This window comes from Mastigoproctus giganteus, chromosome 10, assembly GCF_048544385.1.
Source record: "Mastigoproctus giganteus isolate SK-2022 chromosome 10, ASM4854438v1, whole genome shotgun sequence".
Lineage (NCBI taxonomy): Eukaryota > Metazoa > Arthropoda > Arachnida > Uropygi > Thelyphonidae > Mastigoproctus > Mastigoproctus giganteus.
Genome location: NC_143584.1, coordinates 67,492,124 through 67,564,212, shown reverse-complemented (window position 1 = coordinate 67,564,212; position 72,089 = coordinate 67,492,124). Strand labels below are relative to the sequence as shown.

General features: G+C 36.8%; 1 protein-coding gene across 1 annotated transcript; it reads right to left on the bottom strand.

Moving 5' to 3' along the window:
* Positions 1-40,548: 40,548 nt before the first annotated feature.
* LOC150079066 (uncharacterized) lies at positions 40,549-42,806 on the bottom strand. Its single transcript, XM_090382516.1, has one exon. The coding sequence runs from the start codon at positions 41,952-41,954 to the stop codon at positions 40,845-40,847; it is 1,110 nt and encodes a 369-aa protein (XP_090238642.1). The 5' UTR covers positions 41,955-42,806; the 3' UTR covers positions 40,549-40,844.
* Between the last annotated feature and the right edge of the window lie 29,283 nt (positions 42,807-72,089).

Genomic DNA, 72,089 nt, shown 5'->3' with positions numbered 1-72,089 from the left:
CATTACTCGAAGCAATTCAGTAGTGAACAACTCTCAATAATGGAATATCTGCGGTGATCTCAAAGGCATTTATAGGTTAATGGACATTCAAGGAGGATTCATAAAAAATTGTTTCTTATACCTTAAAGGTAAACTGCAGCCATTATCAACCCACTGCAGGATGGAATCCTCCTCAACAATTCATGCGGAGGGAAATGGACCATAATCTGCCACGCTGGTCCAGTGCGGGTTGGTAGATCGACCGTATTTAGCAGTCAGGGGTTTGAACCCCGGTCTACTCAAAGAGCGTGTGCTATTGCACCCCCGCTCCTGACCACTCGGCTACGGAGGCACTTCTTATACCTTATGAGCAGCCAAACCGCAAAACTCACAGCAGACCTCAAAGAAGTACATATGAGCCAGGGAAGAGTATTATTTTAAAATTAATTAATTAAAATAAAATAAGCTCTAAATTCTTAATGGAATGTCCTAATTCCCTAATGGAGTGTAGCTACTACATTCGATTAGTAGCTACAATGAAGATTTTCCTTCCACCTCTACATTAAACTTAGCCTAATAAACAGCTTTGTGAAGACGACGGGTAAAATGAATTTGAGAAGATTTTATTACTAAGTGAGAAATTTTCATAAATCAGTGCCGCGAAAGTGAAAAAGGGAATACTGTATTTGTCAGAGAGGTCCTCAAATCCATATTTTTATAAATTTCACGGCACTGATAGTTGGAAATTTCCAAAGATCAGTGCCGCGTATTAGAGGGTCTCAAATCAAAGCTTCTGCAGGATGAAAGCTTTGGAAAAATGCCTCAAAATTTTACAACTAAAAGCATGGAAGGTTTTCAAAATGGTGGTTTTGTGAAAACGTTTTGGGTAACTACAGTCCCTCGCATACAAAAATGGAGTTCAGAAACTGCTCGATGCATATAAAATAATGGAATGTCGCAACCTCATTTCTTGTATTCACATTTAGTCTTCTTTCCCGAAAACATTGGCACACCGAGTAACGAGCGGCAGGGAGGGAGTGGGGGGGGGGACGATTCCATCGAGACATTAAGTCAATGGAAAATCGCTACCAAGGTTCTTAAACGAACGTATGTTGGCAGAGTTGAACAGACGTTCTAGGAGCCGCCCCTTACAAAAACATGCTGTTGGTTGTACTACAACATTCCAGATCCATTTTGTTCACTTTGTATAATTTTACAAGCGTATACTGTATTATTTTACCTATGTGTATAAAGTGCATTGGGATTAAATTTAAACTGTAAAATTGATAAAAATGCAATTTTAACGAGTCTCTTATATTGTGTAATGAAAGTTATACTGATATCTTCAGCAGTCATATCACAAAAACTGCACCTGCTACACAAATTTCGAGAACATATTTGAAATCAGTGCGCAAACCTGGTTTAACAAAATGTGTTTACACCTTTGATGAAAATTTCATTTTGTTACCAACGTAATTAAGGTCTTTAATTTGTTTGCAATATACATTTTCTCTTGTTCACAACAGATTGAAAAAATCAGGATCACGGGGCTAACGAACAGCTCCCTCCTCATTTTCACAGCGATAGACTCAATCTTGATATATTCGATCATCACATGGTAAGAAACGCAAATAATCTCCTTTTAATTCTTATTATTTTTGTTTACTGTATATTCGACATCTTGCGGTGTGTTTGTCACATTACGGTGTGTGTCTTAGAAAGATTTGGGGAATGTTGATTCTGAAGGAGGATGAGGAGTGTGAAAGAAACTCCACCCCCCACCCTACTGTGCAAAATTAGATTCACGTAATACGGATTCATATCGAAAACTTTTCCCAAAACACATCTCGACAGTAGCAGGGATCGGGGTATTTACACATTAACCGTGACGTATGCGTTCCGTTGCATGGTTTTCCCAGGCATTAAGTCCATGATAGGCAAATTAAAGGGCCAACGGGAAAAACATGGTCAGGTTCCACAAATGATCAGTTGCCAGAACTGCAATGAGCGAAATATGCTTTGAAATAATGTTCTGCAATTTTCTAAAGCGAAAGTCTAAAGTCTACTGTATTTTTTATACAAACAAAATTATATTGTGAGCTATATAATATGATAATTTGCACCGGAAATTTGATTTCTGTATGATGAATTCGATTAATAAATTCAATGATTTAATTTTCTAAATACATTCTTAAATTAATATTTGATCTATGTACATCATAAATAGTAGTTTCATTATGCGTTTTATCAGAGCGATTACGAAATATAATAAGAGGATAAAATCCGTGAATTTTAAAATTCCAGCTGCTTATGTGCCGTTATTACTTAGGAAGAGCAACGACGAAAGTACAAGGAACATATTTGTAGTGAATTATGAGAACTTGTGATAGTGAACAGCACAGTTCGCCATAACAAGTTACAAAATGTTAGATGCGTCAACATATTTTCTCTCTGTTATATCGCACCACCAAAGTTTAAACAGTCATTCTGCATATTAACTAGGAAGACATAAGCCACAGAAAGATTTTAATATACACTGCATAGAATACACGTTACTTCCAGCCGAACTGCAGGATGATAAAAGTCAGAAGACTAAAATAGGCATCATATGGAGCTACGCAGAATTTCCATCAAATGAAAGTTGCATACTGGTGCTGGGATATGATTACTATAATAAAACTTGTCGGCAATTGAGAAACAGATGGTACTAGTACGCAAATATTTGAAATGAATATTTCCAGAAATTATTAACGGTTATGTATTTTGTACGTCAAGGTGAAGGAAAAGAATGAATAGATAATAACTATATATTATAATAATATTAATACAGTAGTTCCATAGCAAGGCTTGAAGCAATAATAAATTTTCGTTCTCTAAGACATCGTGATCGCGCAGTTTTAAGATTTCGAATTCTACTTGCAATTACAGTAATTAGTTTAAAAAATCGAAAATGTGAGACGCTAGGTTTTTATTAATAAAAAACTGCACTTTGTTTCATTTCTATTACATACGCAAATAAAAATTATATTTGTTTGCTCTGCAGCAGGGATAGATAGATTGACACACATTCTTCTTTGGATTTATGAATTTCATCCTCATACAATCTTTATTGTACTGGTAATAAGTAACAACTAATAGATGTGCAGACACCCCCCCCCCCCACTAGGTATCTGCAAACACCCACGGCGATATCAAACTTATGATCCAGCAATAAAATTACACACACACTGGACAATTCCAGTGTATGACTTTATATTGATGAACCCCATTCTGCCATTGCTGAAGGTCTGCGCGGGTTGCACAGTGGTATCGTCACCATCCTTCCCACACAGGGTGGAAAAGGCCATCCTTCGAATCCCATCAATGACGCGAGGAACTTTAATGGGCTTTTTTCGCTCCGTAGCTGAGTTAATCGGTTTCAGGCGTAGATAGCAAGGTTCCTTCCCCCAGAAACTGGGGTTTTTCGTCCACCAAAACAGACAAATCGACCAGGGAACACACGCAATTAACAGATATAAGACCACACTGCACGGCAGATGAATTTAATTATTCCGGTCGCCTAAAAATAATAGTTTTTTTTTTTCTGCCATTGCATGTCTAGTGCTTCCATTTTCTACACCAGGATGGACTGGGAGACAGCTTCGGCTTACGAGCAGCTGTGCGAACATGGTAACCGATTCTATGATGTGCTTTTCTGATGGTCGTTGTTCCCAATTCTGTCACCTGTGTATCGAGTCAACTCATAAGGGCGTTGTACGATTATGCACACCTCTGAGATTTCTCTCACCATTTCAACTGCTCTGTGGATTATTAATGATGCTCTACGTGGTTTTGGACAAGTGTTGGAGTTATGTTCTGTTTTCCACTGGCATACAATGTTTCCAGCAGCTGTAGTCTCACTCTTTCTGGTATCTGGAGAATGAATAAGCCCACTACAGTATATGCCAACCTACTATCAAATCTGTTATGAAGGGATCTAGGTCAATTTCTTGTTCCATTATGTTACATGTACATTGCTGTTACATTATTATCACTGAATAGTAATGAATTAAGTGATACTGCCATCGACCTGTTATGTGACCTCTGCAATTAACCATGAAGTTCTGTACGATTATAAACACCCGAAGTAGCTAGCGTGATTCGTGATGAACGTACAACCTATTTCGGAGATACCCATAATATCATCATTCAAAAATAGTGTACATAACATCCTCAAAAGGGAAGTAGGCTATTCGTTTTCAGACATCTTTCAATTTTATATAAAGTAATTCATAACTAACCTCTGATTATAAGTTCTTTACCCTCTGCACTGTTTACCACTTTTCTGCACATTCGGTCATTTTTAGTAATGGTTCAGGCGTATAATATCCGGCAATGCATAAATACATCAAAATAAACGATATCATAATAAATGAAACAACATTCTTGATATTGAAACTTGATGAAAAAACATCGTTGTGACCTTGGCCGTTAGTTAGAGAGCAGGGTCACTACTGTGAGGTTATCACAGCATGATGAAACTGCATGATAAATTTGACTTTTAAAATTTTAAAGCTCCAATTTACAAATTTACAAATGTGAGTGCACCTATAGCGTCGTTCGTAGGTGTGCGTCTTATATACTGTACATTAGTACGTGCGATGTATTACATCAATGCAAAATGTCGAATAGTTGTCCAGTAGATTCCTCAGGAACATCTATAGTATACCTGATATACTATACCCTCAGACGGGGTATAGTATATCAGGCTCAAACTGGCTACCCTCAGACGTTTTTTGTACGGTCCCCAAGTCAATTTGTACAGATTAACAGTGTTAATCTTATATGAAAACAATGATAAATGGTAATACTTAAAGACAGTAGGCTAATATTAAATTTAAATAAAATTCTTAAATGATTAGAACCATCACAGAGTGCTGTGTACGGTGTGCACGCTAGGGAGCCGTAAACTCCGTCCGCAAAATTGATGGTGGAGCCCATGAGCACTTCTGAATTTGACACCCTCCCCTTAATATTCCAGATCTACAAAGTCTTCTCTCATTTTTATAAAAATAATAACTAAAAATGAAACCTCTTAGAAAAATATAGTTTTCCTATATAAATTTAACTACGTTCTGAAGTAGTCACTGCCATTCAGTCAACTTTTTCTCCTTCTCATCCCATCCAATCGAGATTATATCATTATCAAACATCCAACGAGATTGTCACCTTCTACTGAATCCCATGTCATGTCAGCATCTAAGAGAATAAATGTGCAGTTAGTTCTGCTAAACATCCCAACACTGGATCTTCCTGTCACCTGAAAGTGTCCTATTCTGATTACAAATCCATTATTATAACAGAGTGTAGGAATCCTTGGTCTCAAATGTGGCAAACTCAAATCAATAATAAACTCCTGCAGATAAAAAAAAAATAAAAGAACCACAGCTGTGGACACCTAGTTTCAGGAGAAGCAGATGAGAAGGCGTGATTCTGGCAAGACCACATCAATCATCCCCATCCATAATACATATCATGTTCCATTGGTGTGTGTTGGTACCACACAGTTGATATATTAATCTGGGATTGCTGCTAACCATGTGCAGTACCTTGCATTTGTCAATGTTAAATGCACATTTAACTACGTTCTGAAGCGGGAAAAAAAAAAAAACTACCTACAACTTTCGCCAACAGAGGTCCAAAATGTTTTATGGTTATCAAATCCTATACATGTATTGGCATTTTAAGGCGTTCAGGTTGTCCCACGTACTGGTCTATAATTACAAGAAGACTGGAAATGACACTGCTAACCAGTATCCAGGATCTTTCTTTGTAAGAAGGAGGTTGGGAGACGGGGACCCGTGCTTTTGACCTAGTGGAATTAATCACTGGTAGAACCACTGGTGGAATTAACCATCGGCTTCTCTCCCGATCAAGTTTTTTTTTCTTTTTGGGGTAAAAAAAAAGCCTGCCAGGCCCTACTGTTGATACTCACCTGAAGCATTAAAAAAAAATGAAATAGCATAAACCTCCCGTTGAATGCAATACATTACGAAATGAAAAAAACAAAACAGGATTATTTCTATAAAAGTGTGCTTTTAAAATATAAAAGTATGCTTTCAGAAACACCATATATTCCGGTGTATAAGTCAATCAACCTTTAAGGAATTAAAAAATTCGTCTAAAAGTTTGTTATACACGGATATAACAAAATTTTATACGCCCGGAATAAAATGCTAACTTTGAATAAAAACCAGGTGCCCACTAAAATATAAACCGTTAAAAGCAGATGCCTCGGTGTTAGAAAGACGAATTAATACCAGTGCGTATGCGTGCATATATATATATATATATATATATTTCTTTTTTTTTACAGAAATATGAACTGTTTCTTACCTTAATGAAACCAGGAATTTATCTCCTTAATCAGCTGAAAATGGTTCATGGACTGGTGTACCTTTCGATGTTTCGAAAGTAAACGACATTGTCAATTTAAATTTTCTCGTTTACCAACAGGTCAGCAGAGTTTACAATAAATCAACCAATACAAATTTTAATCGTATTTAGCAGTCACGGGCTTGAACCCCGGTCCACTCAAAGAGCGTGTGCTACTGCACTCGCGCTCCTGACCACTCGGCTACGTCATTTAGAAAACGTGCTTCCAATTGTTTAAAATATATTAATTTACATTACAGCACAGTACTATGCAATTAAGTATCGTGTACACATATATACTGTACCATCAACTAACCTTTCCACCTGGTCATTAGCTAACAAGCTTAAAATTAATCCAGTGAAAACAAAAAATGATGCTTTTTAAATCCAAGTTGGATCTCAGGCGGCCTCCCCAAGTCAAAATTTTTGGCAAGCGGCTCCCTATAGTCACTGAGGCAAAACTCCTTGGGGTCATTATTGACCATAATTTTCCTTCTAGCCTTATCTGATTCATATAAATACTAAATTCAAAAAATTCGCAGGGTCAATTATTAGAATTTCCAGAGGGGAGTGGAGTCTCTCTAGGAAGTCACTCTTTCTCTACTATAATGCTGTTTTCCTGCCCATAGTCACCTATGCAGCAGGAGCTTGGTTTCATCGGGCCACCAATTCCAAAATGAAGTTAAAACTGAATTCCATCCAACGAAGCTTGCGCCTCCTTTATTCTCAGAGTCTGTAGAACACTTTCCACCGCTGCAGTGCAAGTTATTGCGGGTCCCTTCCGTTGGATCTATTTGTCATCTATCGTGGCTTCTGCTTTCGACACAAAAAACAAATATCTTCAGAATTACTTGGTATCCAGCTAAATTTAAATGAAGATCCTAAAAAAGAGAAATCCAGATGCTTTAACGAGCTAATTAGCATCTGGTAGACCACATGGGACACCATCCCACTTGGAGCGGCCAGAAGAAAATTTCTGCTAAATCGGTTAAAACCTGATGCTCCTTAACTATGGAAACTTCCTTTCTGAGCATGGCTCTCTCAATCAAAAACTATCAGTTTCGCTTGCATCACACCGATCTCTGCAGCTGCGTGAATACTGAAGATTGGAGTCACGTGCTCTTTAGACCATCTCTCACCTCTTCAGAACTTTGCCACCGAGGTGTTTGCTCGCAGAAAGAGAATCAATGCTGGAGTAGCGAACCAAAACTATCCACCAAATACACCTGTGTAACCGGGACATTAGTTTGCTTCTCTGCTATCCTGGATGACAAAACATGTACTTCAGGTAGCACTCAGAAATTTCTTCGCAGTGCTGGGCTGCTCATAATGTCATTATAATTGCATCAAAATTCGATATATTTTCTTCTGTGGTTTGCAATAATTATCACTGCACTGATCCTAAGGGTCACCAGTTCCACATCTGAATTATCCTGGATACTTATTGAAGACTACTTTTATCTGTTTTTTTTCCCTTTGTCAACCAGCACAGTTTTTTTTTTTTTACCAGCACCAGTTTAGTAGCACCTTTTTTTACCAGCACTCCTCTTCCACTTTTTTTTTATCAGCACATATGTTTTTATTATTATTTTATTTTTTTACCAGCACCAGCCTCTTTTCTTTTTCTTTTACTATTTGTTTATTATTATTGTTCTTTTTTTATTTTATTTTATTATATTTTATTATTTATTGTTTTTTTACTTATTTATTATTATTTTTTTTAACCCAATGTGTCTTTTTTTTGGAAAACAATTTTTATTTTTTATTATATTTTATTTTATTTCAACCAGTACCACGGGTTGTTGTTGTTTTTTTTCCTCTCTTGCTCCTTTCTTTTCCTTTGGAATGGGCCCCAGAGGATCCTGGCCCACCTTTTGGCATCACTAGGTGAGTCGGAGTCCCTTTTGAGTTTTGAGATATTACGTGCTCTACTGGAACTCGCCCACCTTGACTGATGCTTCTGGCTAGCCAAGTGGCCAGAACACAATACACTCAAACCTACACCAACACATTTCTTTCCCATTTACAGTTGATTCTGCTCTTCACAGAGACACGAGGCGGAGTTGAACAGACGTTCTATGTGCCGCCCTATACATATACACATGTCCACATATACTGTACAATCAATAAGAGCGATTTCACGTTGTTGCTTATGCTTGCAGAAGCAACAACATGAAAAGCCCTCAATAAGTAGTTCATAATTGATTTATCCTGTCATTAGACAAGGTCGCGAAATTTTATTACTTAGCACGGCAAACAACATGTCCCCTGGATAAGAAAACCCAATGTTAAAAAAATGTTATGGAATGGATTAACCTATATATCACTATAATGCTACCATACCAAATGTAAACGAAATGCCACTGTGTGCTGGTTTTTCTGCATGAGGTTTGAGTATTATTTAGGAAATAAAGTCTGTAGGGTAAAAAATGCATTATAAGTCAGTAATACAGAACATGTTGGTGGAGATTAGCCTTGAAAAACTAACTACATACCGTTATGTAGTATCAGGGAAATTCATTTAATAGGCTATGATATGAAAACTCTGAGTGCACTGCAATTTTAACTTTGAATTACGTGTATCTGAGTTAGGGCGACACCTGAACACCTGCGATATCAGGATTAACCAAGAACAACCCCATCCACCCATGTCTAATATGTGCATAATTTGCGTCATTGACGGGATTCTAACCCAGGCCTTTTCAACGCAGTGTGAGGAGGACGGTGATTATAACCACTCTGTTACCGCTAAGACGGGCGTCACCTGGGAAAAAAAAAAAAAATGCAATATTCTTATGACAAGCAGAGTGGTTTGTTGCTTCTTCCATTATCACTACTGCAGCTTGCTATTTCTTAATCATTATAGCATTTGTTAGTCATTATAGTAGTTAATACAAGCAATCTAATCGTGTTTATGGAGAATAATATATAAAAAATGATAAAACATTTCGAAATACGTAACCCTGAGAATCTTTGAGAGACTTCCAATTGGAAATATTGGATTACGTGGAGGGCACTGCACATACTTGAGAAATTTTTCGATTGCACCATTCCATGGAGTCAAAAACCTCTATTGGACTCTCTCAGCATTTTTCGATCTGGAAAGGTCCTGATATTGCAAACGCCGAGAAAAACACAGGTCGCAAGTTCATGGTCATCGATGATTCGGTTGATTTTACTGATCCGTATCCTCCGCCACAAACTTACGGGGAACCAAAGAACAGGTGGCTTAGTATTGGCACTCTAGTGATGTTGATAAGAATGTAGGTTAAAGGACTTTAAAGACTGAGTAAACAGCTTGCTGATGACATTCAAATGATAAAGCCCTCAATAAGTAGTTCATAATTGATTTATCCCGTCATTAGACAAGGTCATACATAATTTCTATAAAGATGGCAGCCGTAACAATCCAACCGACAAGTTGGTGAGTTATTAAGAAGTCAGATATCTTTATTCTAATTAACAATAAAATTGTTATATACTCATTGTTATACCCTTCCATGTGGAACTCCTTCATAGCATTGAACATTTGTGTTCTCCCTGATGGGTTCGCCATTTATTACTCGTTTGTAGTGGTTTGGGCTGGAATCCCATTGGAGAGTTTGGGGAAAAGGGGGATTCGTAAAGGCCTTTTCAATCAGGGCTGCAGTTAGTCGATCACAGGCTGAGAGAGTAGAATTATCCCCCCCTGTGAGTTATTTCAGTTGTTTCCAGCCCGCACAATATGAAAAAGGTCCTGAACGTTCACTTATACAGACATAATACACAATACGGATCATATCAACTAGCATACCGTATACGAACTGGTGCTCGATCAAAGTAGAGCCTTCTGAACTTCAGGAATGTTTTTGAACTTTTATATTTTCTTTTTTGAAAACTGGAATTTTAAATAGCGCAATTCCCTTGTCTGAAAAATTGATATATTTCGTATATATTCTCAAATTTTCCAAAAAAATCTACATATAGTGCTCTTTCAGCAAAAATAAATGCTCTTGGTATTGGGGGAAGTGAAGATTTTAACTTTTAGAATTGCTAAATTTCTACACAAGTGAAAAAATACCAGACAGATGCAGAAAAAAGCGCATATGTATTAATTTAAAGAGAGGCTAGTGTTCTCGTCAGAGTATACATTAATTATGAAAAAAAAATGGCTTGTAACGCGGAGAATTCTGCAAAAAATAAAAGTTTAGTTAAATTTGAACTTCTTTAAAAATAAAAATAATAAATAAACCAAAACCCTTTTAACACTTCGCAACAACAACGTTGGCTTTCTTCCCCATTATTACATAACAAAACATTCCACTTAGTTACGTTAACATCACAACATGATGCATTTTTCGTCCGCAAAACAGGCAATCGACCGAGAATAAACGCAATTACAGACCGTATACAATGATGCCTCGTGGCCATAGCTGCTGTGGCTCTGAACACATACGCACACACCATGATAAAATGGAGAACGGTGGGTAATGCCGAGTAACATGGCGAGAAACGGATGTATGCCAGTAATAAAATGAAGGGGAAAAATGTAGTTGTACTCCTATTTTTAGAAACTTGAAATTTATTCTATGTAGGCGTGAAATGCATATCTCATTTAATGTAATATCACAGCACTTGGTTAATGTAATTCTTTAATGTATTTGATATGGAATTCATCAAGCAGGTGCACAATGACTGGACAAAAATTTTCTCCCAATGCATTAAAAGCTGTTTAATTAACATAAAAATTAACCAAAACTATACATTTTTCTACCACCAGTCGCCATCCATGAGACAGTGAAAAAGAACATGGAATAAATCACAAAGAAAAAATATTGAAAATTCGATTGTCCTCCTATAAGTTGTAACGTGCCAAGAGTGATTGGATAGGTGTCTTTTGAGCAGTAACTTAACTGACTTACGGAATGTGGTGCCTTGTACAGAGACATTCTGCATCCAGATGATTAATTCATAACATAGTCACTATCCATCCTGAATGACTGATCCGCTTCAATGATGAACATTCTCTGCGCCACCAGGATCCAAAGTCCAATAATGACGGCCCACACCTTATCATTCCTGGACAGTCTATGACATTGAGCAACGGTCATACAGTTTAGAGTGGCAATCCGGTGACTGAAGCGAACATCAGTAGCGGAACTGCCACAGGAAATTGCGCACCACAGTTGTTCAAATTGTGGTTCTCTGTGGCAGTCTTCTTACAATTCTTCACAATTATATAAACCTTGGTTTGTCTATATGAAGTAGTACAATACCAAGCCAACTCACAAATAGAAGGCGACTCTGTACGCACGAAAGATTTTTATTTTATGTGAAAACATCCTTGGCTCTTGACGAGGTTAAAGGGTTTTAGGAATGAAAAGAATCCGAACAGTTTAACATTTTAAAGCATTTATTATTTTTTTTCCCGACACTTTCATCAATTTGAGGTTGCAATACATGTTAGGAAATTTACTTAACAATGGGTTTGTAATAGCTAAAATATGATACGTACACTTAAGATTTTACAGAGTGTAAATGTCTTAGAAACACAGTATGAATTTTAGTTCCAAGATTAGTAGTCGATACAGATCTAGAAGTATTTAACATTAGTCCAAATTTATTTTCTAATAAATCAGTCAAAGGTTTGATTGAGTATCTGCAAAATTAACGTTGAAATCTCCACTAAGTATCATTGGTATTCGGTCGCATTTTTTATGAGAATATTATTGTAGCAGAGCAGATCCTTCAATTGTATTAGGAAATAAAACGAAATGGATGAATTCAATGATGTGTTCGATTTTTTGATTAGGTGAAATGTAAATAACTACCGACAATATCGTTTGACTATCAGAAAGAAGGCATTCAGCTGTACAAATGTCTTCAACTCACGGATATTTCAGCAGTTTTTCAATAAATCACTTCCATATGAGAAGTAACAACATGAGTACGATTTTCTCTCTTATGATAAACTGCTAAACAGGCAGCTTGTTGATCTTCTCGGTTGAATTGAACGACACAATCGACGTTAAGTATGCGTTGTTATTTAGTAGTTATTTCTTCGTTGTTATTTAGCCACGTTTCAGAAAGTAGAAGTAAATTGGATTGTTGGGTGATTGCATCAGTGAGATCGTCACTGTGAGAAAGTAAACTTTGACAATTTAACGTTATAATAGAAATAACTTGTCATTTACTGATGAACTCGTATAAAGTATCTTTCATGGTAAGTAGAGAATTATAAAATTCATCCATAATTCGATGTTCTTGTAAATGATTTCACGCTCGAAACTGTTGAAACGCCGCCTCCGTAGCCAGGTGGGAAGGAGCAGCAGTGCGTAGCACACGCTTCTTGATTAGACCGGGGTTCGAGCCCGTCACCACCAAATACGGAGGATGCGGAAAGGTCAGGAAATGACCACCGCATATCCCGGAGCAATATGGCCTTAGTTGCTAATGCTCCTAAAAACCAAATAACAAACAAACAACTGTTGAAACCTGTGTAGGGTCTAAAACAGGCGATTAAGCTGAAATATGATTGTTTCTTTTTGGATGATGCAATCGAAGCTGGTTGTTGAATGTACTCTGTCTAGCCTGATCAGGAATCAATTGAAAATCCTCAGGTTCATTTGAACTCAAATCTTCTGGATCAAAATCTTCGGAAAGTTCTTGAATATAATTTCGTGATGTCAACGGCTCAGCTTCTTGATAAGAAGTCGATGTAGAAGGTTGATGTTGATCAAAATCTTGAGAAACATATTTTATTAAACTCTGTATTTTTATTATTATTTTTTTTTTTTTCGTTCTCTATGTTTTTGAACTCATTCTTTTGTCGACATGGGGGGATTCTTCGGTGGCTTCGAAGTTACCGAAGAATCTTCTTCAATAATATTACACCCTTCTTGAATAATATTACAACCCGCTTCTTACGTTAAGTGACTAAGTTAGCGTCATTTAGGAAGTGACGTCATTTCCGTCTCTTAGTATGAACGACGCAACATTTTATTCTCACGCCCGCTACTTACTCTACCGAATCAACGTTAGTTACTGAGTTACATCGTTAGCGCAAATGACGTCATTAAAAATCTAACAGCCAACTAACAGGAAGTGACATCATTTGCGTCATTTCCGTAAGAAAATTTTGTTACCAATTAGTTTTACTTCAGTCCGAAAATGTAGCAGGTGCCGTCATAGATGCTTTCATATCAAAAAGATCTTTCTGATCTTTTTGATTTTCTAAAACTGTACAACCTGTTTCTTTTATATGACAGTATAATACCGAAGCAATTCGTTGAGAACGTGGCGGGTTGTGCGATGTATGAGGGCGAATATGTTAAGATTATATACAGTATATGACTGATACATATATATGACGACGACTGATGCAATATCATCACTGTGCTTCTGGCACATCATGCCACCAACCTTAAGAGGGACGAAATTCCTAAGAATGAAAACAAACAGAATAAGAATATAGATCTTATTAGAATAAGAATAGATACCAGCCAGGGCGATTCAGCCAATTCAATGCCAATTCCTGTACTTGAGTGAAGCGACTCGAAGCTACGTATAGAATGAGGCTGTATCCTTCATGTACAGTGGTTAAATAGTTCTCGTAGAAGAAATTTTGCTATAAATCCATTTGATCCCAATTCAAGGCTAACTAAATACCGGAATTGACTATGACAGGCTGACAAGAGGAAGCACAAAGCGATGGTTTACTCAGTTTAGTGTTGCCTAACCAATGGCTGTACAGTAAAACACATGCCAACGTCCACACGTTATGGTGTTAAAATCCGTCAACTATCTCAAATCACAAAGAGTATGAAGATAGATAATGTCAATCTTGTGATTTATGAACATTTTATAAACATTTAACCCTTTGTAAATTCAAATATAATAGCGAGCATGATTAATTCTGATCAATATGGTTTGAGCATAAGGATCACACTGGTCGAGTACAATATTTTGTACAATAACCATCTTAATTTTGGTATTTGTTTTTCCACCGCAAGTTTATTAACTTTCATTAAAATATTCACTATCTAATTCAGTATGTGTCAATTCTCTACCATTTACAGCCGTTAAGGGAATTCGTCTCTTATCAATGTATTATATTTATTTGTTTATTTAAGATAGTACATTTAAAGGTTTATTTGATTTACTTATATACTTTTATCCTGAAATTAAACAAATTAGCGTCAATTCATTCAAGAGCTAGCGAGTACTGCTATTAATTCATTTTTACAGTTGAATAATATAAATTCGCGTTTAACATTGCTGGGTATTCAAGCTCTCAACGAACTAGCCACGTTTTATCACACTAATTTAGATAAATAAGTGGTTGAACACACAATGCTACAAAATATATTTCAACTATTCCGCAAAATTCCACAAGCTAAATTAAGCGGGTTTCTCCCCACCCCTTAAACAGCCAAACAGCGCTGGCTTATAAGCGTGAGTGGCATCGTCTAAGTTATCTCGTACACTGGAAGCTCACTCTGTCTCTCACGCATATTCCGTATACCTACCACCCACATAAAAATAAATTTTCCGTTTATACTCCTGGACGACCAAACTAAAGGCAGAGGAGTTCACACAAGATTAAACAGAAGAACATCACTTTATTTAGCAGTCACGTGAGTTTGAACCAGCCGACCGGGCTAGCCAGGTGGGTAAGGTGCCTGCCTGGCAACCCAAAGGTCGCGGGTTGGAATCCCGCCTCGGGCTTGGATCAAAGTACTGCAAAAACCTTGGGAGGTGCACTATGGCCACAGAAGCCGATGCGCCAACAACTACCAAAACAAAAAAAAAAAAAAGAGTTTGAACCACGGCGCCTCAAGTGCATGTACGTTTCTGTTGACCACTCATGTACAGGGCCATAATTCGTAATACTGACTGGATCACTGATTAAAAAAAAAAAAAAAAAGTCGCCGATCATTGCCGTGTTAGTTGCTTTCTTTAACTTTTTTACTTGAGTATTTGAAAACCGAGAATCAGAGGCGAAACTGCAATTCCGTCTCCCGCGAGAGTCTTGAGGATCCATCCCCCTCTTGGCGGACCTGGCGGAATGGTATTGCCCACTGCACAACTTGAATATCCATCGGGAGATTCAATGATCCTAATATCTTCGACAAGGCCGGGTGCCATATTCGTAGCGCACATTTTGGGTCGATACTTTGATCGAACAAAACAAAATTGCGCAGATTGTAAGATTTTGATGAAGTTGCACGCGATATGATGAGTTCGCAATGTGCAATTCCTGTTCAAAAAGACTCCAAGGACAGTAATTTGAGAAATGAGACGTATAAGTTTCCTTTCGCCCTCCTGCAAAGCAGTATGTATGAATGGTAATATTCCTCTTTCTTCTGTCCGCACAGGATATATTTAGTCTGATATATTTTTATATATACAGTAGAACTCGGATAAGAAATTCACTCATAAGAAGTTTTCTCCTATACTAGATTTGGTTTCTTAATTCCCAATTTCAACTTTATAAGAAGCTTTTCCCCCGTAAGAAGCTTCCCTGGTAAAAAGCTTTCCCGCATAAAGAGTACGTGATGAAGAATACACGGTGTATTATTATAATGATGTTTACCCACTTAATACTTTTTTAAATAGAAATTCTTTATTTTTATATTAAAAAATATAAAACAATATAAACATTTTGGTAATCGAACAAGTTAGTGCATAGTAGGTGAAATGCATAGTTTTTTACACCTTATACTGTGAATGCCTTCACAATGAGTTGCCCTGATATTGCACTACCCGTATTGTCCTCCAATACGCAACGATTCGCCACTGGAGAAGACTATTTTTACTTATTCTCGGCGGATACCACTGGTGAAGCGTTGCCTGTGCGAAAATCCACTGTCGAAGGTATTTCAATATCAGGGCAACTCGTTGGGAAGACATTAACGATATGAGTTATAGAAAAACGATGCCATTTCACCAATTTCGGTGATTTACTACGGACTAACTTGTTCCATTAGCGAATTCTCCGTAGTCTGAGGCTTTCGGCGCTAAAACCTTTTTAGTATAAACGTTTTGATATAACGGAATTGATATATTGCAATTGTTTCAATCAGTATCCATAATTGGATACGTCGACCACGTTAAACGTTAAGTTTTGATGATTGTGAACAGTTCTGAATTACTTAGTGGATTGTTGCTGTCTTATTGTAATTGTGACCTTTTAAGGTGTTGAAACTCCAAAGGAGCTCATTCTTCCAACCAACTTGACAATGAGTTTAATGAACAGAATGTTAAGCAAATAGAAATCCTCATTTTAAAAATGTTTCCCATAGGCAGAGTAAAATATTTATAAATTCTGAAATAGTACTTAAAATGATCTTTAACTTATGCATGTGTATCTTTTAATTTTATTTGTGTAATTAATATTTAATACCCTTAGGACACTTTCCCTTCTAAGACGTTTTCTGAACCTCTACTTCCTTGGAAAACTTCTTCTCCGGGTTCTACTGTATTTAATCCACTTTGAGCTCAACTTGTAGAGTTTATAAATATAATTACATTTTGTTATTATATAAACTCTACAACTTGAACGTTTGGGAGGGGGTTAACGAACTAATATTTGGGGAAAAATGATATAGCTTCGCGGCTATTTAAATGGATATCCTTCCAGATAGTGTCCTTGACAATGTATACACCGACCCAACGTTTCGGAAACTTCTGGAGCATTCCTGATAGGCTCCTTTTGGAATTACTGAAAGTTTCGGCTTTGCGTTCTGAATGATTTCTTTAGCAGTTGCAAAAATCTGTGAACTTTCAGGGGATAAAGTTTTAAGCTTGAGGGGAAAAAGGGAGGGGACAGCTAAACTAAAGGGTATGGCGAGTGGAGTGACTACAGTGATGGCGAGCTCCACAAAAAATTCTTGAACAGAAAGAGCAGTGAGTACAGGCGTTACCATGATACAAGTGTCAATTCTCTGAAGCCCACTTTTCCAACCGTTTTCACCGAACATCGTGAAATCACCATAGAACCTTTCTGTAGTATTCACGGTTCACTATGTAATTTGAACAAGGTCCTGTGTGGAAAAAAATATGATATGCAAGATCTTAATTAAGATCGAAATTATCTTGTTTTTCGGACACTGAAAGACAAGTTTTAACATTTCATGGATTTCATTGGACTTCCTCTAATTTTAAACAAAATTTGTGCTATTTCTCTGCTTAATATTCATGCGTCAATACGAGTCACCGAACATTGTAACAAGTCGCAACTTGCTACAACGCCATACTTTTTCACGCAACTCGCTACGATATCAAAGTTTTCTAGATACAAAGTCGGTTCTCGAATTTTTTGATTACAACTCGTACAGGATGTTTCATAACATTTGAACCGTACTTTTCAGGATCATCTGAAAATTTATATGAAGCGTATGTTTCCGAGTTACAGACATTCTGTGTTCCACCAATTATTTCCCAGCGAAATAACTGCTGTAACGTGAAATAACTCAAAGTAACTGAAACTGGCCACCTTGCGCTTGGATATTCGCCTGAACATACATCGTCATGGACTGCCTGACACGTTTAAAATAACCTGCATTGTTTGGATTTACTGGCATCCTTGATCTACAACGTTTACGAAGCATTTCAAGTTTCAATATGCGTGGCGTAAACAATGCAGGGTGTCCCATAAGTCTGGAATCACAGGGAAAAATAACTAATTCATATATTTTCATTGTTACAGCCCCCAAGATGTCTTTGCTCAAAATGGAAATATCTCGTTCACAATTCATTCTGTTTAGTGATGATACTGTTTGTTTTTTTATGGAAACGGTAAGTAGACTGAACGCTCGCTACAGGTCGCAGAACAATCCTCACTGGTTTCCCTCCTTCGAGAGGAACAAGGCGCAACTCGTGTAATAGTACGGTGTGGAATGTGAAAAGACCACATCACAGGCTACTTATTTTTTCAAGGAAATGTCACTGCAGACGCCTATTTACGTTTGCTCAACAAGGAATCATTTCCCAGTGTCTTGAACGAGGATGGAGATTTTTCGACATGGTTCCAGCAAGATGGTGCTCTTGCACATTGCATCATCCATGTAAGAGAGTTTCTACACCAACAGTTTCCTGGTAAGTGGATATTCATTCATTTCATGAGGGCGTTGAGGGCCTGCGGAATGGCTAGCGAGACGCTCGGATCTCAAACAGCTAGATTTTTTACCCTCGGTGGTCACTTGAAAGCATTGTTCTACGCAGAGGAAATTCAGCGAGTTGAATATTTGCAGCGGCGCATTACTGACGCATGCAGCACATTACTTCTGACCTCATTCACCGTGTGCTTGCTGACTGGATATCGCGTCTGGATTTGTGTATCAGGAACAATGGCGGACACATTGAGCATGTTCTGTGAATACAAACGCTTTTGTGTTTGTATTGCCATTTTTATTTTTTTCCCTATGATTCCAGGCTTATGGGACACCCTGTAGAACACATAATAGGAAACCATTTACTGTGTAAATGATTTTCCTGTTGTGTATACTTTTCTGAAATAAAATAAACTAAATTTCAGATGACCCCATAGGTCAGGCGTGAGCAACCGTTTCTTACTCTCGACCACTATATTTAGATGACAATGATAAACAAACCTCGTCTATTTGCCAAGGGACAATATGAAAAATACCTCATTTATAGTTTTGAATAGTATTTATTAAATTTATACAATGAAGATGGTATAGTAAAGAATTGATAAATAGAATAACTCTCTGTATATCACACTTCACTGTTCGCCCATTTAACCAAGGATGTCACGTCCATGAAATAGACTAATAACGTTTTAATATCAAGTAGAATAATAGTCATCGTAGGCGGAAGATAAGATCAGAAGGCTTATCCCTCCCAATTTTTCAATTACATTTATATATTGTATCGTGTGGCATTTTAGGAACTAAAATGGGGTTGCGAGGGAGTATCGCCAATTAAGGAATTTTGGAAAGAAATAAGGCCCAAACATAGTACTTTTATCATTTAGCATGACATTTTAGTTCCTACAATACGTAGTACTTTTATCATATCACGTGACATTGTAGGAACTATAATATCATGTGATAGGATAAAACTATTATGTTACCACCATCTGAAAACTGATCAGATGGTGTTACAACCATCTGATCAGTTTTCAGTTTTTCTGTTTTCAGATGATAACATCATCTGAAATTTGAATGATTCTATCTCCAAGACACTCGTGTATTTTCTAAAAGGTATTCTTATGGCAGACATCTTGCTGTGATCGCGTTACATTCGGCAAGTCCATATACAAAATAGGTGCGTCATTTCTCGGTTTGAACATGCCTTCATTCACACTGCAAGTGCACACCATCACTTAATAGCATAAAAACCTTTTGAGTTCTTCCCTTTCACTGAACTGCAGTTAAAGCTGATTTTACTGTAAGTTGCGATTACGAACAACAAAATACCGTTTTTCAAAATAAATTCAGACTATCCTCACCGGAAAAGTAATTAACTTTTATATCTACCTACTACTACTCTATTGTAACGTGGTCTTGCCTTTTTTGCCAAATTATTTCTGGAACACAAAACCATCGGGAATATGAAGTCCCTGAATCGATCCTGGAAATACGGGTCACTTGTATGTTTCCTCAGAAATTCCATGAGCAAAAGGAACAGGGACAGGTACTATTTGTCAGGATCCATTTGTCTCGGTCTCTTATTAAATTCCAAGTGTTTTGGGGCAACTGAGATTTCGCCAGAGATGAGAATCCGCATTTTGTTACCCTCGAGATAGGTGTATACTTATATGGAAATAATATATGGTTTTTTGATGGCCCATCAAAAACCATATATTATTTCGTACGAAAATATAAGCAAGAAGCAATTTGTTACAGAAAACTTATTTAAAAAATAAGTTTTCTGTTTTTTAAAAACTTATTTAAAACTTATTTACAGAAACTTATTTTAAAAAAACTGGGTTTATTTAAATTCCTAACTGCAGCCGATCTCGCTTATAACGATCGCAGGTAAAGACTTCTCAGAGTCTTGTCTGAGTTGTCATATTATCCAAGGGAGTAACCACAAACTCTACTACGAATAAAAGACTCTTCTCTAAAAACAGTTCTTTGTTTCAGTGTGTTTTATTCGGAATCTCCATCCTTATATCTGATTTCAAAGATATTTCCACCTCGACGGAGGTGGACACACATCAAATACAGTGCACCGCGAAACGATTAGTAACTAAATTCAATTAAAATACTAACGCTCATTTTAAAAAAAAAGCGAAATGAATTAAATTTTTAAAACATAATCTCGAACTAGATACATTATTACTTCCTCGGTAAGCAATCTCTTACACACTGGTTAAGGGACACATATTAGTGTCCCTTAACCTGAACTTAATTTGAAAACCATAAAGAAGAAATTGTTACCTTTAGTCACTGATGTCATATAATCAATTGAAGCTGAATTTTTATCAGAACACAACCATTAACACAGATTTACCCTATAGGAACATGCAGAGAGAATTTAAACTTAGTCAATTAGTTCAACAGACTAAGTTAAATTCCGTTTTCACAATGTTCATGTGAAAAATGTCTAATCAACAAAGGGCAGAGCATTCACAATAATCAAACTACAAAACGCACACGCGAAGTCCATACGGATTGACAATCAGCACTGATTCATTTCGGAATGGAAAAGTTATATAAAAGTTTCCGCGTCGATCCTGAATCATAAACTATCAAAAAATACGTTATACAGAGTACTTTATGTTTTTTTTATGCATAACAATCAGGTTTCAATTTAAAAATATTTCAAGTTCCAGCAATCGAAGGGCGATTTATTCTGTTGAGAATGTTATAGTTCTTTCAAAATGTATAATCAGGAGGCCATAAAAAATACAAGAGAGGTTTGAAAAGTGCGCAGTCTCAGTATGAAAAGGTAGTGGTACAGTGTTAAAAAAAGTTTTCTACTTTTTTTTAGGTAGGTTACAAATAGCAACCTACCAAGTTTCGTGGAGTTTGAATAACGTTTTTTTTTTTTTTTTTTTTATTACAAGTCGTGAAGTCAAGAAAGTTGTGTGAATGAGAAAAGATGGACAAAATCAGTTACCGTGCAGTCATTGAATGTTTTGGAAAAAAAGGGACTAACATCAAAAGCAAGGTATCAGGATATGATTACAACATTGGAGAGGATGCCCTCCCTATTCCATGATTAAGAAGTGGACAGCAGACTTTAAACGAGGGAGGAAGAGCCTGGAAGATGACACACGCTATGGAATGTCCATCACTCTAGAAGTTGTTGACGATGTGCATGATCTGGTAATGAGTGATCGACAAGTGACAGTTCGGTACATTGCCAGCAGCTTGGGCATCTCAAATGAACGTGAGAACTACATAATTAAAGAGGTTCTCCTTAAGAAAAAGGTGTCAGGCATGATGGGACCTAAGTTGTTAACAGAAGAGTTGCCAAGACAGCACAAGAGAACACCAAGTAAACTGAACAACTGCATCGTTTTCAAGCAGATCCAGCAAATTTCCTTGCAAAGTTTGTGACCTTCAGAAAAGCCAAACATTCACAGGGGCACATTGTGCAGACCTTGTGCGGCATTTGCGTGAAAACATCAAAGACAAACGCCGAGAAAAACTCAGCAAAGGTGTCTTGTTCTACAAGTACAAAGCGCCTGCCCACATTTCTGTCATTACCATGGCTGTACTGCATGAGTGTAGATTTGAAATCTAGCATCATCGGACTTTCATCTATTTCCTAATTTGACAAAAAAAGCTGGTTAGCATCCGTTTTCCATTCGACACTGCTATTACTGCTGCAGTGGATACATTCCTGGAGGCTCAAAAGAAAATTTTCTTTGCAGCTGGAATCAACGCATTACAGCATTGGTAGCAAAAATGTATTCACTCCAAAGGTAATAGTTTCCTAACATGTTGAAAAGTAACATGTTACCAGACTCAGGTCGCAAACTTTTTAAACGCCCCTCGTATAATGCTAAGAATTTGTACTTGGCATTTATGTCAAGATTCCAAACAGATTTGTAGCCTGTTTTCATGTCACATGACATAAAAATATATGTACAGTTAAGACAGTTCACAGATTCTTAAAGGATGGGGGGGGGGAGAAGATAAAGTTCATCATAGGAAATAAAATCACTTTCCACGCTGTCATAAACAGTGTCTATAACAAAAACATTCATAAAACCAATACCTTAATTTATAAAATCAAAAATGAATTACACAAGCCTATTTAAGCACCTCGACAGCATTGAATTAGTTTAGCTTTCAGAGTCTTTGTTCAGAATACGTTAAAAAATAAGCCTACATATCAACTTAAACATCTCTTCGTCAACAACTTCGCAAATATCTTTAGCTGACATGAATCCCATATGTTTTTTTCAGAGGAACAATACCTGTATTATTGTGACCAATAATCAATATCACCATATCTCGAAATTTACTCCTTTGTAATCCAAAGTGCATCATTTTTTCAATGGTCTAAAGTGCGCCCAAGTGAACCATGTGCGCCTAAAGTGAACCATGTAGTCTGAATGGACTGCCACTGGCGTTCGTTTGTCCATCCAGTATTTTTCACGCATTGCACGCATTTCATTACATTTATTGTTTTTAGGTGGTCCCAGCCAAGTTTTCCCGCAGCCTATCGTGCAAATATGCCACTAGCAAATGCAGTCCTCTCAGATGATTACATCTCGAAGTTCAAGCATGAGAGTTTACACAGCCCAGAAAGAATTAAAGTCATCTTATCCTTGGACGGTATCATAAAATTCAGCAGAGGCACAACGTTTCAATGAGTGAGGAAGATGCCCACAAGAATCTCCGGTATTCTTGTCACGCAGTGAAGGAATCCAGGGATTGTTGCCGACTGACAGTCCACCATAACTGGTCCTTTTGTCAGTGGGTGCTTTGTTATGACACCCATAACCTAAGGTGTCCTATTAAGGTCCTTCGCTGAAGAATGCTTCTGGGTTAGAATCGGGAATCGGCAGGATTTTCTTGCTTCAGTAGAGGAAATCAAACACGCTACGCGTTCTCCAAGACGCCATGTAAGGTGTTATGCTAGTTGGTCAACTGATCTATACGTGAGGTAAACAGCCTTGTGGCTGGGTTGTCTGTGGTCCTGGTGACGCGGAAAATTCGCCAGTATGCTGATACAAAAAAAATATGCATACTTTTGTTAACTGTTGCACTAGTTTATCTACTACAACGAAGCTATAAAACTTCTCTGTCTTTGATAGCCATACAGTGTAAACAGAAATTTACTTATTTTGTTTATTTTCACTTCCTCCTACAATACTGTATCAGCTCCTGGAAGATGTTCCATACAGTACCAGGAGATGGGAGGAAATCCCTGGTGCCGTCAAACAACTAACACACCTTACAGTACTATGTGGAACCAGCACACTACAACAGGCAGCTACTAGTTGAGCTGCACATCTGGAAGGATACTGAGTATATCACAGAAGTGCCCCGTGAGATGTTAAAAAATATATATTTTTTTTTGTTTTCTCCCATTTAATATATATATATATATATATATATATATATATATTTTTTTTTTTTTTTTTTTGTTGTTCATTGTTTGCTGATTTGTCTCTTGACTCAAAAATGGCTCCCGATCCCTGATTTCTACTAAAGAACACTTATGATCAAAGTGAAGTATTCACTTTAATCGTAATCACTTTAATTCACTTCAGTTCATCTAAGTCGCTAAAAGAATTCCCAATTTCTTGCCTCCCCCCTTACACATTATTGAATAATAATATGTAAAATTATCTCGCGGTAATTTTAGCTTTAAAGCTAGCCGTTGAAAAATAAAATCAAGTATTACTAAGCATATATATATATATATATATATATATATTATAGGGTTGGAAAATACTAAGTAACCTTCTGCTACAAATATTTTAAAATTGCGGAAGCAGTTGCAAATTGCACGCTATTAATCTAAGAAAATGTCCACTGTACTGTGTTTATTTTATTGGTAGCTCCATTTCATGAAGAAGAATTAGGAGCAAATAAATTAGTCTTTATTTGTCTCGGCTCGGAAAGCGAATGTCTGTTATTTATACAAAAATGGATTTTTATTTATTTGGATTGATACTATTGCTATGAATGCGATTGAAACTATTGTTATTAATTACTATCTAAAAAGGAGTTAAACTACATTCGGGAACCGCCCTCCATAAGCTATAATTATTATATAAAAATCTTTTTATAAGAAATACTAATAATAAACGGATCAGCCACTGATTGTAGAACATATTTATTAATAAAATGTGGCTATGAATTTTTTCCTTTTTGTTTTTTGTATATATTGCACTGAGGAAAACCCTATTCATATCATCGCTTGTTTTAAAATTTGCATTATTCTTTAAGTGTTGTACCAAGCGTATTTTTCATATATTTTAAACATAATAATATAAAGTGGTAATGCAAGTAAAATGGGAATTTGGGATAAAAGTAAGTATAGTTCACTAAGGAAACCTTACTTATCACCAATCCGGGATATTCCACATTTAACACTAAAAACTTCAGTTCACATCTTTTAACACTTTTTATTACTGAGAATGGGATAATTTCAATGTGAAAAGCAACTGCCACCATTAAGAAACTGGAAGTCACAACTCAAAGCAATCAGCAAAAGGAAAGGGGCAGTTCACTCTAAGAACGACAAAAAAAAAATTACCAAATAAATGTTTTCTGAATCAATCACTAAACGATCGAACAACCTAAACCACCCGCTCGGTCTCCCTTAATTAATCAACCCCCCTCCCACTTCAGCGTAAAAGGAGAGCCTTCTATGCCGCAGTTTATTGATACTAAACCCACCTGTATATAGCGTATACTGTACTGTACATACAGTTTTTTCATCCAGCTTGACATTTCAAAAGTAGTCGTGCAGCATTCAGGCAATAAAAAATGACCTGAATGGATTAGCACTTTCTGCATCAAAGGGATCACTATTATAAATCTCCGACTTCATGAATTGTGTTTGTATGCTTAAAATATAATCAGCGCTTCTCTACTAAAGTGAAGAAAACGTTTATTTGAATAATGAATGCTACCTCCTTTACAACGTGGTTCTCGTGGTGAAAAAGGAAAACTGTTATCTAAGTAGTGCAAGACGAAGGCACTCATTGTAAAGCTGGAAGTGCATCGTATGAAAATTTATGCCATTTACAGAATTTCCCCCTCCCCTCTTCATTTTTGAAAGAAATCCTACTTTTTCGTTTGAAGTAGTATAATACCGCGGCGACTCGTTGTGAAGGTGAAGCAGACTCCTTAAAGTAAAAATAAAAGCGTTTTCTGTAAATGGCACAAATCTCATACGGATCCTTCGTATGAGAAGGATCCGTATGAGGGATCTATCTTTTTAAGCTTTCATCATCAAGTTTTTTTCCTACCTACACTTCCTGCGTTTAGGGAAGGGGGTTGATAATTCCAATGTATTAAAAGTTTATACTGTTTAGTCTCTTTTTGTGTGATCTTAGTACGTTATATCAACAACATATTTCTCGTTACTGGCATATCATGATTGTTTTAACTTTCATTCACCTTGGATGAACGTTCAAATAAACGTTTTTTGGCTGTCCCGTCACGTGATTCTGTTCACACAGTCTGAATGCCAAGCAAGATGAATATTACTGATCAAACTGTTGATATCCTTCGCTTTCTGAAAACTGTTACAAGTCTACGAATGAAAATTAAAAACTAGGACTTTTTATCATTTGCGTAATGCACGTTTATAGGCCTAACTTCAAATGTCCTTTCATTTTTTTTTCCACATAGCTTCTAACTAATCATAATTTTAATTATGGCCAGTCCTTAAAGCTTGTCACTGGTAAGCATACTACTTGGTGGAATCCCAACGCAACACCGTAATACACATAATTGGCCAACTGTGTCAAAGGGACTGCTGACAAATAAACAGCGAGTTATGCTGTAAATTCCACTCGGTAGGTACCTGGGTTTAAAAAGAATTTTTTTTATTTCATTCTTGTATTATGGATTTTAAATCAACTTATCTTTTATTACATCACAACTACTGGCATCGTACAAACGGCATTTAATTAAAAAATGAACTCTGTACGCATGTTTCAGTTAAATTCGCTTAATAAATATTATTCAGAACTATCGTTTCATCCCCCCCCCCCCAAACACACATTTCTTTAGTACCTCAACAATGTAGATAATTCTAATTGCATCTTAGGATATTTACTGTCTCGCTGAAGGGATGATAATTACTTCAGTAAGATTTATATACATATGATCAAAGGTGGGCTGCGCAGCACCCTTCCATCACCAAAGCAGGAAAAATATTCTCAGTATATATGCATCGATAGCGTATCGAGAGTTTTGATTAAAAATATAAAAATTGCTTTCGGGCTGCTAAAAAAACAACTGTCGTGTCGGGCAGTTGATTACAGACATAATAACTTTGAAGAGACCTTAAATGAAATTTTAATTCTGTTCAGTTTGCATTATTCTCCATTGCTGTTCTCCACTAAAGGAAAGTTATTAGGGTGATTATTTCTCCTGTCTCCCACACGCTATTCAGTGTACTAACGCTGCAATATGATGTTTGCTACAAATAATAAAATAGTCAGGAATTTGAGGCTTTATGCCAGTGCGTCATATAAACGTTATAAATTTAAAAACATAATATGTGGTCGTCACAACAAAATGGCAACTAGACGCAGAGTCTACAGATCCTGATACGAAATAAGAAAACATAAATAATTATTTTCCTCACATAACATAATAACTTATGCCTCAGGACAATGCAACTTTAATATGGTGGAAACGCCACTGCATAAGTATACGAGGCGTGATCAAAAACTTTGGGGACTGATTTTGTTTGTACCTTGTAACAGGAGCATCGTAGTGAGCAGTTTCGACTTGTCAAAGCACATGTTCGTTGACTCATCTAGCTATAATAATTCAGTAATCAGTAAATTTATCTGCAGTCAGGCTGAATTATCGCTCATTAAATAAAAGGTGTTTCATCGCATTTTAAAACGAGTAATTAATTTTACTGAACAGCCAAATGCATAAACTTTTGTTTCACATTAGAGAAAGTATCACAAACTCACGAAATGTTATAAACAGTTTTCAGAGAGATGTTCGACGGCTTTTCAGTGGTTCGCAAAGTTGACCGCTCTTTAAAATTCACCGTCCATTGAAGGCGATCCTTGTTCTGGACGCCCTTCCAACTTCAAAAACCAATTATTCAATCATTTGATCAGCAATAATGGACGTTTAAATATATATGCAAGGTTTTTTTCTTCTTTTCTTTTTTTTTATAGTGAAGATTCAGAACAGCTGTGGTAACCCCGATGTTCAGAATTCCATGTATGTATTATGCATCTTGGTAGTACCATGTATATTTTTTATTAATCATGAATGTAAATTATCTCATGCCCTTACAATCTCCATATACATTAGTCAGATAACTGCATATACAGTACTTGTATATTTGTTTTAAGGCATCCTCTGTATAAAAGCATACTATTTAATGTTACATAACTTAACACGGTTCCCGATTTATGGTCTACATTGCAAATGGATCTTTCTTGCGAAATGTAGGACTTAACTAAATAAGAAATGAACCAAAACGATCAGAACCTTTGAAAGTTACAATCATGTATTACTTATGATTTTCCTTCTGACCATCTGAATTACGAATAACCTAAACAAATACCGCCACTTATTAATAGCCTCAATTCTTTTGAGGTTTTTTCCTGGCACACCTCTTACTAATATTAAGCGATATTTGTTTTAGATTAGTCGTAATTTAGATGTTTAGAAGAGCTCTCGGAATTCACAGAATACCTGAATAAATCAAAGGTAACGAATTAATATAAATAAATAAATTAGATTTCTTACGTAAGATGTAAATCAATGTTAACGGAAGATTTGTCACCAGTAATTATGGAAGAAACAAAATTACTTCCATCATTACTGGTGACAAATCGCGGGTGTACTCAGTATCACTGGGAAATAAAGGCCCAAAAAAAAAATCTTAATAAAATGTGAAGATTGTGTTTATCTTTTCTTCTTTTTTATTTTATTTGAACTCGCAGAGAATTTTGTTCATTATGCATTTGTTCTGCACAGGGAAACAATCACAAACAGGAATATTACAAAGCAGTTCTACCGCAATTGCGCGATGACAATATTCGGAGAAAAAGGTAGGAACAGTGGCTTCAAAGAATTGTTATCAGCAATTCTGCACATTTGACGATTTGGCGTTTTCCATTCGAAAACTTTTTTCGAAGGACTCCATCACTAGGGAGGGTTTTTTATCATTATTATTTATTTAATTTTGTTTCCAAACGAAGCCTATCAGGAATACTACTAGAAAGTTATGGAATGGTTGAAACAGTGTATTCTCTGGAAACAGTGTCAGGAAGTTCGAAGGAGATCCATCCGAATAGCTGGTAAGTTCATTTCCCAAACGAGCGTTTTAATCACACCTCGTATGTTCCAAAATTAATATATCATTTTCGATTATAATTAAAATTTTGTGCAACTAATTTCACGAAAACAAAGCATACGTACGAGTATTACACGCACAAAGACAAAAGCATACAACCGCGTCGCTGCTTGCGAGACTTGCAAAAGTAGTGGAAACGCTCTTTTTTTATGAGAAAATAAAGAAGTCATAATGTACGCACTGAGTTACCTTTAAAGAACGTTCAAAATTATCAAAAACTTCTTATCGTACTCAAATTATAAAATTATATTCAGGAGAGTTTATCAAAACTTTATCATGTGACTGGCAGTCATATGGCGAACCGCCGTCCGCTCGAATTTGTACAGCAGTATCTCCTAAGAGGAGATGGTGCACGGGTGAAAGAGGTTAACGGTTAATCAATCGAAATGATCCTGTAATATTCCTGTTTGGATACAAAGGTCCATACGTATATTCTAAGTCCTAAAATATTGAAAATGACGGAGTTGCTGTTCAAATTTACAGCAATGTTTCAGAAAGACGCTATAACAGGGTTTCTTAACTTTCTAATAGGGTAAGCCCTAAAATGATAAATAAAAGTGTGCAAGTCCCATGAATAAAACTAATAATTTCATTTGGGTTAGAGTTAGACAAGAAATAAATATACCACTTACTTTTAATAATTAAATATGAATCTATATATCAAATAAAACAATGATAGAACATTTACAACTTCATAAAATAAAGCAGTTTCATAAAAAAAAAAAAAAAAAAAAAAAAACACACACAGAATATTTAAAAAAATTCTGCGACTCCTCTCCCCCCGAGCTTCTCGCGATCCACAGAATTTCCATAAGATATTTTTTCATTCGTGTGTGTGTGTGTGTGTGTGTGTGTGTGTGTGTGTGTGTGTGTGTGTGTGTGCGCGCGCGCGCGCGCGCGTACGAAACATCTCCCCAAGTACCAACAAAACATGCATTGAAAATTTCGTCTTGATACAAGTTTGTCTTATCAAGTAATGCCAAAACATCCGAATGCACTTCATTCATATATATATATATATATATATACAGAGAGAGAGAGAGAAAGAACTACTTGAAATTTAATATCCACAAAAAAAAAAGAGATTAAAACTGCCGAATTTACGATTTTCATGAAATTTTGGATGACTCAACAAATCCTTAGAGACTGAAATATAAAAATGAAAATTTCATGAAAATCAGTTTGGTGGGAACAGTTACGTACGGTACACGAAAGACTTCGAATGCTAAGTGATAAAATTCATAACTTGTATAATAAAACTTACAATTTCAAACGATTCGTAAACTTATCGATAAGTTTAAGGAAGCGATAACTTTACGAAAGTCGAATTATCTGTAATAAGGATAATATTATCCATAATTATTATTCTTAGAGTTAGCTAAAATCCTTATACATCTTCAATCTATAGATATTTTGTCCGAGTCTAAGAATGTAAGAACTCCGATTCTCAAAGAAAGATTTTAGGATGAAATGATACTCTTAATGAGGAAACGGTATGGTTACAGAATCGCCTAAAGTGGAAAATGGAATTATAACAGCATAACACCTTTTCCTTTTTTACTGTTATACAAAATGCCGCTCTTAGTAGTTTTCAGATCTGCCAGCCCCTGCGCATGTGGTTCAACTGACTCTGAGCATGTGGTTCAGTGGGCTCCCTTATTATTTCTGAGAGGAGACGGTACACGAATTCAGCAAAATAATTTTATATTCTGTATCTCTCAGCCTAGTTGAGGATTTTTGATTTTTGATTTGGTAGTTGTTGGCGCATCGGCTTCTGTGGCCATATTGCACCTCCCAAGGTTTTTGCAGTACTTTGATCCAAGCCCGAGGCGAGAATCGAACCCGCGACCTTTGGGTTGCCCGGGCAGGTACTTTACCCACTCGGCTAGCCCGGTCGGCTGCCTAGTTGAGGAGAGGTATATGAATTCCGAACTGATGTTAATCTGATTAGGTTAGGCGAATGTAAATAAAATAAAATAAATGTATCGTTTAAAAAAAAAAACTTTCATAATGAGGGAAAAACAAACCAAACTTTATTTCTTGTTGTAATTTTATGTAGGTTCAATTTGAAACTGCTTGACGATATTACTATCAACTGTGGAGTCGGCATTTGTAGTTCTTTCTAGTGGCGCCATGCTCATGGGTCAGGTGGAAAGAAGTTTCTTTTCCAAACTGCTCCTACAGCTGTGCGAATTGCGTGATCAGAGTACGTTCGAATTCAGTGAACGAACGCAGCCCCCTTTCCTGACACCACAGGGCTATCAAGAATCAGAATTAAAACATATATATATTTTTTTATTTTAAGCCCAAGCAAAAATGTTTCAGAATCTGTAAGCTGCGACCAGAAACTTTTAATTGTTTTTCATTAATAAAGTATTTTTGTACGTATATTTCGAGGGCACTAGAGAAAAAATTGAATGTCCTTGCCTCAAATTTCTGGATCAGGCACTACCAAAATATGCAGCATAAACAGTTGTAGAACATTTTTCACAAAAACTAAACAAGTTAGTTAATGTACACAGCGTGTTACATTTCAGGCGCGTTCCATTTTTTTTAAATTTTTTTTCTGTTATTAAGAGAAGCGAAAAGTAAATATCATTATATCCTTGTCAGTTAATTACTAACATTACAACCTTATAGAGCATTTAATGAAGCTCTACGTTCTCTTTACCTCAGATTTATTTAGGCTTACGTTCTCTAAACTTATCCATTTAGTTTAATCACAATTGTACAATATTTATTACTCTCTCCCAGTAACACTTTTCTTTTATGTCTCTTTATTTTCTGTATATATGTATCTCTCCACAAGCGACGTCATGTTCACGAGTTTTGTATAACAGTACACGTGATACACGTGTTATACACGTGTAACGTGTATAACAGTACATTAAATGCATTAAAACTGCATTTAATCTATGAATTTCTCTTTTTCATACAAAATTGTATGAAAAAAAAATAATAATAACTGCAGGATTACTAGTTGTCTGATTTTAAAGAATTTTAGTTTAGCTAGACAAATATTTTTAACAAGCCCAAATCGAAAATTTTATGAAAATCAGCCCACTAGGAGTCCCTCTGTTGCATGAGGTCGAACATGATATTGAATATATGTCGCTTAGAATATTCAAACGCTCTAAAAAAATACTGCCCAAGTATAATTTTCCACTGTTGCACAGATGTCACAAATTAATCTGGCAGGAAAACACAATAATAATTTTTTTCCGGACCACTAATTAACATAAAATGTTCCACTTTAGCAGAGCGAATGTCTGTATTTTGGAGTGCATAGATAACTTTGTCGGCGCTTCTCAAAAGTGGAGGTTGCGTTTGGCATCGACTATAATAAATATTATTTGGAACATAAGTGACATCTCTAACGGATAGGCATCGGGTTGTTGTTTAATGGTTGAATTGATTTTTGAACGTTTCTCTGCGGATTTGTGCGTAGCTTTCATTTTGACAGCGCTACTTATTTCCGTAACTTTTTATTGTCTTTTTCGTGATTATACTACGGATCACGAATATAATTACATTTTCAGAATACGTTTTGTATATTGGCCAAAAAAAACTTCTTCACTTTTGACTAACGCCTTTGTTTCTTAAAAGTAGAATATTCTACAATAAGATTTTTACAGTTATCTAATAAATTAGAGAATTCTATGCTTTCTTCAATCTTGCACTGCTTATACAAAATACTAAAAACAAACTATATTTTCAAAGGGACAATATCTTTCCGCTGGCACTAATATTATAAAAGTGCTCCCCCCCCCGACAGTATAGTGTTTTGTTTTGTTTTTTTTATGAAAGCCCCAAACACGAAAGGTATCAAAACTTATAGTACTTAGTACCGTGCATGGGTTGAAGGAGAAGTATGGGGGAAGGGGATGCCGGATTTTTTGCCAGGTTAAAGATTTTGAGGGGTCAAGATTCGAGTCTCGTCAGTTGGAGGAATTTCTAAAAATCTCTTCAAATTGGGGCTGTAGTCTGCCGATCTCAGGCGAAGCGGAGGGGTAGGGTTTTTCAGTCCCTACAACATGCAAATCGGTTCGTGAACTTAGCAGACATTGCAAGAGATGCAATATACGATGGCACATATGGCCCATGCTATTGATGCGTCCAAATAACAACTTCAGCCTGGTAATAAAATATATTTTATACGGAGCATCCTTCAGTCTATATCCAAGAAACAACTTAAGGAGCTACTTGGACTTTATTTGGACTCTATGATGTGGGTAATACATTCCTGTTGAGGAAAAAAAAAATTTTTTTAATTTTATTTGAAATACGCAGTGTTGCCACAGGTTGGAAGGAACACCTAATACAACGAATAAAAGAAAGAAAAAGCCTTTATGACATCAAAAAACTAATAACAACTATGTACTGTTATAATTAGACGGGAAAGAACCGAAATTCTGTGGGACGATCGGGTGGTAGCTTGATACTGACCTTCAAAAGAAGTGCTCAATTTGTGGAAAGGATTATTGCTAAAAATAGTTTAGTGCGCGTTTGAGGTTTTTCGCATTCAGTGACATCGGACTACGCTGACGGTACGAAGGTGGATAGGGCGATAAACAACGGTAACTAGAGTGGGCTGCTTCAACAGAACCTATAAAAATTATTCACATATTCTGAAAAATGACAAAGTATTTGATCCAAGTTTAACTTGGTTAATCCAGGATCAAACATGTTTTTACACGTATTTTCAGTTAGATATTCATAAGTTGTAATATCTCTGGAAATCAAGTTCCCAAATAATCTTGTGAAACTCAAAAGCTCATGTAAACTGAAAGAATAAATATAATAAGTAAAAATATCCTTAGATGACAGAGATAAAAGTGATGAACGATATATAGACGGGTTACAGTTAACAGTATTTCTTGTCAGTTTATTTTGTTTACTTATTCACAGATACATATCTGAATCAAAGTCTTCGCTTTTATTTTACTACAGAATATAGAAAATGTAGCATCTTTTTCTATTCCGCAGTGCTGAAAAGACTTTCATAAACAGCATTGGGAAGGAGGATAAAAAATATGAACACTAAACTAATAAAACAATTTGCATTCATGTCCAAAAATGTCGTTAGGATATATTTATTCCATATCAGTACTGCTATAGTTTTTTAAGCATTAAAAACATTAGGCTCAATGTTATAGTCATGGGCAGTATAATTTTCAACAAGCTCATGTTACTTTTCATTATCTACAATTTTTCAAAGACAGTTTCATTTACCACTCATCTCGTGATGAAATCTAAATCTTATATACGCTTATGACAATATATTTTCAAAAACGAATGAAGTTTATTAAAACTTTGGAAACAAGGGAGAATGCTAAGGTATTCGTACTCAAGAAATATAAATATAAGCGTATCACAAAAATATTTCAGCAGCAACTGGAATATTCAAATTAATCAAAATATTATAATCAAAATGTATTTTGATTATAACCAAAATAATCAAAATGTATAATCAAAATGTTCAGACAATTTAGAACGAACTCATACAGGCTCTAAATTTTCTAAGCATCTGACAACCTTTCACCCAATGGTGTTTCTCATGCCGCTGTTTTACCTCAAAGAATTGAGTGACTTGTTTTGTGTTCAGTGGAGGGAATTTAGCGCAACTGGTGGAAATGTTGTAATCCTCCCATGAAGGAGAAATATTTATTTTGAGATGCATGCAGCTGATCTTCACAGCACATCCGCTGCTCAAAGTGGTGGAAGTGGAAGTAGCATGAGGAAGACAGCCAAGGGCCGGAACTTTTGTTACAGTATGTATAATGTGCTCAATGAAATGCAACTGTTCAAGTATTCTTATATATCTGAACCATCCAAAAGACTGGTGAAAGCTGTTGCTTATAGTAATACTGTCAAGAAAAAAATGACACATACAAAAGTTCTCTTTCAAAATAGGCCTGTTTATTATTTTCATTCATCTCCATATGTCCTTATATTATTCAACATTGCCAGTTTGAAATGTTTACAAAAACACTTGGCTTGTCTTTTCAAATACAACGTCTAACAATATATTATTTAACCTAAACAATTTTCTGCATTTATTAGTCAGTGTAAGGTGTCTTTAAAAGTACTTAAATGAATATAAACTCTCACATATTTACAAATAAGAATTTCAGGGCAGTGTTAAATACTATATTAAAATTGCATGCATATTTAAATTCTGAAAACAAACAGTTGACCCCACAAAAAACATAATTTGGAAATTTAATTTCTTTTTTGCTACACAAAACGCGTTTAACGCCTCTGCACTTATGGCGGGTACTCAAAGACTCATTTCACAGAACCTATTCCAACAAATTAACAATATTCAAATATCTGTCACAGTATACAGCCGTTTATTTTAAATAACTAATATTTCAGTCCACAGCAATCTAATACTTTCACTTTTTATAGGAAAAATCTAACATTTTGTGCATTGTTAATTATACATCTACAGATAAAGGTTTTAGGTTCATAATCCAGGTTTCATTAACAAGATCGAATACTCTCCAAGTTGACCTATTTTCCTATCAGTGTGTTTATATTTCGAACACAATACTATTCAACATTTTTCATTTGTTGTAGAGTGAAAACGCAGACTTATATATTTAGATTCATTCACAACACGAATAGTTCGTAAACACGACTGACTCTTGTACAATATTATTCAACACTTATAACTGTACCAAAGATTTATTACCAAAATATTTTACAGGCAGTTCACCTTAACAATGCTATGTGAGCTAACATAAATAAAAGTATTCAACTACATCTACTCTACGTATAGTGCGTGCGTGATCTATTCTCGGGAATTGAAACTGCGACTATGCATGTATGACAAACCAGGTTTATCCTGGGATGATAAAAATATAAAATATTATTTAGCGAATTAATTACATCTTCTGTCAATTATCTTATTGCTATCCTAAAGCCACAGATCATTTTTACCAAAGAAGGTATTCATTTTCTACAGCCAGTTTTCTATCTAGTCAACTACTATTAATTCGTTGGCTTGCAGCATAGGAACACCGAGAAAAGTGCTCAACAATCACCTTTATGATCTTATTAAATAAGATAAGCAACTTTCATACCTAAACATTGATTGGCAATTTTCACTCAACTGATTACGCTAAGACACGATATGCTTCCGTTCAGTATTGCTATTTTCTAATTATCTAAACACAGTATACACTAAATGGAGAAGTGCAAGGGGTGGTTGTTTTTGTTTTTTTTTTTTAAATGAAATTATCGAGTCAATAGCACTCAAAATACGTGTGCTATTGACTCGTTATATTCTTGGAATGCGGTGTAGTCTGTCTCGAATATCTGAAAATACATCCAAGAATATGAATGGATAAATTAGAGACATAGCATAAAATAGAAAGAAAGCATAAATTAGAGACAAATGTTAGAACACGGTAGGCTAGTATATCGAGTAATATGCCAAGTGATTACATACAAGTTAAAGGGACCTGATCAGAAGTGTAACGTAATGGTGATTAGAGAAAGCAAGGAATATACGACTTTTCTAAAGTATAAACAGAACTGTATTGAAAAATAGAACCGACTCTTTCAATCAAAAGTACAATTTGCAAAGCTATAGAATCGAATATGTGGCTGACATAATCGAGTTCTATTCATTATGATGTGCAATATTCACGCTGTTAACATAGTACCGTTTGGAAGTAACATTGCTGACGTGCTTTCCAGTTCCTTTCATCCCAAAATTAATATATTATTATACCAGTAACTGTCTAATAAAAATAATCATACTAAAAATATAACTTCAGTTAAATATTTGAAACAGAGGATTTTATTTATTTATTTATTATCATTATTTTTTTATCTATGGGGCATGTACTTTCCTCGACACCAGTTTTAGCCAGAATTCGTGTACCCACACGTACATGTTTTCACGAAAAAAATAAAATAAATAAAAAATAATAATAATAAATAAATAAAATAAAATAATAATAATAAATAAATAAATAACAATAATTTATTAATCTAAAAGATACAACAATTCAAAACTGTCTGCCCATATATTATTTAAATATATATATTTAAATTTTATTAAAATTTAATATTAAATAATAAATAATGAATAACCGTTATACTACTAAACTGAGTTCGAAATTTATTTCACCACAATCTCTCTCTCTCTCTCTCTCTCTCTCTCTCTCTCTCTCTCTCTCTCTCTCTCTCTCACCCACAGAATGCTGTTGTAATCCCGAGATTGATCAAATTCATTCTTGGTTTTAGAGCATTGCAATAAAAAGTTAATTCGGAACTATTTTTACAATGAGAACGACTATTCTTTATTTTGTAATTTTTTTTTTTTACACATTAACTTCATGTTAACTCGGTATAATAATAATCACACAAAAACAAACTTTTTTTTTCTAAAACCCATTATACTTATTTCCTGTTCAACAGGCAAGAGTGACTAAAAGAAATTAAGGAAAAAATATCAAATGAATAATTTAAAAGTCAGAATATACATTATGTTCAAAAATGCAAACAAACAGAGTAGTTAATCACGATAACTACATGTTATATGCAATATGTTCCCTAATCTTAACCCTCGCCCTCTTTAAATTATAAATTAATTTTTCTCTTTATACTATACACCAACAGCCATATAAGGCCGACTGTTATAAAGTCGTTCCATTAGAAAAATGCTGCTCTTCGAACCAAACAGTAAAACGTTCCTTATAAGTGTATATACTACAGATAACATTAGGAAAAACATATGGACTGCTCAAAAGCCAATTAGTGTAAGTCACCGAAACTTGAAACTGCACACCTTTTATGATTAATGCTCACATTGTATAAATGATAGACACAAACAAATATTCTAACAATTCCGTTTTAATCACTGTAGAATAATATTCGACTGGACTAATGAAACGTTAATTAAGTTCGTGATTTCATTTACATAAAAATTAGGATTGTGATTTATTCAACAATAACTGGCTTTTGAGCTATCCATACTGTATTAATGGCTATTCAGCACACAACAGACATACCAAGCGACAAAAAAAAATCGGTTAGTATATGAAATACAAACTGTTTTTTTTTCACACTTTGAGGGATGTTATTTTATTTCTGATCATTATTGATGACTAGCAGTTTGATAATCATTTGGCACAATGAATTAAACTAATATTATAATTTCACCGGAGAAATAATTACGCGTTAAGAATTTATATGTTAAAAGTTACATTTAATTTCTGTACAAAAATGAAGTTGTGCACATCGATTCCTGTCAAAACTAATTTTTTAAACTCGTAATATATATCCACTTAGTGTAAGTCACCGAAACTTGAAACTGCACACCTTTTATGTTCAAACAGTTGGAATTTAATTTACCAAATAGGAATATGCAGAACTATAGCATCTCAAATGGAAATATATAGAAATATGTCCTAAATTTTAAAAATTAAATGCCACAAATTAAATGCCACATTTTAAATGCCACATTTTTAACAATTCTAAGTTTAAAAATCAGACTTATCAAAGAATCGTTTTGCTAATTATAAAGTTAATTCTTAGAATTTTTTTTAACCCGAATATTGTTTATAATAAGGAGTCGAAATATTCTGGTGAAAAATAAATGAGTTAAAAGAAAAAGCACCATTCTGAGTGAAGAAGGAGAAACGTTATTGGACAGCAATTGCCGCTTCTGAACTCAGAAAGAGTAGCTTGGTGTAAATTAACTGATCAACTTAACCTTAAAAAACCTTTTTAACAGAAATTTGTTTGTTATGCTATATAAGGCATAAAATTCTGTCTGGAAGTTTTTAACTCCTGTATTCCTATTTCGATGTATTGCAAATTCCGCTGTTTGAAATTCAGAATTGCACACCATGCAAAAAGATATACGATAACTACACAAACATGAAAATAAAAAGTCAAAGAAAACAGATTTCCGTAAAGAGAAATATTTCGTTATCTTAATGTAAGAAAAGATAATAGCTGGAGTCAAAAAAGCAGCTCACATAAGATCTAAAAACAATACAGAAATCAGCAACGATATCAAAAATAAAGGATGGGGAAACAACTTTGGCACCGATAGGTGATAGAACGTTTACACATAAAAGCGGTGTTGGAACTGATATTAATTATAGTTATAAAGGAATAAGATGTAAGCAATTAAACAAATAAAATACAATATATAATTTGGTCTTTCAAAATAACTAATGATTGAAACGAAGTTAAAAAGTCGATATACCCAGCAAGTAAAGTTTTACTAACATCGGTGGTTCCCAAAATCGCAAATATAAAATGGATGCAAAATCGAACAATTAATTTCCTATCTTAATTCTCTATTTCCGTTCACAGGAATCGCAACCTTTCCTGTTCCCCGTACCTAAGGCCTCAATCAATAAATTTTATTGCTGAAATACATAACGTTGTCAGGGCAAGAATATCACCGCTTGCTTAAATGTATCACAGCACTTTTCGAATACACGCCTATCTGAAGGAACTACAAAAGGCTTAGCCATTAAGCCGAAACTTATGATACCGAACAAGAGAAAACAGTATGTACACAGTCCATCAGTGATTGATGTGTTGTATCAGGCCAGCTGAACATTCTCTCAAGATAATTTATGAGTAACTTACTTTAAATATCCTTTCTTTGGTAAACTTTTCCATTTACAAATACCGGGATAAAGGGGTAAAGTTTTATATATTACAGAGATATTTATTTGGCACTCGTCTGTATACATACTAAATATCAAAAACACTAATTCCTATTGGGTACAAAACTTTTTTTCGCAATTAAATAATAACAGCAAAATAGCGATAATCTATAATTGTTTTAGAGTTCATAAACACAAGCAAATGAATAAATATAAAAGAGATTGGTATAAGTGAGAACACTTCATCGGCGGCAAAAGGAATCGAAAAGCTGTTGTAAATGGTGCACTTCAAATGTGCGTTTGTCTACTATCGCTCTACGTGCAGGAAAGCTTTCTCCGTACTCTCACCACTAATTCCTGTGAAACCTCAATTAGACAGATCTTGTTCCGATGGCTTCTATCCTAAAGGTAATCAGCTAATGAATCACAGGTCGCCCGCCGAGAGGTGAAGAAACAATTCCAAGCTGCGCTGCCTCGGGTTAAGCCCCCCTCCCCCCTTTCAGTAACACTAATGAATTGGAAACGGATTAATTACAGAGCTCATTTCTAGAGCAAGCGACCGATACCTCAGAAACCCTTTTGCTATTTCGTTAAACCCCAAATTAGCTACTGCAAGTGCATGCGTCACTGACATTGTGTTTTCTACACCAATGTATCCAGATAAAGCATTCCTTAAAAAATCGCTGCTGATGAGATGTTCTCGCTTACGATATTCTCACTTCTCCTCATTCGAGTGGTTGCTAGTTTACTGAGAACAGATATTTACTGAAAGTTAGCTGTGAATTTAAATTGAGTCGGTTTCTGGTATATTTACATTAATTCTTGTATAGAAGCGATTAACAAAAATTTTGACAAAGAAAAAAGGTCCTCTTATTTAGCATCTATATTTTCTCAATGTGAGAAATCTAAACCAACAAAAAAAATAATAATAATAAAAAATAATAATAATAATGCCAACAACATAACTGTAATTGGCAAAGAACACTATACATATTATTTGGTGGGTGTTTCTTAAAAATAAAATGTTAATAAAACCACAAATATGAAATTTTTCATCAGTCACAGCGAATCGTTCTTATTTTTTGCACTCAATTTGGCTTCAAAGAAGTTTTCGTTTCAAATAGCCTTACTTGATACATTATACCTGTTTATCACAAGTCTTCCATCTGTCTTCTCTTGCTTCCCTTATCTCACTGTCTTGGGAGAACTGTCTTAAAAAAGCAGGGAAACTAACCAGAAGCTTCCACGGACCACTCGAGTGATGTAGTGCTGGTCCCAGACGCACAAGATTGTTGGTGTAATGTGGAGGGAAAGAACTGACAGTTCTCATATGTAAAACTCTGGGGAACTTGGATTGCTAACGTTGGCACTGGATACACTGGACAACGATCCTTGGGAACAGTCTCGAGTTCGAACCATATTGAATTGCTGCTTGTAAAAATCTCGTTCCTGATAGGCTCGATCTAGTTCTTGTCGAAGTCTACTAACTTCTGCTTGCAACACACGATTCCTGCTTTCGAGTTCATGTCTCTGCGCCAGTCTTTTGGTGCGACAGTTCTGAGCATAGCCGCGGTTTTTCAAAGTCCGTCGTTTCTGTTTCAGTCTCACCACATCCTCTCGAGGAAAACCATGCAGTTTTTTGTTCAGTTCGCGTACAGTAAGAGAAATAAGTTGATCATCGTTGAGAATATCTCTTGATGATGACAACAGGGATCCTGTCATCGATCCCTCATCACTGGAGTTGAAAGAAGAAGCAGTAGAGGTACATGGTATGGTAGAGTGGGCAGGGCTGCAGATTGTAGCTAAAGTTGGAACGCCAGAGAGTGAGCGCTGAACTTGTGGTGGTGGAGTTTGTGGTATTCCCGAGATGTCCGTGTAATCTCTTCGTATCATCCAACCTTCCATCTCCGGACTATACTGAGGTCGGAGGTCAAGAGGCTGACTGATACCTCCACGAAGAGTTGGAGTAAGCCACATCATATCGTCTAGAAAGTTAGTTTTCGAGTCCATAGCTGCTGGAGGCATCACTGGACTCGCTAAATTTGTGGAAGGAACAGCTGCAAATGGTGGCGATGGGGGAAGACTGTGAGAGTTAGCATTACATGGTGGTGTGTCAGGAGGAGTTCCAGGAGTGGCAGCCAAGACGATGGGTCTACGTGGAACAGGCATTACTCCCATAGGACAACCTGAGTTCATTACTACTCCATTATTAGGGAGTGTATTAGACTGCATTGGATGGTGATGAGACTCAGGCATCATGCCGTGACCAGGGATCATTGGTACAGCATGAACATTTTCTCCATTCACTGAACAGTGCATCATATTTCCATATTTTGCCCTATTATTTTCTATTTCTTGTTTAACCACCTCTTCCAAGTGTTCGAGGTCAAATTCATGAACATAGTCCTCCGACATTGTTCCGGACTCCGCTTCCATGGCAAGAGGAGCCCGATTAGCTCAAATAGCGAACAACAACACGTGCTAACGTGTGTTGTCTAGCACCGACTATCCGAAGCAGCTCCGTCTTTCTCCCTGAGCAACACAGGAACTAACTTTCAGTTGACCGAGCTGTAACGGGTGCCACATGCGAGCGTCTTCAAAATAGCAACACCGTCGTCAACTGAGTCCGACCTTGGCTGCTCACATGTGCGCGCGAAGTTTATCTGCTCGGCTAAAACAGTCCTGATGAAAGTGAGCCTGAAACTCTCTCTCTCGCTTGCACGCACACAAACACACACACACACATACACGGAGGCACTCCAAGTCTCAGCGAGAGACTAAATCTGCCTTATCTGGAAACTTCTACTTTCAACTGTTTTTCCGCAGTAGCAGCAGCGTGCTACAAGGTAAAGGAACCAGTCCAGCTAGCAGAGACATGTGCACTATTCTGACAAGACAGAGGTAGAGGGAGCGAGAAGAGAAGACAATTCAAATAGATGAAAGGGATTTCTTAAAACACAGTCACCAAAGAAGCGGAAACGTCCGATTGTACGATTCACTTCCACGTTTTCCCGCTTCGCGCGTAGTCGTTTGCCGGTCGATTATCCGTGACAAGCAGGAGCTTTGCGAGCCACCGTCCGAGTAGCACGCTCGCTAACTGGCACTCACTGCCTTCTTACCGGAACAGATGGCTGGCAGATATTTATGAAGTTAGTGACGCGGCGTGACGTCATTAAGACTTCCTTGTGGAATACAATGGATATCCAGATCTCCAATCACTAGTCCCTACGGCACCACGCTGACTGAGGTGACGTAGGAGAGTGGTCGCCTATGGTCAGAGCATAGGCAGGACTACAGTCTTTAACAGTTCGATGTTAGTGGTAGTAGGAGGAGAAATGTTTGTTTGCAGGAAGCAGGTAGGAAAAAACTAGCCTATTATGCATGGGAATGGAAAGCAGATACTTATCTACGCAAACTAACTTTTATCTTAGTGAGCGCCAAATGAAAGCCACTTGCGTTTATTTTGGTGGTAGCCTAACTGAATCATGAGAATAATACGACAGTGAAAGCGATCGCGGCCGCTTCAAAGTTTGCTGTTCCGTGGTAGGCTTAATGTCCATTTGTGTGCATAGATAATTCAATTCTTTATTAATCATAGAGTTCCCCCTTACTTATATTTATGTTAAAAAGTTGATGCAAATAGAATTAATTTAAGGCGTACGTGTTTATTTTTCAATTCATTTATAATTTTTAGAGATAATTTGAATGAAATTCAAAAGACGAGCTGCAAAGCTAGATCAAACATCCCATTCCACTAAACGGTTGGAAACGAATATTATTAACCCTAAATAGTTTCATTTGGTATGAAAAGTTATTTCATTCTAATATTAAGCAGTACTACCTTTCATCGTACGAGTTCGGTCTGGCTGGTGGTTCAGAGAATTATGAATCCAAACTTTTATAAATTGATCATTGTTTTTGGTTACTTCAAGATATTTCAGCTAACCAACTGGAGTTAAGCGATTTACTTAGAGTAAAATCAATTTGCTATTAGCTGATATCTTTCGACGATTAGAAGAAAAGAAAATTTGAGCAGTCATGTGCTACAAAATTAATTTCTTTGTATATTTTGTGAGAAAAAGAAATCTATTATGGACGATAATTAATACTAAATTATTACATCCAGCGAATTTATTTTATATACTTGAATATACATTCAAAATTGCTGTATGAATATGCATTCATGATTGCTGTTTGAATGGGTGTAATTTGCTTAAGTTTAGAATTGTTTACTTTAAGTTACTTACAACTATAGATAAGTTATACTAAATGTCTCCGTCAAAAACACACAGAATACACAATCCGGAATTCCATCTACTTAACCAGTCCCCAAGAACTTCAAAACTATTACGCTAATTATAAGAATATTTCACTCACCAGCACAGTTCTAATGTTAACAAAAATTGAAAAATTATTAACAAGCTTAAGGAATATATCTTCTAAGAAATAATTTAAATTAACGAATAAATGCTGAGCTCTGCATAAAGTAATGAGAATTTTAGCTAAAAACTTCTAAATTAAATGCGCAATAAACTTCTGAACGTGAGTTCTTATTTTTCATTAAGGGAAGTTTAATACTCGTACAAACTGAGTGTCAAGTTATAGAATAAAAATTTGCACGTTCACTAACAAAGTAAGGAAACAGTACTTCAAAATAAATACTCATCGTATGCATATGGTCAGGCGCGAGATTGCATTAGTATACGTGCTTTGAGCGACCGGAGTTCGAGCTCGTGACTGCTAAATAAGGTGCGTGCTGTTTCTTCTATTCTCTGTATCATGTGGACTCCTCTGATCGCGTGGTGGTCCCGAAGTATAAACAGAAAAATTATTTATTGTTATTTTCGAGATTATGAACCAAATTGTAAGTGTTTCTTGTTAAGAGTATCAGAGTAATTTTCTCAGAGAGTATTTGCAAAGATTACTTATTAAGGCCTCGCTATAAGATAAAAGCAACAACCAAAGCTTAACACAAATTACATAAAAGAACTTTACGAAGCATTGCACCTACCTTGCCCGAGCTCGAGTTTCATGAAACTGCTTGGAAACTGTCCTCGCACACCTAAGAGCTTGAGGGAAATTGAAATAAATTTAGAAAATTCGAATATAAATGCGCTTGTAGTGATTTATCACCTTGTTAGTTCAGACCCTTAGGAAAGTCTGTAATAATTAAACGGCCTTATCAAACTTAACTCTAAAAAGACGTAGCAATATGAAGTGAATACTAGGAATGTTTGAGAACACTTTGCTCTCAAACATTCGATACAGCAGTATTTGTATAACACAGTACACGTATCCTTTGAGTTACGCAAGGTCGAGATTGACGTCTTCGGATATACGCGAACTGCGAAAACATTTTCCGAAATACGCGATGCATTTCGACCTAACGCAAATCTGTAATCGTCCTCCCAACAGAACTTTTTGAATGTAACGGAAGTTAGCAGCACGTCACACTACACACGCCACTGGTGAGATGTGTGATGAGAAATACTGAAATTAAAGAGATACCGTACGGGGCCACAGTAGCCTTGGAGAAACGTTGCTGGCCTGCTGAATGCTGGTCGAAGTTCGATTCCAGCTGCTACCCTTATGGGAATTTTCCCAGGGGTTTTCCACTCAGTATTGAGTTTGGCGGTCTTAAACTGTGGTCGTGAAGTTTTTCACCGGGATTGACTCCGGCTTTCCCCTCACAACAGAAAAACCGCCCTTCGCGACGAGGGGTACACGAAAATTTGATAGGGCTACGGACGGGTGTAGACTAAACTCCGCATCGTTTTCACTGCGGACTTTACTCTTGAGGGAAGGGGGTTAGTGGGCAGCCGCACCACCAACATAAGGTGGGTTGAGGGAAAGTCTATTTAACAGACATGTTCTGCTCCTTAAAAGAATGCAGAAAAGCGGTGGATTTCAGCTGCGGCTAAAATTCATCCATTAAAATGCGAATAATTATGCCGTTCAGCAAAATTGAATTGCTGGAATTTACACCTGCTGAAAAATATAAGCTCATTACAATAAAAAATAAAAAAAAAGGTAGTTAATGGTGCGAAGCGAAGAGTATTTCATTTCAGGCGCGTTAGCAAACGTTAATAATTCACGATTTACAGCAAAAAGCACTTTTTATGCGCGAACAGAGTAATTTTCATTTCTGCGCATGTCCTCAAGAATAATATCCAGTTCTTTAGCTATAGTATAATATGTATACTATAGTATGTATATAGTCCATGTGATATATATTCCACAAAAAGAAAATAATAATAATTGCTGGAATTCTATTCGTGTGATTTTAATTAAAACATTGGAAGGATTGACAAATCTTTCTTACAGAGCGAAATATAAAATTTCCCTAAAATCCATCCACTGGGAAGAGTTATTATGCAGACGGACGGACAAAAAATAATAATTGTAGCATTGCTATTAGTCCGATTTTAATGATATTTGGAATGCTCAACAAATCTTTCTAAAAGGTTCAAATATAAATTTCATAAAAATCTGTCCTGAGAGTTGAGTTCAACGGATTCCATTACACATCTCCACAACATTTGTAACAATGCAAATGTTGTGGTCAAATATTTGTATTGTTGCAATCATACTTCCTGCAGGAAGTATGATTGTGACGTTATACTATTCTACAAATGGATTTCGCTTACCTCTTCCATGCCAAGGATGTTTTCACATAAAACATCTTTCGTGCGTACAGGACATACAAGCTTTAATTTTTTATTTAAAGGAATTTTCAAAATTGTGTAAGCTTTAAAATAAAAAAAAAAAAAATCTAACCGCGTCACAAGGAACCTCGTTTGCTTATCACGAGATGAACCACACTCCTGCGAAGTAGCTGCAATCTGCCTATATCCAGGCATCAGTCAAAATTCGCCCCATGTCAGAATATAGAGTGCACGCGACGCTGTGATTTTATCCTCTTAATTTATTTTTAACTTTAATTGCCTCCTTTATGTAAATCTTGAGTTTTAAGCACTAACAGTTCTAAGTATCCTTGATGAAAGGCTGAATATAACAGTTTTATTAATCTCCTAGCACTGACTTCTTCTAACTAGCTGCAATATTTTATAGACCGATCTACGCAATATAATTTGCGAACTACTTCTCTGATGAATTTCATTGATCCAGTCCAGAATTTTGTTTATTATAAGAATACAAGGAAAATTATGAAATTATTTAAATTTTAAATAGTAATGATTTAAAAGTTTGTAATATTCGATATTTCTCATTTAAGAACCTAAATAAAATTGAATAAAATTTAAGTTAAACAGGAAAGTGTTCATTTTTTAAATTCAAATCCATAAATAACCCTTGAATGTTTTTTTTTTTTTTTTTTTTTTTTACTTTAAGCTCATTTAACTTATTCTGAAAGATTTTTTTTTTTTCATATCCACTAAATTCAGTGCACATGGGTTTCCTGTCCTGAAATAAATCAATACTCGTATGTATTGAAATTTTATATTTATCGAATTTAATTAAATTTAATAAATATAAATTGTGCTAAGTATGTCTGAAAGAAACTCATTGGCTAAATGTCTGAGTTGGAGAGTTACTGGAAGGCTTGGGCCAGGTCAGTCTCAAGCAGATGTAACCAGATGACTTAATATTGATTGTAGTGTTATCTAGAGACTCTGGAATAAGTCCAGGAGTCAAGAATTAATATCAGAAGGCCTTTCGAAGTTAAACTTAAGACAACAATATTCAATGAACATTCGTCATTGAAAGGGACTGTACAAAGGAAGAGACAGCATGATAATTGTGGGAGAGCTTCTCTGTGAGTTGACTTACCGATCGTGTACTTCCAAGGAGCTGTTGTTGTTGTTGTTGTTGTTGTTTTGGTTTTTATTAGCAACTAAGGCCACATTGCTCCGGGATATGCGGTGGTCATTCCCCGACCTTTCCACATCCTCCGTATTTGGTGGTGACGGGCTCGAACCCCGGTCTAATCAAGAAGCGTGTGCTACGCACTGCTGCTCCTTCCCACCTGGCTACGGAGGCGCTTCCAAGGAGCAACGACTACACAGAAGTATACGAGTGAACCTCCTATGTGAGGTTCACTCGTTTACTTCTTGATGTATGTTCAATAGGGAACTATTTTATCTTTAGGAAGAAATTTTCTATATTGCACCAGCCTGGTGGGCCGATATCTGGTACTGAACGTGTTATCCCTATGGCGTAGCCAGCACGATTACTTGCCCTCACTCTTACAGAATATGCCTGACGACGTATTGCTATTCTTCAACTACTCCACAATGCATCTCTTTCTTCAGAGCTTATAAGTGCTTCCATGAAGTGGACCGTGGGCTCTTTGCCATCGGGCAAAGATGCCCACGGTCCACTTCATGGAAGCAGAATTGTTGAGTCCAGTATTGCAGTGAATGGATCCCCCCACCCCCAATTAACCAGCAACTGACATTCCATCCATGACGAGTTCACTTTTGACCAGTATATTGTCTTCTACAATTTGTGCATTTATTGTTATTAATGATGTTACCATTTTCTGTTCATAACAGACAAAATTTATATACGGAATCTTTAATGAGTAGGTCAACTTCGAGTAAGCCTATCCATTAATGATCTACACTGCCTTCCAAAAAGTATCCGAATACACATTGATGTCATTGCCACTTACTTCAATAGTCTGTCCGCCCGCCGTTCTGACACATCCCCCCCCCCACTTAAGCCGACTTTCCGCCAACCAACGACAGATTGCAGCTGATTTAATCCTCTAATTCCTCCTGCAGTGACCAGTTGAACACTCGATGTGAGAAATATAGGTTTTGCACTCATTCGACATTCCAGTTCATCCTACAAGGTTCATAACCGAACTCTCCGCTGGACATTACAACTTTTAGACATTCATGGCCATGAACCATTCACATACCGACGGTGCTGTTCGTGAATGGTCCATGAGGCACCAGAGATATGGCATGTGGCCTTATCACGTTGAAACACAGATATGTCTTTACCAAAGAACCGCCACGTTATAGGGAGTATGGAATTGGCCAAAACATGTTGAGGTAAGCATCGGGGTTAACTGCTCCCCGCACAACTGAGAAAGGGCGTAGGCCATACCACGGATAACGGCTCCACACGATTACCTCCTGCAGCGGATGCTTACACACAGGTATCTTTCAAATCGAAACCCACGCATCTGATCGGAATAGGGTGCGGCCAGCTTCATTACTCCATAGAACCCATTTCACTGCCCTGAGGGACAATTACGGCGTTCGTTATACCATGCAGAGAGAGATATATTTTATTGCGTTTAATGATATTTGGTTTATGCTCTACCGCTCTCCAATTAAAACCAAGGCTGTGGAGCTCCGTACGTAGTGTGTTCTTACAGAGATCAACCTCTGTTGACGCCTTAAGTTCCTGGTTGATGTTTTGCAGGAATGTCTGATAAGATTGTCGTACTGCCTTTCGAGCCTTTGTGAGCTTCCACGGTCATCCTGTGCATTTCTGGTTGATGGTAGTATCACTATGCTTCCCTTCCCACCATCACCGAAGATCGACTTTGAATGGTGTCTGGCTGTTAGCAACCAAGAAGCCCGCAATGTGACATCTGAAAATAACGCTGCTTTCGAAATTAGTCGACTCGATTCTGTGTTAGAGAACAACTAACGTCTGTGACTAATACGCCTTCCTTCAAGACCGGTATGAGTCACTTGTTTATCCAGGAAGGTTCAATGGGCTATGAAAATAGAACCAAAACGATGCAGCGTTGCAAATTTATTTTGCACTGGTGAGAACACAAAGAATGAGTCAATAATAATTTGCCTAAATCTAAAGAGTATTTAGGGCATATAACAGATTGAATGTTTATGTCCTCTATTCCTATTTGGTTACAACACTGAAACTAAGGCATAAGATTAACCCTTTTCTTTATTTACAGGTATACCAGCTCCAAGAAAGATGGAGCGTAGAAAAGATACTGGTGAGTGGCAAAAAGGAGTGGTGGTGGTGGTATCTGGGAAGTCTAAAGGACATCCAATTAAAGAAGTAGATGAATTTTCTAGTGTTTCAGAAAGAACAGTAATAACAGTTTTAAAGGAATGATGCGAATCGAAATCAACCAGAAATTAGCGGCAGAAATTTAGTCGAAAGTCTGTGCAAAGGCGTGGCTAGGTTTTCGGAGCCCTTGGCAAATTCATGGATACGCGCCTTTTTTCGATAATTGGTAAAATAATAATAAATAATAAGTACAGTCAGCCCTCTGTTTAACAAACTTCTTTATAGCGAATTTTTCTATTTAGAGATAAATGTTTTATTTTTACCGTTTTTTTAGAATTAGCAAAATAGAATTTTATTCTTTATCGAATTTTTTTAGAATTTTTATTTCTTCATTTTATGGAAACGAAAATTTTCTTAGTGCTGTTGTTACGCCCGAATTAAAAGATAAAGAGGTTACCATCTGCAACTCAGTGGGATCCGTAAAACCTATCCATCTATCTGTTGGACTTGTTGGACTACCAGCTGGACTTGTTGGTATCCACATACCAACAAGTCCAGCTGGTCAACTACTTTCTGTGTATCCATAGCCAGTGGGCAGATTAAGGTGTATTAAACATTCGGACATTAGGCTCTGGTCAACCTTCTATTGTAAGCACCCTGTTAGAGATTTAGAAGAGAGTGGTTTTCCTTTATCCCGACAAGCGGTCATCTATTGTTTCGTGTAAGTGAAACGGCACCGTTTCAAAGTTATTGTCCTATCATCGAGCACAATATGAGATACAGAGGAAATGATGCCTCCCACATTACTATCTATGGTGTATCCACACCGATATTATATAGATATAAAACTCTTACTCTTAACATTTGATGTAAACTTCTTGATGTATGTTCAATAGGAAACTATTTTATCTTTAGAAAGAAATTTTCTATATTGCACCAGCCTGGTGGGCCGATATCTAGTACTGAACGTGTTATCCCCATGCCTTGTTGCATTTATGTATTTTTTAAGTTATTTCACTTCGTACTTTTGTTGCTAACAAATTAATAAATTCATTCTGAATTTCTGGAGATAAATAATTAGTGTGGGGTTTAATATATGCGATTCCAGAGCATTTTTCATACCAAAGTCAAATTGGCTGACAAATTTTATCAAGTTTAAAAATACGCCACAATGTTTTTCGTCGGTAAAGTGTAAAGTGTGTTTAGCGGCACCGGGGGTTTCCCTCATCCCTGCGTAGTTTACATTGTCAGGTGATACAGTACACTGTAAAGGCCAGAGATTTAAAAGTGTGTGAATCTTGGGGTGTGTAATGTCATGTACCGTTGTTCTTCTGGCCATTTAGCCGCCAGACCTCTGCTGAGGCCCGACGTTGCCCACACTTCGCCCCGTGGAGGCAGACCAGGTACCCAGTAGTTAGTTTACTCTGGCAGGTCCTGCCACCTAGTTTCCTGAGATTTCAATGGCGAGGACCTAAAAAAAAAAAAAAAAAAATTTCGTTCCATTGCGAAGGGAGAGCGCTTGAAGTATGAAAGGCCGAAAAAACTGGGCGAGAGTGATTTGGATAAAGTTAGATTTTGACTTGTGGGCGTACGCTAGCTTGCAGATAGAGAAAGTGAGGAGAAAGACAGAAGTATGGGGTCGATAGTGAAGGCGACTCCAATCAGATGTCAATGGGGCATGCCCAAGCCCCCACCAGAGGGAAGGATAGGGGCAGCGAGCGGGGGGGAAACAGGGGACCGTCATCCCCCTTTCCTCCGGGGAGGGGAGAGACAGTGAGCCAGGCAAGGGAGCTGACTCAGATCGCCATTATGGCTCTACAGTAGCAGTTCTGCTATATGTTAAATCATGGGTAGAAATGTCCAGGCAGGTTCCAGCGCCACGGCTGGCTGTCCATTCAGTGCATATGTCATTCCCAGGATCGGGTCTCATCGAGGGTAATTTTGGTTAGCTAGGTTTCCAGCTGAGTTCAAAACTTGCTAGTTGTCTGTCAGGTGCATATTTTCATATGACTAGCATGTCCACGAAATGCCAAATTATTTTCAGCACAGAATAATATAAATTTCAATATTATTTTCAATATATTACGCCATTTCGAAATTTCGCTTCTTAGTGCTGCTTGTGCAGCGTCGTCAATTAGTCCACCTTTTTGAAGACCTTTTTCTGATAATTCCCATTTTGTGAAATTGTTTATGCGTTGTAATGAATTCTTATGAAAAAGAACGTTTGGATTTAGATGTTTCCAATCCTTAAATCCATCTGAGATGCAAAATGGAACATTATTTGTGCCAGATTCAAATAAGAGGCACGGAAAACAATATATTGCATTTTTGTTTTTGCAATAAAATTCTTCATTTTTGTATTTCTACGAATTATTGAAACATCGGCCGTTAGTGACAGGATACGTATTTAAGACTGTATATGTTCGGGACCGTGTTGCACCATAAGAGATCTGTTTTTATGGGTATTAAAGTTCCATGTGGTCGAATCATTAAAATTCAGACTTACATGTTTCATGTTAATATCATTGCTACCATTATTTTCTTCTGCCAACTGTTTGAACGGAGGGGTGAAATGGGAGCGGTTTTTTTGGCTGATACTGCATAAGCTTGCTTTCTTGCATCACATGCCTCTACTAATGCTAATGCTAAAATGCTAATTATTGCTATTTTATAAATAATGCTAATGCTAACTTTTCTTGGACTTCCGTTTCAGTGCCATCATCATTTATTTCATCTTCATTCGAATCATGTTCGTTTTCTTTGTCACTTTCAGGTTTGGAGGCTGGCTTTTCAAAACTAGCTTATTGTAAGCCACCTTTGTAAACTAGCGGAATGTTTTTTCTAATTTCCTCTTTATGCAGTCTTTCTACGCGGTACTGATGTCCCCTTTTTTAATTTGGTGGCATGTCTAAAATTAATTTGGCCTTTATTGCTTTATTTAAATTATAAATCACAATATTCAAGATTACCTGTTTATATAACAATCACAAAAACACTATAACTTATTCAGTTTGTACACAATGCGTAAATTGCGAACTGCTATACATTCGAGCAAGCGCTGATGAAGCGATCGCCTGATTGGTCCCTTCAAAGTTACATTCTGGACAGCAAATGGATCTTTGATGCTATGCAGTATGTACTCAGATGTAAGGATGCATGCAGGCTTGAATCGCCGTGTGAAAATTAATTTTCAGACAACACAGGAGCTGCTGCAAACAATTAACCAAGAGCTTCATCAGCCGTTTCTGAAAGAACATTCGAAGAGAATTGCATAGCATGGCTATCTAGAGTAGTAGGGTTCTCCGAAAAAAGGCAAATGTTAACAGCTGCGCATAAAAATTTATTTCCGGATAATATGGGCTAAAAGGCACAAAAACTAGAACGTTGATAATTGTATCGATGTGATGTGGTTTGACAAAGCCAAATTTTATCTGTACTCTGATGATGCCAGGCACCAAGTTCAGAGGAGAAACGATGAGGCATTTCAACCACTGTGTAAAGTGTTACACAAGTTGGTGGTGGGTCAATGATGCTTAGGGCATGTTTTAAATGTTATAAACTGGATTCCCTACTTGGAAACCAGGATAATACCAATCGGGACGAACCATACAAATATTTTCGATGATGTTCCTTTTGCTGAATATTTGAGGGAAACTCATGACTTCGATATGCCTGTACTCAGGATGACAACTGTCCGGTTCCCAGGGCCCCTACTATTTTAAACTGGCATGAGGAACACGAAGGAATGTGGGAATTTAACTGTCCAGCCTCGCATCATATTTAAATCATATACAGAACACATGGAATTATCTTGAATGTAAAGCGAAAACACAATAACATCATCCACGAAACTCAAATGAATTAACGGCTCAACTGTTTTTTAGAATTGCCTAACAGTGATATAACTATTTCAGGGGTCTAGTTGAACCCCTAAGAGAAAGAATTCATAAAATGAACATACTAAAAGAGAAGTTACATATTTTTAATTCAAAAATTACACGGGTGATTAATTTTTTGTCCAGTGTCTGTACCGCCTTCATTCATTCAACGTATTCTTCTCAATGATCAGTCCTGAAATATCCAATCTCCAGGTTCTGCAATTCACATCTAAGACCTTCCTCATATGGACAATCCTTGACCGCCCAAATAATCTAGATCCCATCTTTGGATTCTCCCTAGAAGTTCTGTATCCTTATTTAGGCGAGATTTCCAGACCTGAATACAATTTTTTAAAGACAATTTTCTCACCATCTTGCTTTATAAAGAGGAATAATCTTTCTCCCTGTCGGCAAACGCCTTATTGATCACTAATAGTACACCCTGGCTTACATTACAAAGAAAACTTTATATCCGCTTGTATCATACTTCCTAAATCTTTCTCATCGTGAACCACCTTTAATTCCGTGTGCCTAGTCTTTATGTCATCCCAGATTTCTTTTCCTGAAATGCAAAACCTCATATTTGGCAGGATTAATTTCAGTCGCCATCTTTCCGACCATATGTGTAACCGATCTAAGTACTCGTATACATATAGACAAGTGCCGTCCCAACACTGTTTTTTAAAGATCACGTGGAGGCGGAATACATACAGCTTCACCACTGCTGAGAGATCCCACTTGCTATTTTACTCCATCCTGAAGAATATCCATTATTTACCAGCTCTATTTCTCTCTCTCTCCTTTCACTTAGTTATACTCTGACCCACTTGGGGATTTCACTAATCACGTCACACTCCCACGAGCAACCGAATCTAAAGCTTTATTAAAATCTAGATAAATAATATCGAATTGTTTCCAGCAAATAAATGCCTTATGGTTGTTGCTTAAGTTTTGAAAACCAAGTGCATATAAACAGATGGGAACAAAACATGAAACTCCTACATTCATAACTCATAATTGTTACATGCGTAACCACATTCGTAACAATCATTAATATTAAACTAATTTAAATAAAAAAGTCAATAACGCTATCGCGTTCAGTTACCGAATTGACTTACGACAGTAGAGAAACATTACTAGAACTTTAAAATTGGTCCTGCCTGGATATTTAACTAAGAATAATTTCGGAGGGTAAATGAGAAACGTGACAAAAGTAAGCCACAGAAAACAGCTGTTGAATAATATGAAATTCTGACCAATTATGAATAATGCTTAAGGGCGGCAACATGCGATAAGGTTAGACTCTACAGATACGTATATATTATGTCTGTAAATTGCGTGCGTTCTGTGGTCTATTTGCCTGTTTGCTGGACGAAAAACCTGAGTTTCCAGGAGGGAACAAACCATGGTACCATCGCCTGAGTTCACCCGTGATGTGAACGAGGCCCGTAAAAATTCCTTGCGTCATTGAAGGGATTCGAACTGAGGTCATTTTCACCCGGTGTGAAAAAGGAGATGATAATGTGAACTGTGATACCCGCTATGGTCGTGTACACATCCAATTACATGCACGAATAGACACTGCAGAAAAAGGACGCTAAAAGGGAGGGACTAAGCACGCTTGTTTCTAGCATACATTAAAAAAAAAAAAAAAAAAAAGAAACTAATAAATAAAATTGGGAAATACACAGAAAGAATTTCGAATGCATTTTTATGGGCATTTCGAAAATAATGGAAGCACTGCTGTAAGTTTAATTATACATTACAATGAATGACGACGTCCTCACCCTGTTGAAACTCTTGATTAATTATTCAGAGCAGCAGCAGTATTCTGGATAATTAATCAACTTTATCTTAATCTTTATAAACTCACTCTCCCACCACACCTCTCCAATTTAACTGATCTATCTGCTGTTGCAATCACTACATTTACAAATCAATCATACCCGATTAACAGACAAAAATATAATAAAATATACTTTATGTTCGCGCTAAATGTAATTATTACGTTTTGAGTTCAAAGTTGAATATTACATATACAGTATAATGCTAAAATTGGTTACATTTTCCTCATTTCAGTCTTGAAGTAATATTGAAAAACAATATTTTTAAAGTATTTATGTACGTAATTATCCCTTTATCGCTAAAATTTGTTCTCACTCCTAAACAGCCATCTAGCCAGAATAAAATAAATAATGTGTACGTAAAATAATCCTGTCATTTTTAATGACAGGATTATTTTACATTTGACAGTGACATTTCGTGGCTACGCTGGGTGGCCTTCTTTGACGCATCGACTCTAATGGTCATAGTGCGCAATTTCTTATGGGAGTGGGAGCAGTCGTAGAAAGGCTATGTATGTGTATTTCGGCCACACAAGTGTGTTCACATGACGATCATCTGAATATATGCACTATGAGGATATTTCACCAGTTTACCCGAACTGCTGGGTATGGACGGTTGTGTTGTCCACTGTGGCAGCTTGGTTGACACGAGCATCGGCGTCTGCTGCTCGTTTCGGGAGGTCAGTACGATTCTCACCGACGAATGGAGAAATTTCTAGTCCTCTTCAACAGAGGTTAGCCAATCTCAGGAAAGAGAGCATTTTCCCCAAGCCATACTTATGAATAGGCATATGAGGCGCTAGCCTCGGGCCTCACCATAGAGGGGGGCCTCGCATGGCTTCTGTAATCTCAAAATTTTAAAGCGATTTCTTGTTTTAACGCCCTGATCTAAACTAGGGCCCACTTGTACCTACCACGTGAACCCAGACAAGCGAAATTTACTGAAAGTGTGGATGACTCATTTCTGCGAAAGAACAGATTAATAAAGGAAAAACGCTCTCACCTAATTCTCTAAGAGGATGTAACAGTAGAACACAGGTTAACCAAGACGTATTATCTGCTTTGGGAATATGCCTTAATCTTTTCCACTGGCTATGAACACAAGAAAGCAGTTCACTAGCGCGACTTCTCTGTACAGTACGTGGGAGTCGGACACCACTAAATTGTGGATTGTGCCTTTTTAGTTCTTAATTCGTGCATTCTACAGCAACAGCTCTATTTCCTAAAGGACAGAGGTGCGAACAATGCGCGACACAGAGTTTAGTTCAATACTGTTCTTTATAATTAGCAGTATTACAACGTTTGTGTTTAAACAGATCGGTAAAAATAATCGTTTCTTTTTCCTGATTATATGCAAGGTTTTTTTTATTTTTATTTTTGGACTCCGGTATCTTTAAAGGGAGACCCCCCCCCCCCCACAAGAGCTTAGCGCCTCGGGCAGTGTAAGTACGGTCCTGGTTATTCCGACTTTTTGGAATATGAAGCAACAAGTTCCGGTGCGGTTTCAATAATAAAAAAAATCTAATCTGTCAAGGCTTGATTTTATCCTCGTGCTCTGCTCGTGGTTCTAGTTAAGTTTTATCGGTGGTCGGCCCGCTAGTTTTCTTCCAGTTCTCACGAAGTTATCTGATGAACATCGTACTGCGTGTATCTTGACACGCAGCACGATTTTCACCAGGATAAGTACAAGTTTACTAAGTACGCGTAAACTTGTACTAAAAGACACTACAATCGCGGCACACATGAAGAGCAATTTCCATAATTTGTAGTATTTCGTAATCTGGCAGCAGTGAGGTTGTGAATCGCACTAGCAGCGTGTGCACTTCTTTCAGAGTATGGTTGACTTGTACATAAGAATTGCATCTCGGGGTCGTCTCACGTGTAGCGCCGATGCTCTCTTGAGATTTACTTTCCTGCAAAGATTTAAAAAAAAACTTTTAAGACTTATTTCACATCATGACCGAGTTAGTAGATTGCAGGAGAGAGTTGCGTGGCTTTTTTCCTCATCTCATTCAAGCTGTTCTCGAATATACGTTTGCGCACCATCGCACCCTCGACTTTTTCACTTACAAAGACAATTCCTATATTATGCGTTTTCTTTACGAAGGAAGGAGTTTATGAGGGCAACCAGAATTATGAAACTTCGTAAATGAATGTCTCATTCATTTACGAAGTGTGACTGTTTGAGACGTATGACTGTTTCTGGCCTACTTAAAGAGGGCCCACCAATTCTTACGATTCAGTATTATTACAGTGTGGCAGCATATTTCAGAATGTTTTCAGTTTATTAACAAACTATCATGATTGCATGGATCAATGAGTTTAGTGCGTGAATGGCATTCGAGGATGAACAATATCAAAACCCAACTGTGGATTGAATTTCTTTTTTTTTTCTTCCTTTTGATGAAAAAAAAAAAAAAAATTTAGGTCGTTATCACGTGATGAACTGGACACAAATGAGAACGCCGGGTAAACAACACACTCAATATTAAAATGAAACTTTTTAAAACAAATAAATGTTTCAAAAATTTATGAAATAGAAGGTAGTTAATTTAAGCGTTACATTTCAGGTGAGTTAGCAAATAGTAGTAATTCATCAATTATGATACATAAAAAAAAAAAAGAGCAAGCAGCAACATCTTTTATGCGTGAATCTAAAGCATTTTTTTTTTTCTGTGCATCCACCATTCATTATTGTCCATTCATTCTCCAATTAGTGACAAACAATATCTAGTTTCAGCAACATACATGGTATATGGATAGTCCGTGTGTATGTATGAAAAACAATAATAATAATTTCCGGATTCCACTGGGAGTCGAATCATTACATGCAGATGGGCCGACAAAGAAATAATAACACTAGCCAACAATTTTAAACTTTTTTTCGATAACATGAACGAAATCGCATGTGCTGAAACCGAAAATGACAGTAGAAAGTTCGTAGCACATCACGTTTTCATGTTATGGCTTCGTGCGTGCTCCTTTTCTCCAAAAATTATGAATTTTTACTTATCTAAATGTACTTGACTACTTTCTTGCAAATTAATTGCTAGAAATAGAAATGACGACCACTAAACATTCCAAATCGATAAAAAAATAACATATTTAAACTTTATAAACACCCATTTGGATTTATTATTATTATTATTATCTTTATTTTCTCCTAAGAGACACCCGCTTACAGCTATTAACCAGGGGGTGCACATTCATATATGCAAATATAATTTATATACATAATAATTATCTATTTATAATTTATACAAATCAGTCTTTATAAATTATACAAATTATACAATGTCTAAATTATACATTTTCTAAATCATACATTGTCTAATTAATTATATTATACACATCATTGCCTTATTTTACATGACAGGCAGATAGAAAGAGAGCATAAGCATAATTTACAATTTTACAGGGAATTAGAGAATGTTCACATCTACAGCACTATTTACAGCGAGTTCACAGAAAGAGAAGACGTCCAATATAAACATAACAGGAGCAAAAACAGTCCCGACCAGTTCGTTCTTCATTTCCTGCATTCTCTTTTGTTTCCCTCAGTCGGCATCACTCAACATTTATAGGTGGAGTAATGCCTTTTGAAACACTTCGGTCCTGTATCTCTTCTCTGCGCAAAGCCTTTCTGGGTCTGCTTGTAGATCGTTGAACATCTTAATGGTGTTCAAAGGAAAAAATCGCCGAAGGCTTTCCAGCTGTGTGAGCGCGCTACTGATTGGAAGGGATGTTGTTCTATTCTCCAACCTTTGCGTCATGCGGGGCCGAGTCAGCAGGTGGTCAGTTTTCGGCGAGTCGACTCTCCCGGTCAGTAGTTTTGCAAGAGTGAGGATGTTCTTGGTGACAATAATGTGAGACCAAGGCGTGACATCCAAGTTGGCATATAAAATGGTTCTTGAGATTGTAAATGGCTGCGTAGTGATTCTGTTTAACCATCTCAGCATCCAGTACTCTAAACCCAGGAAAGCCTTGATGGTAGCATCTGGGGCAGAAGACCAAATCTGAGATGCGAAGAGAGGGATAGGGATGACACATCTTAAAATATATTGTTTAACAAGGTCAGAGTTCCTGATACCTACTATTTCTTGTCTGGAGGTCCATAGCGCTGCGTAAGTTTTCTTCTTTACATGTCCAAAATGGGGTGTGAAGTTTAGGTTTTCGTCCCATTTCAGACCAAGATCAATATGTGTCCTGACTTTTTTGACCACACTGCCATTTACGCGTATTGATATGTGATTTTTAAATACCTTGTTGGTGAAAACCATTTGTGCTGTCTTGTGTTCATTTAGTCGAAGCCCCATGCAATTAAGGTATTCTTGCAACTCGGCGATTTTGGAGTTTGCTTCGTTGTTGCATTGTAAAGATGTGTTTTGGTCATTCGAGGTGACGAAATATTTCAAGTCGTCTGCATATACGACAAATTGCCTTTGATTTTGGGTCAGGAAGGGATGCAGTGCTGTTGCGAAGAGAGTAGCAGAGAGGACACCACCTTGTGGGACTCCCCTGTTGACTTGGAAGGTCTCTTTGGAAGTTCCATTTATGGCAGTGATGTGTCTCTCCCTCAAAGAACTCGTTATTATAGCTAATACGTGCCCAGTTATATGGAAATATTCCTCCAAGATGATAGTTTTGCGCCACAAAAATCAAAATCAAATCAAATCAAATCAAACCAAGATGATAGTAATAGCCGAGATGGATACACTGTCGAAAGCGGATGCAACGTCTAAGAAGACAATGTCTAATTGCTGTCTGAAGTTAAGGGAGTGTTGGATTCGAAATAGAGTCTCCATGAGATTGGTGGTAGTAGATCTTTGTGGGATCACTGAATGAAGGTACTCCTGTCTATGCCCGAAGCAGTGATGGTTGATGGTATTTAAAATGGATTTCTCAAATATTTTTTGAAACGAACATCCAATTGCAATAGGCCTGTAGTCTTTGGCGGATTTAGGATTGTTATTTTTGGGAACAGGTTTAACGAAATATGTATTCCATATCTTCGGAAAGTGGTTGTCACTTAAAATTTTGTGGAAAATGTGAAGGAGCAGATCTATGATGTATACACTGCTGATCTTAATCATGAAGAGCGGGAATTTATCAGGCCCAATTGTGGCTTTATTCCTGAGGCTATTCACAGCGGCTTTAATGTCATCTCTAGCGATACTGATTTGAGACAGTTCAGCATAGACCTCTGTCTTCAGTTTGCTGATTGCTTCACGGATTTTCTCTGTGTTGACTTCACTTTCAACTTGATTTTCTGCCATAGGAGTTCCAAAGGTGGCTTGGGTCCATTCTGAGAAGATGTGCTCGGGCATTATATCCGTACGCCTTTTCTTATTATATATCCTGCTTCCTTTCTTTAAATGTGATCGCACCATGTCATAGTGAGCTTGACGTTTCAATCGAATGAACCGCGCTCTAGCTTCTTTATATCGAATGTAATCAGGTGGGTGTTCAGTTTTTTTCCATTTTCTGAAGAGTTTTTGCTTCTTTTTAAAAGCATATTTTACTTGTGGACTAAACCAGGAATTTGCTCGATGGGAAATTTTTATGCGTTTTGATGCACCCTCAAGAGCAATAAAGTGAAGGGTATCCGAAAGTGCTTCTAAGGCATCGTCTACGGGGAGTTGGAAGAGATTTTGCCAGTTGAAATTCACGAGCCGTTTCAAAATTACGTCTGGTTTTATATACTTGGTTGAGAAGATAACATCAGCGTTGTTTTCCCTCTTCCAGTTAAGTAAGGAATTAACCCAGAAATAGTCACCCATCACTGCTGGATCCCATCGTTCTTGACACCTCTGCTCCTTGTGTGGGTATTTTGGTAGAATCGTTCCCCCTGCTCGTCACTGACAGATCCAAACTTGTCCGGTTCAGCGACATTCGGCATCCTAACTTTTGCCAATTATGCGACAATTCTTCTATCAACTCTTTATAGTTCTCTACTTTTTTATTCCCTAAAAAACCCGCTAACAACAGCTCTGAAGGATTTCCACGCAGCTAATTCAGTGACGTTAAATTTAGTTTCAAAGATTTTAGTCTTTAAAAGCCGTCTAATTTGTGGGCCTACGAAAATACCCTGCTTCAACTGATTTTTGGAAATTGGCTTTTTAAGTACTCGAAACCTTCACTATTTTTTGTCCAGAGCTTTACAAAATTTTTCACGCGACCCAACTTAATATGCAAAGGCGGAAAAAGTACCATTTCAGGTTTCACTAAAGGCGTGCATTTGATGTTGAGTATCCCGGGAACGTATTCTTCTCTGATGGGCCATTCCTTCATAATCGACTATCCCATAAACATAGGAAACAACAATACTTAGTAAAACCAGCCTGTAGTCCAAGCAACAGAGCGATTACTTTTAAATCACAGCAGATTTTCCAACAATATTTCTTATAGTTTAAGGCCTTTAATAGCAATCACTTGCTATCATAGGTTTCTTTCATAGCCACTGGAACCAACGGTTTGATATTACCATTGTGTAGCAAAACTGCTTTTAAACTGAGTTTAGAAGAATCGATCAATAATCTTCATTCTTCAGGATTGTGTTCAAACCCTAGTTCATCCATCAATCCGTTTACATCTTTGCAGGCACAAAGAGACCCTTCCATTTGATAATAACCCGCAAACTTTTCATTTCGGTTTCTAAACACAGAAATCCTCTTGGTTTTTACCAGCAAATTCCGCGGTTGTAACTTAGATCCTAATAGCTCAGCCTGTCGCTTTGAAAAATTTAAATCCCTAACGATATCATTAAGTTCACTTTGCTCAATTCAGTGTGGAGTTTTGCCATTTTTAGGATTGTAACTAGGATTGGCAGACGTTGAGGGGGCAGGTATGGGCTCTAGTGACTCTTGCTCTTCTTACGGAATAGTAATTTCTTACAACTAGGTGGAGGATTAGGAAGTTCCGGTGTGTGTGGCACTTGTCTTATTGCGAACGGAAGGTTGGGGTATTTTAAAAAAAAGCCGAGAATTCGTGACTACTATTTGTTTGCATACAGTATATTGATGGATGCGCACGACGGTACTGGCGCCGAAAATAAATAGCTTAGGTTTTAGAAATACAACGATTTGATCTATGAAATATGCTTTTCAGTCAGAGCACTACGAATGTCTTTATAGTTTTTATTGTTTCATACTGTGACAAGAGGATAAGTACACACCTGCGGATAACAGCGGATGGGATAAAACCACGCTTCACATTTAACACGAGTGTTCCTTAAACCAAATCAATAGAAATCAGCAATAGTTCGAAATTTGCTATTGATCCCTGGATAGCAGAATTTTTGGAGAGCAGAAGGGAATTTGTATAAGGATTTTAATATCATCGGCATTGCAAATGATGCCATTTTGATTAATGGCTATACAGAACATCACAGTCGAGAACAGAAATCCACAAGACACCTCTCTTGGAAACACTAGTACAAACTTGCCTGAAGTGGGCTTAGAGACAATAAGCTGAAAGATCATCTGTGGAAGAAACCAAAGATAATCACTGTTTATACGGTATTTTTTTTTTTTTTTTTTGGTAGTAGTTGTTGGCGCATTGGCTTCTGTGGCCATAATGCACCTCCCAAGGGTTTTGCAGTACTTTGATCCAAGCCCGAGGCGGGATTCGAACCCGCGACCTTTGGGTTGCTAGGTAGGCACTTTACCCACCTGCCTAGCCCGGTCGGCTATACGGTAGTAGCTAATTAGGGAGTAGTATTAAATTCCAGGACTCTCACTGTTAAACTCTTCTCAAGATGGACACAACAATGGTTAGTTCAGCACTTAATGGAGATTACGTTTAGTGCGGAGATGATGGAGATAACGTTCAGCGCGAGTAAAGATGACGCCCTCTCAACTACACTGCTCAACCAAATTAACAGCACAGGAAGAAAACTTGGAGTAACTCGTGCAGCTTGCGATGAAGCGGGACAAAATTTGGTGTGGTGGTGTATTATAGAATAACAATGAAATTAGAAGACAGCGAGAAACTTCGGACAGGTATAATGGTCATTTATAGGGGTTGTATGAGAATTACCAAAAAGGTCACATTACAGAAGTAGATAGAAGATCCTCGAAAACATGGTCACATGGCATCAATACGGCGTATGATCCCCTCCAACGGTTAAACTGGCCGGACAACTGGGAACCATGCTCGATATAAGGGCGACTATAAGATTCTGTGACAGCAAATCCCATTCTTCCACCAACCCAGACCTTAGTTCACCAAGTGGTGACCGAGCAGTTGGCTGTCGTCGTGCAATGCGACGTCCAACACATTCGATTGGATTTAAGTCTAGTGATCGTGCTGGCCACGGCAGTCTCTGGACATCTTCAGTTTCAAGATATTCCTCCACCACTTGAGCTCTATGTGCAGTGGCGTTGTAGTGCATGAAAAGAAAATCTGGGTCAACCGCACTCCTAAAAAGTCGTACAGAGGGTTCGAGGATCTGTTCCCGATACCTCTGCGCAGATACGGTACGCCTATCAAAAACATGGCGTGGTACCGTAACTGCGTTTATCGTTATTCTTCCCCACACGAGAACACCTCCTCCACCGTAAGTATCCCTTCCTCTAATATTGGAGGGATGGTGCCGCATTCCTCATTGTCTCCTGATGAACGTCTAGAAGCTGTTTGTAGACTAAAATGCGATCCATCAGAAAACAGAACTTTAGCCTATTTGTCAGGCCTCCAAGTCACATATTCATGGCACCAGGTTGGACGAGCTCTACGGTGTTTGGGGTTAATGGAATACAAACCACTGGCTTCCTTCATTAGAGTCCACTTCAACTGAGCCTTCTTAACACAGGTTGGAAACGTTTTCACCTGTGGCCGGAGCAACCTCAAGAGAGAGTTGATGACAGGGCATCGTAGGGTTTCATCTTGCTGTTATAGCCAGATAGCGGTCTGTTCTGTTTGACGAGCGACCTTGACCAGCTCATCTTGTAATGCTTCCTATCTCCTGAAATTTCTTTCATAAAAATTTAAAAATACTTCAACTATTATATTAGGTAGTAGTATTATAGGTAGTAGTAATATGGTAACTTTTAGCTACCCATGTGTATTGTGTCTGTAAATTGCATGTGTTCGCCTGCTTTGCTGGACGAAAAACTGTCAGACTCCGGGGGAAAATCTTGCTATCTGTCCTCAGACCGATTAACTCAGCCAAGGAGTGAAAAAAGTCCATAAAAGTTTGTCGCGTCATCGACGGGGTTCAAACCCGGGCTTTTCCCACGCGGTGAGGGGAAGACAGTGACGATACCACTGCGCTACATGCACAGACCAAACACTGCGGTGGGATAGAGGAGTCAGGAGACCCTTGAAAGTTTCTCTGGCGTGATTGTAAAAAGTACCGGGGGCCGATTCGTGAATCTCGAGGGGGGAAGGGCAGAATTTGTAGTTTCGGTAGTGCGTAACAATTTCACTCATTTTCACATTAAGTTCTTCGTCAGCCAACACATTTTCAGCAGTGGAAATATTCATTGCACTAAATTGTTCTTCAAAATTATTTTGTTCAAGTGAGATTTACAAAACATTAATTATAACGGACGCAATAGCATCCGGGTTCCGAAAATATAATCGTTACAGTTAATTCGTTAACCGGTATTCGCTGTAATGGGATTTTACTATACTGGACACTGAAAAAAAGTACGCATAGGATGCATAAGAGATATACCCTACAGGGTGGGCTCTTAAAAGACATTTCAAACGGAAGAATTTCAGTAAAGGCATACCAAGTCCGCTAGGCCGGTTAGCAAATTAAATTTAATTAATTTTAGATGAGAAAAAACTTAATTCAGTATATTCATAAGATTGAGAAATTTAGTTTTCCAGTAACGTCTACAAATTGGAACGAGGAGGATGACACTTTACTGAAGGAAAACTGCGAAAACAGCTTTCAGTTTTATGATTTAAAAGGTACTCTGTAACTTGACTCCTACAAAATTACCCGTGTTTTATACCTGTGTACTGCTGGACAAGCTATAAGGAACAATAATTTAAAACGCTACTATTTTAATTATGCCACTATGAAAACCTAGTGCTTAATTTTCACAGCATATCGAAGCCAGTTTTTCACTATAATAGTTAAAAAGGTTACAAAAGGTTAATACAAGAGCTTAAAAATATAAAAACGTATGCTAGAAGTAACTAGCAATCGTTTTACTTGTAATCATCAACTTAAAAAACTTCAAGCTTAAGAACCAGAGAAAAGAAACTTTTTGATGCACTCTTCTTCTCTTCCTCTGTATCTATTTAAATTTATATAAAATAATAATAATAAAAGTTTTATTCTGCGTGATTTTCAATCTTGACGTCTGAGACTATGATTGCAACGGTGAAACAAGTGCTGATTACTTCTGGAATGGGTTTTTATTTTGTTATACTGGATACTGTGCAGTTTCTCCAGAAATAATGCGCATTATCGTTATTGCGATTATAACGTATTGACAGTAAAAAACTGGCTTCTCATGTGCTATGGTAATTAAGCGCTGGGTATACATAATTCTAATATTCTATAATTAAAATAGTAGCGCTTTAAATAAATATGATCTTTATTGTAAGATACACAGGTACACGCAGGTACCATGACTTTTACAAAACCCTTCACGGCACCATGTCAGGGGTTAAAACGTTACTATTTTAATTATAGAACTATGAAAACCTAGTGCTTAATTTTCATCGCACATCAAAGACAGTTTTTCTCTATAATAGTGAAAAAGGTTACAGAAGGCTAATAAATTAGTGTTGTCTTCCTGAGCTTGTCCAGTGGTACTTATTATTATTATAACGTTGTCCTTTGTAGTTGGTTGCTCAAATCCTGCTTGATTTTTTCCAAGATTGAAGGAGCTATTAAGCTCAAGCGAATAGTAGACTAGAGACTCATAGTATGTTCGCATGATGAACGTATTCCTTTCGATGCTCCACTTCATGCACTAGCTTCTTCCTCCTTCATGGGTGGTCACTAGCGCAGTTGTATAGGAAGCACTGCCAGTTGGTTGGGTTCATTGGTTTTGCCCTTCAGTTGTGGTAGCCATATGAGAGACAGCACCACTTCCTCCATTTTCGTTCGCTGGAGACTACTCCTGATCTCTCTGCCTAAGCCCTGATCGCGAGTAACTTTATCCTACACCACACCCGATGCAGTACAGTATGTTCAAATTTCTACTTCTCATCTTCATTCAGATATGGAGATGGACCTGTTTAGCTGTGGCTTTTACATCCAGTGGTGGGTGGTAGTTATTTGTAGCAACACCAGATGGCGCCACTCACTGTCTCAGCCGTCACTTCGACCTTGGGTGGGGGGGGGGTCTGATGAAGCGACTTTCGTGGTATTTTTCTAACCGAATTTTTTTTTTTTTTTTTTTATTGGCTCAGGATTAGAACTCAGGTTTATGATATTGGTGGTCCAGCATCGCAAACACTGGGCTAATCGCGCCTCTTTATTACTGTCATTATTTATTCGGTTTTAATTCCTGTACAGCGAATGCGCTAAGGGGTGTTACACGTTTCATAGCTATTTTGACTAAAATTAATATGTTGAATTAATAAATTAAACTTTATAGATCGAATACATGCATACATTATATACATTAGATCACACACAATGGCATTACAGTAATAAAGGGGCGCGATTAGCCTAGTGGTTTTAGAGGTGCAGTGTTTCCTTCCTTCTGCTTGAGGGTCTGTCAGAACTCTAAAGATGTCGGGGTATCAATCTCTCAATCTCTTTCTTAGGTTAGCAAGCATCACTGACTTCGAAATGGTTGGTGGGCACCTAGTAACTATATTTAGCCGCTGGAGTGTTCAATGTTGAGGAATTTTGCCAGGTGACTACCTGGGACAAATGACCAGCTTACAGATGCATATATAAACAATGGGATAATGCACCGCTGAGTTAACACCGGTAAGTTCCTGTTTGAAGTTCCATAGTGCTGCTAGTATTTTGGCATTTGTTTCTTTAAAGTCCTAGAGAAATGTGCGATTCTCATCCCAAACGAGGCCAAGGTCTTTATGGGATTTTACTTTTTTGAATTTGAGCGTTATTGATTTGAATGGTTATATCATTCTTCTGTTTTATCTTAGTAAACGTGGAGACTCGATCAGGGTCATCAGAATAGATAAAAAGCTTGGGGTCGTCCGCAAACGATAGCATATCAGGATTACTGGAAAGGGACGGCTCGAATGCGACAGCAAACAACAGAGTGGAGAGAACCCCACCTTTGTGCGACTCCTTTTGTAGTGGTGTATTCAGGGAGAAACTGATGGTGGGTGACTGAAAGGTGCCCTCTCCTGTAAGATGGCTGCCAAGATAAAAAGAATTTGTCCATGGAAGTTGAAACAGTTTTGCAGTATATTACAAATAGCTAGGATAGCAACTCTCTCAAAGGCAGACTTTATGTCAAGGAATATGATGTCCAGTTGGGATTTGTTCTTGCGTTCTGAGTAGAGTTCTTGCGTTCTGAGTTTGTTCTGAATTCTGAGTAGAGCGTCCAATAGATTGATGGTTTTCGACCTTTTAGCAATAACTATGCGGAGGGGAGCAGGCCTGTGGCAAAAGCGGTGATTGGAGATTTTAGGGTATATCAGTTTTTCGAATACTTTTAGCATAGTGCAGCTTATTGATATAGTTCTGAAAACTGTGTGAGATTTTGGGTTCCTCGTCTTCGGGACTGGCTTTACAGTATATTGTTTCCACATTGTTAGCAGCAGGCCAGTGCGCAGGATTTCTTTAAAAATATGCAACTGATCAAATTATAAAGGGACTGCAGATTTTTATGATAAAGGAGAGAAATTGGTGAGGCACAACAACCGACTTGCAAAACGTTTTACGAATTACAGTGATCAATTACTCTCTAGAGCAGGGGTCCCCAAACTTTTAGAGAAGCGGACCACATATGAATTTTTGTAATATTTTGCAGAAAATCCCTAATTACTGAAAACTACATTCTCTGCATAGCTCTAGTGTTATGCAGTGAAACAAACTTTATACCTAGACCTATATCTACAGATTCAAAAATAAATCGATCGATATGTAATATAAAATATACCGATTTGTTTATATCAAATTTTAATTATTACTTGTTTATTTTATTAATAACAAAACTACAGTCAGAAAAACAAAAAAATTAATTATTACTTATTTATTGTACTAATCACAAAATATAGTTAGTAATACAACAAAATTATAATCAATGTGATGAATGTGGTTGTAGTGTGCGACCAAATTTCGTAATATCGGTTTTCAATTACTAGATTCAATTTTTTAAAGTCATGTAAATGTGGATAAGTTACACGTGATCGTATTATTGATTTTAAATATTTCATTTTTGAAAAGGTCTGCTCATATATAGATATACTTCCGAAAACTGATGTAACCTTTCTTACAAAATTTTTAATTTTTGGATAATCTGATTCAGATAATGTTGAATTAAATTTTCATTTTTAAATATTGCATTCAGTGCATCATTAGATTGAAGATCTACAAAATCTTATTGTAAATTCTCATTAACATCTTTGACGGGTATGTCAAACAGATTTTGAAAAAAGTTCACACACCTTTGAATTATTTTTAGAATGACAAAATCTAGCCGCAAAATTTTCCTGCAACGCACTAACATTTTGAACAAAATTTTCAGTGGAAAAATTACAACTTGGCATATTTTTAGATAAATTTCGCAACATTGAAAATGTGAAAAATTATTCCGTACTTCGGAATAATTTGAATATGTTAGGATATTGCAGTTATAATTACCAGTATTACAATTGCAATTACCAGTATTACAATTTGCTAATTAGGATTCTAAAGTATTAAGTTTTGAATTGCTGTTACAATAGAAAACAGGAAATCTAAGGTAATCCAAAGAGATTAAATTATTACCTGCCGACAGCCACCTCTTGCCGATGCTACCAGAAACTTTATATGCATACAGGCTGCCATCAGTTAATATAGAAATTCTAGAAATTTCAATGGATGTCAGGGCTGGCTGTATTTTCTACGCGAATGGAGCTTCTGTTTTGTTGGTTTATTTTTTAAATTGCGTAAATTATTTATGATATATTATATAATTTGCTAAGTATAATCAATGTCTCTTACCAAGTATGTTGTGGCTTCTTCCCCACACATGAAAAATATTCTAGTCCAGTTATGTACAAAACATACATTTTGTTATATGATATATGGCTATTATTTTATAAACAGAAGTAATAATACTTGTTTTACTCCATACAATAAATATAGCCTTCTGCGCCTATTCAAGCGTTTCTCGGTTCCACGCTACGGTACATTCATTCTGGCACTTCTCAAGGCTAAATTCTTGTGATTATTTACAGAAATTGCATTTTTATTATCTTTATGCATTTTTTCACTGGTCTTTTCTAGATATTAAATGCAGTATCCAAACAATTTTGTTTCAAAATACTGCGCAACCAAATTATGAGCGAACCTGAAAATGCCAGATAATGGAAGTTGCCTGATAATGAGAGGGGTGCTGACTAAGAGTGTCAACTATATTTAGTTTTTCCGATCGTTTTTTTAACACATGAATCTCTTCCAAGTAACCTTTTATCTTCATTTTAATTTATTCCCTAATCCATTTTGTTGATTCATTCCAGTTTTATCTTTTTTCATTGTAATTTAATATTTCCCAGTTTTGCTGTTCTTCTGTGAATATACTCGTACTTTTTAATCCTTCTTCATCTAATTTAAAAAAATTGTTCTTTTGCTTGTCTTTCTTCTTTCTTCCTTCTTTCTTCCTTCATATGACCTTTTTGAGTGTGGTTTCAAGTGGTTTTCTTCTTGTTCTTCTTCAGTTACAGTTATCTCTTTTACTTGGTATTATGTCTTGATAATTTTCTTTTTCACTGTCTTCGGTCTCTAGCCATTCTTCCGCCATGCTTTAATTCTTTTATCCTTTAATTTATTTCAACTCTCGAACAGTCTCTCTTTATATTCATCCATAAATCTCATTTTCTCAAGTGTTTTGTTCTTCTTAATTCGTTGAATTTATTTCATTCACAAGAAATTATACATTTATGTTTTCTCGATGAATCTCTTTGCATTTTTATTTTATTCTTTTGACTACTTTGTTCTACAGGCTCGTCGGAAGTTGGAATGATTCAATTTCATTGCTGAAAAAGTTGAAATGGGCACATTAAAATCCATATTTATTAGTAATTTAACTATAAATAACCGATTAACACCATTGAATTTTCACACAAAGATGTGTGTATATACATAATGATGAGATATTTTCCACCGGTTCCGGTATAGACAAACGAAGTCTCCCAGCTCTGCTTGCGCAAACCATACTTCTGTATACTCGCTTATTCACTGGCTCTTCTCATTCCTATATCTCATTTTATGAGTCTATTCTGAGTACGCTTTTCAAACTCCAGTCTGATCTGAAACAATCCCTTCCCTTTAAACAAGAGGATTATTTTAGGTTATTAGGTTCATCAAGCAAATGCGCTTTTCTGTTAACTGGAAAATGAGCATCTACCAGAATCGTAATGTAATACTGCATAGTAGGATTTCTATTGCCCGAACTAACTGGGGAACTGACAAGTTGGGACAATAAATACGATCAGAAGTAAATTCTAAAAATGATTCCTCATTTTCTTAATGTGGGAAACTGTTGATTCCCTATTCTGTATTCGTTCTTCAGATTGATATCATTAACACCTTTTAAATATGTTTCATCAATATTAGAGAGTACTACACGCTCTCGTTTAGTAACACAATGTACAATGTAAAGTGATACAGTTCACTCTGCTGTAAGTATTAACGGTAGACTACAGTAAAGGGGCGCCTCCCTTAATATCGTCGCCTCATTTAATATACGAGGGGAAGTTGAAAAGTTTCTATGTTCTCATAAAAGGAATGCTAAAAAGTTGTGAAAACCCATTTATTTTCAACATAGTTCCCCTTAAGTCAACGCACTTTCTGGCATGATCCCCTAGCTTTCGTAATAACCCGCTCAAATAAATTTCAAAAGATTTTGACTCAAACCAGTTGACTGCATCCATCACAGCATTATTACTGTCGAAATTCTATCTTTTCAAGTCCTTTTTCAGATTAGGAAATACAAAATAGTCCAATGGAGCCAAACCCGATGAGTAGGGTGGATGCTATAATAGCTCGAACCCACAGTCATGCAGTATTGTCTGAGTCAAAAAAGCTCTGTGCGCCGGTGCATTGTCTTAATGCAAGATGACTGCTTTAGCCAATATTTCGCGCCTCTTGAGCTTTAGTTCCTCGTAGAAACGTCTCAGTAGGTTAGAATAATACCCTACATTGATAGTGGCACCTCTCAGTCCTTCTTCATCCCAGAAGACGGATACTATGACTATCCCAGCCAACTTCTGCACTCGAAACTTTTTTTAGGAAGGGGAGAAGAGGTAATGCGTTCACTGTTTTGTTTATTCTTTTATTTCAGGATTGAAGTGGTGAACCCATGTATCGTCCATAGTGACGTACCACCCCCAAAACTGAGCTTTAAAATGCTGCACAATCTCAAGACAACACCTCACTCTTTCCCGCTTCTGATTTGCATCCACTGCTTTAGGGATCCATCTCGAAGAAACTTTCATTTCTAAATGAAGGTTTCTTAAGTGTTCTGAAATTTCTGAATTTCTAAAACATTCATCACAATATCGTAAACTCATTGAATAAGTTGAATGTTGTCTCAATGTGCTTAAATGTTATTCTGCAGCTTTGCATGATCAGGTCAAATGCCACATTTGCAGGTGTCGAAAAGGTAACAGGCCTCCTACTGTGGGGATGCATCTTCAACAATGTCTGGTCCACGCTTAAATTCTGCAATCCAGTTTTTGACCATGGCGTATGAAGAATAAGATTATCCTAATGTTTGCTGAATGTCTTCATGAATTTC

Excerpts from the sequence above, each read along its gene's own strand:
- LOC150079066 (XM_090382516.1), bottom strand. The coding sequence starts at position 41,954 with ATGGAAGCGGAGTCCGGAACAATGTCGGAGGACTATGTTCATGAATTT.